The sequence below is a fragment of the Trematomus bernacchii genome, unplaced genomic scaffold, assembly GCF_902827165.1.
Source record: "Trematomus bernacchii unplaced genomic scaffold, fTreBer1.1, whole genome shotgun sequence".
Classification (NCBI taxonomy): domain Eukaryota; kingdom Metazoa; phylum Chordata; class Actinopteri; order Perciformes; family Nototheniidae; genus Trematomus; species Trematomus bernacchii.
Window position 1 is genome coordinate 2,929,273 of NW_022987973.1, and position 69,739 is coordinate 2,999,011.

Here is a 69,739-nt window from a genome sequence, read left to right on the forward strand (position 1 = left end):
TCTAAACTGAGATTCATAAACAACAGTTGGATTAATTGTAGAACTTTAAGACGTGTTTTGAGGGTTTGAAAATGATATGATCCAACTTTGTATTTCATTAGACCGACATAGGCCTGTCTGTCTGTCTGTCTGTCTGTCTGTCTGTCTGTCTGTCTTTGTTGCTATAATAAGATTTCTGATAAGATGCTCTGTTAAATTCAAGTGTCAGGATGAGTCACACATGCTGTGGTGTGATTGCTCTCAGACTGAACTCATCATGGAAACTCAAAGTGATTTCCTGTGCGGAGGCTCTCAGCGGTTATCAGTTACACAGAGAAGAGTAACAAGATATCAAGTTGCTCCAGTTATTAATGCATTTTACAGCGATGAATGCATTACTGTGACTTTTAAAACGAACATTTGCTTCTAACTTCTACTAACATTTGTCTTGTGGATTTGTATCCTATTTTGTAAGAACAAGTTTGTCTTGACTAAGAATTCCATGCACACTCCAATATTAGTAAGATTTTGCATTTTTATGACATATATTTATATAAACATTTATTTATTCTCTCAATGTTTGACTTTGTATGGTTGTGACCTAAAGGCAAAAGATTGCTTAGCTAAAAGTAAGTAAATGAACATTAATCCTGTATTACATTTTAAACAATAGTAATGGGTATAGTACAGAGCAAAGGTAGCAGTTAAACAGACCAGGAAAAATATAATTTAAAATTAGATGTGATTTTAATCAAAAGTGAAAATGTGTTTATCCTGGGATGCACAGTAATATTATCTGTTGGTAAATATGGATGGTCTTATAGAGGATTTCAAAATTGGATGTAGAGGTCATGGACACAGTGCATGCTGTTGGGTGACAAACTCCATGGTCATGCCAGCTTTTTATGTAAATGAAATCCCCTTTGTCATCACATTACTGTGATATTTGAAAACAGTGCCAGATGTGTTTATGTACTACACTTGTTTGCTTTGGAATGTGTGATTTTTTTTTTTAATTCAACTCTCAGAGCAGATCTTAAACTCAAATCTGCATAAACCAATTCTGTCAAAATAGGTTTTTCATAACAAAATTGTGCAAAATGTATACAACTCGCATTAAAAAAGAAATCCAACTGACCTGAAACAAAGAAAATATAGTATCCTTTGCTAAAAATCTTGTGTCAATACCAAATGTCTGGAGTTATTATGAAAGATGAGCATAAACAACCCCGGGTTCAAGAGGTTAATATGTGTCAAATCAAATCAAATCAAATCAGGTTTTATTTATATAGCACATTTAAAAGCGATTTTTGGTCGAGCCAAAGTGCTGTACATGTAATAAAAACACATTACTACAATCACAATAAACGACAATAAATTACTAAATATATCTAAAAAACAAAATAAAAATAAAAACACACGGAAAAGTCAGGAGTTGTGCTCCGCTCTAACTAGAAAGCCAGAGAGAAGAAGTGTGTTTTTAGTTTAGATTTAAAAACCCCTAGGGTCTGGGCCGACCTCACATGGAGGGGCAGAGTGTTCCAGAGCCTAGGGCCAGCTGCTGCGAAGGCTCGGTGCCCTCGGGTTTTAAGCCTGGTCTTGGGCACTACCAGCAGCAGCTGGTCAGCAGACCTTAAAGCTCTGGCTGGGGTGTAGCGCTGGAGCAGTTCAGCTATATAGGCCGGAGCCAGCCCATTTAGTGCTTTAAAAACAAATAAAAGGATTTTAAAATCAATTCGGAACCGAACTGGAAGCCAGTGTAGTGAGGCCAGAATAGGGGTGATGTGGTCACGCTTTTTGTGGCCAGTCAGCAAACGTGCAGCAGCGTTTTGGACTAGCTGTAGGCGTTTAATTGAGGCCTGGTCCATACCCACATACAGAGCGTTGCAATAGTCCAGTCTCGAGGTTACAAAGGCGTTAATAACCCTTTCTAAGTCATTAAAAGATCAATACGACTTGGTTTTGGCCAAGTGTGGTCAAATAATGCTACAAAATGATGCTGTAATCTAGATTATCAGGTTCCTAAAGGACCTGGGATTAGCAATATAATGCCCTCTAATGCATCTTTTAGTGGAAGCTGTCATCTGTCCCTCAAGCATTTTCATCATATGGAATCAATGGTTTAGGCAAGAAATGGAGCCTGTTGGCACTCTATTCAATTCATGTCAGATGATGTTCAATAAGTGACACGCATATAGATGTTTTTCTCTCAAAGTGCATAATATCTTGCGCAAACACATTAGAAAACTCTTTATAACCTCTTTCAGCTTTCTTGATAATCCCTGTAAAGCTCATGCATTGATATTTAAGTATACTTCTTAGAAATGGCCCACACTAACATTTTATTGGCATACGAACTCACCATTATGTGCTGCTTCCCTTAATGTATAAACACAACCGTTTTCTTATTTAATGTAAGATTTATCCAATTTGTCTAAACGTGTGTTTTTTGGTGTGTAAAAATGTTTAGCACTCAAAGTAAAAGGATAAACTCAGAGGTAACGAATAACTCCTGACAGAAAGGCCTCAGTCAGTGAAGTACACACCTTCTTGCTGTGAGGTAGTAGTTTACTACTAACCACTATATCAATGTGTGGTCAAAATATCATCTGCTGAAAGCCTGTAAAACACAGCTCTTTTGACACCTCCAAGTTTGACATCTTACAGCGAGTGTCTGGAAGAGGATTAGCACTGTGTAGACTTAACGTGACATGATCACGAAAAGCCGTTATGTCTTGTTACTAGAGTAAAAAAAGATTGCTCTGGCCTCAGATTTAAATTTGGAAGCATGTTGTCTGCTTGTTTTAAGTGGTTTGGGATGGCTGGATTAACAGCCAGGCAGGCGGATGAGAGAGGGCCCAGAGATGGAGGCTGTTTGTGGAAGTATGAGGTGGATTCAGTCAGATAGAAACAGAGGCACCGAGGGGAGAGAGGGGGCGAGTGAAAACCAGAGAAAAAGGAAGTCTATCTTTGTTGAATTATTGATGGACATCATCCACTATGTGGTCTCTTACACAGCACAGTATGCAGCAGCGGGTTGAACCGTGAGTCACGCCTCAACTCACGAAGGTCCAGACTCAGGAGGAACTCCACTCAACCGTGACTTACGTACACCGACACAAACACACACACAGACACACAGACACACACACACAATCTCGCAAACCCAAATGAAAAGGAAAAGCTAAGCTTACCTTAAAAGCCCTCATATAAACTTTGTATTGATTTTAGCAAATGTGATGCAGCACTTAAGAAGAGTGGGATGTGTGTGTGTGTGTGTGTGTGTGTGTGTGTGTGTGTGTGTGTGTGTGTGTGTGTGTGTGTGTGTGTGTGTGTGTGTGTGTGTGTGTGTGTGTGTGTGTGTGTGTGTGTGTGTGTGTGTGTGTGTGTGTGTGTGTGTGTGTGTGTGTGTGTGTGTGTGTGTGTGCTGTGTGTGTGTGTGTGTGGTTGTGTGTGTGTTGTGTGTGTGTGTGTGTGTGTGTGTGTGTGATGTAAGTCTTACCCCTAACCCCTAACCCAGAGAATGGGCCTATTACTTACTCTAAAGCTCAGTATTTAACGCATTATTAATTGCTGGTTTAATATGGACAGAAAACCCAGAATAGAAACAATAATTTCTGCTTAAAGGAGGGTTAAGGATCAGTAATGTTTGGCTCTGTACAGTTGCCATGCAACAGTAGAGATAAAATAGTCTGTCGGTTAACATTTACAGCAGTTTGAAATCAAAGTAAGGCTTGCTGTTTCTGGTCTTTGTGCTAAGCTAAGCTAACGGGTAGTAGCTATTCTGCTATAGCCTTACATTTTATGAACCGACATATTAATGTTCTAATCCAGCTCTCCGCCAGAAAGTAAATACGTTTATCTCACAAAATGACAAACTTTCTTTGAATTAAAACATTTTTCAGTCTGATTGGTGATACGGACTTACCACAGAGTTTCTAGATTTTCTGACAAGGAATTCTAGATAATTGGCTAGCTATAAAGCATTAACCGATGTTTTTAAGTGTTGTGAAATAAGGCTCTCAACTGTGTGTTATAAAATACTCTCCGTCAAAGTGACATCTGCTGGGTCAAGGCTTAGCTATAATCCTATCACTTTGATGAAAACTTCAGCGAACCCAAAGGATGTTTGGCAAAAGTGAAAAGTGATATGTCTGTGGAAAAACGTCAGCACAACAGGCTTAGATGATTAAAGATTTACTTTGAATGTTGCAGCTTAGAATTACCCACTTTTTTTTACCAGCCAGTTTCTGCCGCTTGTCACTCTCCACTTCAAAGTCTTTTATAAATCATGTTAAAACACAGTCTCCTGCTTGTCATCCTCTGATGCGTGCGTCATCATGGATGCTACTTGTTTGTCTGTTGGCTCCTCTCACCAAAGCCTTAATGGAGTCCATTATATCTGTCCCTTTCTGCAGAAAAAAGAACAGCACTGGGAAAGGAGGAAACAAACAAGCTGATTCTAAAGATGTCCTTCACCAGGCTCTCCAAAGACATTCATCTCTACCGCAATCACCTGCTGTAGGAGCTTGTTATATTTATAGAGGTACATTAGTGACCTTTAATGGTCTGCAACTTGTTTGTGAAGATTGTTGTATTCAATTGTGCTTTGCAAATGATTGGGCACACTTCAACAAGTGAGAGCCAATGGCCTAAGAGGGCAAATGTTCTTAACCCTATAGTCTATTATACTCTTGTGGTTTTAGAAAAGCCAACGGATTGTAACTCTAAATCCCATCTAAAAGGCTTCTAGGTTGGATTTGTGTGGCCGAAGCAAAGGTGGTTGCAGCGAAGATAAGCCTCTACCAGGTTAGAAGTCATCCCAACATGGTCCGTGTCTCTCCTCATGTGGACAACACTCCCAACGGTCAAGACTCTGATACTTTTGCTCTGATTTACTGTCAGTCTTTCATTTATTTCATGTGTTTCTGTCTCAAGGAGCGTTTGCATGCATAGCCTACATGTTTCTTGGATATCTCCAGCATAGACAGATGGTATCAACAGAGCGTCGTCTGCTGTGTGGAATATGAATTAGTAGGTTAATACTAGGAATTTACATTTAGAGAGTAGACAAAATCGATAAGCTAATCTGTGTTTGGAAATGCAGCAACAGCAGTTAGCTTGAAATACAGAATAGTATGGTACAACTTCAAGGATAGTAAAAATAAAAATGTAAGAAACGGTATAAATTAAACAACAAGGATTATGTAAAACTGGTTACATATTCACAGATATGAATAATTGTGTGACTCACTGTTAAAATGAACATATTAAATTCACACATCACCCATCCGTGTGAAATCTATTCAACGCATATTTCTGTTCTAATTATAGCCATATATAGTATTCTATTTATTATTGGAAATACCTTCATATAGCAATCCTACATGTACATATATTCCTTGTATCTGAACACCTTGGCAATTAACTAGATTCTGATTCTACGATTTAAAATACCCATCATACATTTCACCAAACTGCAGTTATGCCAATCTTCTCTCTTTCCCTCTCTCCCTCTCTTTTTACCACAAATAAAGTGAAGTCAGGTCTTTGTGTTTAATTCAAAACACAGAGACAATTAATGAACCCCTCATGTCTTTATAGTACATATTAAGCTACATTCATTCTCTGGTTATATCTAAGCATATAGATCCGACTCTTGGCAAAAATGATATCCGACATTTTTTTGTATTTCTTTGACACATACTGATGTTTAGTGTGACTACTTTCCAGATTTCCCCTTTGTACATTTTAGTTATAATGTTACATAAACAGTCTCTTAACTTTTCGTATTGCACCTTAAAATTCCACTACACATGCATGTTATATCATTTTTACTAACTAAATTATCATCTCTGTGGTGTGAGGTAACACTAGACCAGGTTGCCAGATTAGATAAGAGACATTCTTTAAACACCCACACATTCTTATCCTGTTTGTCTGATAAATCTTGGAGACAGCAAGAATACTAAGACTGCCCAGCTGTGGCTTTGTTCCCAGACCACATTGAAAATAAGACTTGAAAAGATTTCTGTGATAATCATATTTTGTTTGTGAGTTCTTTCTCTCTTTTCTCCAAATTAGTTTTTCTCTCTCATCCCCTCTGGAAGCAAAGACCCACGTCCTTTCAATCCTGCAGCAACACAAACACACACACACTATCAAGGGGACTCGCTACAGTCACATCAAACACCAAACCACTCTGCTCTCCACTCCACTTTGCTTCAATTCATTTCACTCCAAAAGCCAGCATGTCAACAGAGCATGGGGGAAAAGGGGTGGGGCTGCGCCAAAACAATAATGCACATGGGAACCAAGGCCCCCCGGCGGGTGATTTGGTTTGTTACATGAGCACTTAGCATTCATTATTTAATCGAATACAAGACTCCTGATTACATCAAGAGTAAACATCTAGAAACCCTGGTTCTTAATCGATGTTCTATCTTATGCATATCCTGGTACATCCACGTAGGATATGTTTTTGGGATTGTATATCATGAGGAGATACTTTAAGAAGATGCAGAAGAAAGCTTACATAAAGCCATTGCTCTTTTGGCAGTCAGTCAGCAGCTCATGTAGCCATAATGGAGAGACTGAGAAAAGCAGTTCTGGAAATGGACAAGGCTTCGGTCCCCTCTTTCAGCCTTTAAGCTGCTTTAGAGGATTGCAGGGTATTTTCTCTCTCCCTCTCTCTAAAACAGACAGCTGATATTGGCTCTAAACCATGACAGGATGGGGCAGAAGCCCTGAGCTTTCTCTGCGCACACACTGGTTAGAGACCCACCAAGCTGCTTTTGTCTTGGCTTTATAATCCACTCTTTGGAGACCAGTGACAGCAGAACCTGCTGCTCCCTGCTGGGGACATGGGACATCTCTCTGCAGCTGACCACAAGACACCCAGGCCGTTAAAGCTAAATATATTACTCTGTGGTTTTTTTCAGCTGTCAATCCCAAAATAAAGTTGTGACATCACTGAATGGACCAGATGTGTACCACACAGGACCGTTTTTAGCTTCATAGACAGCCTGACCATTACAGTTTTCTTTTTTACTCAACCTTTTTATGTATTTGACTGATTTTCATGGTCATGGCTGAATGTCAAAAGGATTCATCGACTTGAGTCTTTCAATAGAGCCAAGAGCAGGGTATTGTAAATGTGAAGTATTTTTATAATTTTAGTTTTCTTGCTTATCCTCATCCAGGTAGTAAAGTGCCTAAGCAAAAAATATCAAATTAATCTTAGCAGTGACAGAAATTAATGCAGACGTCATGTTCACTGTGAAGGTTTCCACAATTCAGGTTTCGAGAGTTTGATCGTAATAATATGGAAATAAATGAGAATCAATATCTTATTTGAAAAATAAAACTTAAACTGCAAGTCACAAATATCAGCATTTTCTTCAGAGATGATCTACTTTCAAAAACACTGCTATGATCCCCTTATGCAATTACGTTGAAATGAATCATTGGAAAATGTAAGTACTTGAATGGCACACCATTTTAATTTAAGACAATTACTAACTTATAACATATTTGTTTAGGCTTTTGCTAATCTTTTTTATAAAATATGTATATTTATTTGCATCCATACATGCTCAGGAGCATTAAACAACTGCACTTTTACAAGCTACAATAAGAGCTTTATTGTCATACGCACAGCTACAGTGTAGATATGCAATGAACAATGTAAATCAGGCTCCTTTAAAAATGCAACATTAGACATACAACAAAATAAAAAAACAATACAAATAGTTCAAGATAATGTTGCAAGACTAATGTGCAAGTAATGCAGGAGAAGTTGACAATATGCAAGTAAATAGAATAAGATGGGGTAAAATAAAACGCTGTACAGCGAAATATAATACTACTTATTGTAATAGATAGTACATATGTGAGATGCAAACAGATTAATGGTATGACGTTGTGAAGGAGAGCTCAGGAGTCAGAACACTCTACCTCAGTCTGCTGGTTTTTGTTACTTCCTTCATGATAGTTTTAACTTTTACTTCTGTTTTAAATACGTTGAGTATTGTTTCTCAAAGTTTACTTGGAAGAGGGGTGTCATTGTATTCAGACAGTAGCACCCACTAGAGGAGAACTGCAATTATCGCAGATTTGTAGTAGTAAGTCTCTCACAATCCACCAGGTGACGCTTTTCAAGCAAACACAATTTTTCCGGACATTCACGAACGTTAACGGAAAAACCCGAGGTGAACCCCGGAAACAGCGTCGTTCCTGGTCACCGACTGTCAGTCAGCCCGTTGTTAGAGCGATATGTTGTTGCTGCTGCTGCGGGCACGGCGGCGTTAAAACTGCACTTTATCTCAAACGGGACTTCAAGATGTATTAAGACGGCGTTCCCACCATCATAAATTAACAGTATTAAGGTATGTAGTTCAGCTGTCACTCGGGAGGCTCTGCACGGGCACTCCTTGGTCGTATTCTGCGTTAGCATGCTAGCGGTGCTAGCCTCTGTATGTCGCTAGTTAGCAAGCCAGATTTACAATGCATGAGATGTGTGTGCGTGTGTGTGTGTGTGTGTGTGTGTGTGTGTGTGTGTGTGTGTGATGTGTGTGTGTGTGTGTGTGTGTGTGTGTGTGTGTGTGTGTGTGTGTGTGTGTGTGTGTGTGTGTGTGTGTGTGTGTGTGTGTGTGTGTGTGTGTGTGTGTGTGTGTGTGTGTGTGTGTGTGTGTGTGTGTGTGTGAATAGTGTTCAGTTTCAGTCACGACCTTTACAGTTATCATTGCAGCAGAGATGTATGGTTAAATCAAAGTAGCCTATTATTTCACTGGATTTGAGGATGGGCAGTGTATAAAATAGAGTTTCCTCCACCCCGATTACATATTTAAACTGTCTCTTATATTTGAGTGAAGTAACTGAACAGAGGCTTCGACCAGCCGGTTGGTTTGGCATCAGGAAGGAGGGAGACTCACATAGTGTTTACGAAAAAACAGCATGTTATTGAAAGTGGTTCTCGGTCAATAGCAGTCATGTCAGTATCTCAGTATAACCACTGGTTATACTGGTGGTTTGGTGGTCAAAAGACAAGCAGTGAATACTTGCAGTGTCACTACTGTACATTGCTATGAATAGCCATAACGATGAGAGTGTTCCCTGGGATTAAAAAGGGAACACTTACACAGTCCTGGACACAATGAAGACTTAAGCAAGCATTTTACAAACTGTGGCCATGTGTGGTAACTGTAAATGTTTTTATATTCAGTTGCCAGTTATAAGTCATAACCATGCCATTCATAACATAATGCAGTGTAATACAACCGACTACTCGAAGACTATATTATAAACATTTCAGTTGAAGCTGTTGGAGAGAAGTGTTGATTCAACTATGTCCATTTCATTGAAAGGTGTTTTTAAGGTTTGGTCTACACTCTAACAAAAGTCATACTGTTCGCAAGTGTTATTAACAGCTTTAGCTTGGTGTATAATAAACTAACAGACTGGGGTTTTTGTGTATTGATATGTTTTGATTCCAACATTAAACACATTTTGTGTGTGTTTGTGGGCCATTTTCCAGGTGTCAGCCTCCATGCCAGGCTTCATATGTACATTATCCTGAATGCTGGTCCAGGAGGTGAACAATAAATCATGTTCTTGTGAGGAGAGAACATAAAAGGTAAGTTACCAACATAAATGTTATCAATTTGTACGTCTTTCATTTCATAGAGCAGAATGTGCAACAAGGGCAAACAGAACAAAGCAACTCATGTTGAATGTCATGTCTGTTTATCTCTTGTGCAAAAGCTGGAAGGGTGGCTTTCCTTATTTTAGCTTACTACTGAGTAGTAGAACATGACTGAACTGTAGGTACCAGAGTGCATTCACTTGATAAGTAATTTGCCACCTGGCTTGTTTCATTCTTCGTTTTGTTTTTCTTTGTCACTGTTTTCAGTAGAATCGACAGTAGGTTGGCCATAAAGCTGTTCTGCAATTTCGAAATGCGACAGTGATACATAAACTCACTTAGCAAATCAAATCCTCTTTCTTTCAGGAATATTTTGGGCTGCTGTTTCATCCCATTGTCATTTACACTAGAGCCAGCCCTTGAAAATACTTTGTGTGATGACTCTGCAACAGGATGAGCCGAATGACACTGAGGCTACTGCTGGTTGTGTATGTCAGAGAGAGGAGAAAAGAGAGATAATGAGAGGGGCGAGACAGAGACCAGGGGCTCTTCTGTGGTTTCCTCTGACTGGGAGGGGCAGGCAGCTGCTGTGGCTTTAATGGACCTCTCTTCCATTGATTGACCACAGGAAGTCAATACGCCTTAAATTAGCCAATAGCGTTTTCTGCTCTGTTAAAAATGATATGATGCTATTTCTTCCCGATGTAAAACAGCACGCTGCTGAGGATTAATGGTAAACAACGCTTTTAGTTATTAAAAAGACTTGTCAAAGCAATGAAAGAGGCATCCTTTGGCAGGCAATTTTACAAGTACATTGAATTCTGACCAGTAATATTTCTTGACATTTTACAGTTTTTATAGTTAGGTTTCACAGACTGTGGGTAAGGGTTTTGTGTTAGTAGACATGTTGTATCTGCTGGTATTGCTAGATGTGGAGCATTTTTCAGCCTATATGGTTCCTTTATTTGTTTTAATGTAAGCTAGTTCAGCCCCTTGTTTCCATTTCCCAACCTACAAAAAAGTGTTTTGTTTCATATCCTGTCATTTTGACACACTGCTCTGATTAGATCCAGCCAGATGAATCAGTCACTACCATTTTCGTAGATCCTGATACATGTCATTTTTGTGATGTCAATGTATTCACTTGGTGATGCTCTTAACAGAAGCCTCAATCATTGTGCTATATTGACTTCCTAAAGCCTGATTGCCAGCCTTCATCTCTTTGATGCAGGAAAGTCTCTTTTTCTGTATAGCAGTTCTGCTGTGGTGGCATCGTTTAGTGCTGCAAACATTCACTCATTCAAACTGTGACGGCTGTTTATTTGGTCCACTCTCATTCTCAAGGCTACTTGCTGACAAAATGATGTGTTTACACTGTACAGTGAATAAATGGGGATTGCTCTGGTATTTTCAACTGCAAGCGCAGCCAAAGTAAACAAATAAACAAAGAATAGAAAAATGTCAGGCTTTTAAAAGCAAACACCAAGGTATTAAACCTGCTGGGATCAGCCTGAGACCTCTCTTGTCTTTCATTATGCACACAGAGAACAAATCTGCTTCTGTTATTTAATAAGGAGATTTTCACGCATACTGTTTATATTTTACAATCATTAAAAAAAAGTATTATGCTGAGGCTCACACATATAGTCTAATGCCATTGATCCATTATTTTCATTCTTTCATAACAGCTATGATTAAAGGCCACTGCAGTGCACACACCCACACTGGTGTTTTTAAATTACTCTCTGACTAATAACACCTGTAGTCAGCTGGGAGTTGGATGAAATTATGTTGAGGTATAACTCTATGTTTGAAGATCAAAAATATGTGGGTGGGGGAACGATGTATGTTGCCCCATAATAACAAGAGACATACATGGGGATGGACTGTGGGGGTCCAGAAGAAAAAACAATTATCATGAGTTAAAGTCACATCAAAGATAATCCTCTTACAGTTTTTGTATATGGTACACACAAAATCAAAAGCTTATTGTGTATTTCATTGTACTAACCTCAATCCCCACTGACATTTTTGTGAGTTTTTTAAAAGCAGCATATTGAACAGCCAATCTCTAAAAGGGTATTATTTTAGCTAGACAGGCAACTTCTCTGCTATCCTTTCCAAATGTAATTGTCTACTGAAGCACAAAAAGCCAATAACACAACACTTTAAAACATGTTTTTTCGCGATATTAGTTCAATCAGGAGAGACGGTTTTGATGTAAGAATACATATTTATTGCCAGGAATACACAAATGAATGTAATGGAGTTTTGGCGATTAGGCCCCGTTGTGCAGGAAGTATCATTCGGGAAGGGAGAACCGATCCGATGAAACCCCCCTGGGGTCTAGACACTGGTGGTGGTGAATGGATAGTTGGGGTCGGTCTGAAGGGGGAGGGGCTTAGCTTGACCCTGGATTCAGAAGGACGGGAGGTGAAAAGGGGTGGAGGAGGGTTGCGTCGAGACACCTGAAATGACAGCTGTCAGAGGGGGGAGAGCAGATTTAAAAGGTTTAGCGGAGCGCTATGATAGGCTTGTGAGAATAGAGCGAAGTGATTGGTTAAGCTGGGGAGTGACGCCCCCGATCACTTATTGAGAGGAGAGAGAGTAGTAACATGGAAATAGTAAATGAATGAGTAAAAGAAGGTCTTCCTGGTTGAACTTGTGCTGAGCTTCATATGTCAACCTTTTCAAGTGATGTCTCTGTCATGTTGGAATTAAATAATAAAACATGTCAGTCCTTATTCTCAGCTCACTAGATGCTCATCAGCCACAGAGGACATGTTTCTGTTCTGTAAAATGTGACCTGACATTGTGCCATTTTGATGTAAGTTGACCCCTCCAAGACCCCTAGATAACTTGTTAGGCATATAAGTGAAAGTCCTGTGTTACATCTTTATTACAGAGACACATTCACACATAGTATAAACTCAGAAGCTGATAGAAAGTGTGTCTTTTTCTAAATGTGTGTTTCTATGTCAGATATTGACATTTAAAGTATACGCCACATAGCGTTTTAAAGTCAGCATTAGAGATTTAAAATCACTTACTATTACATTTTCTGGGAGAACACTATTGGCCTGACACCAGACAAGTCTATAACCGACCCAATTACACCAGCTTAACCAGCCTCTTACTATCTTTCCGGTCTTAATGCATAACAAATAATTGAATAGCCTCTAGCAGGAGACACACAAATTGTACTTCCTTTCAATCAATGTCCATGAACTGGACTCCTTGCTGGATCTCTGTTGTTCTGGCTGCCAGGAAGACATCTTTGTTGGGGTTTGATTTCAGCTTTTTTAAACACATAATGTCCCTCACGTTCATTTTCCATTTTGCAAGCAATTTGGATGACACCCACTCACATGGAAAGTTGAAGAAGCAAGCAGAAACGCACAGCAGTGTGGTGTTTCAATGCTTCCTGTTGGCTGGTCAGCTGAACTGAAAGCTTAGCGCTGCACCACCCATATCACTGGAAATGTCTAATTTGATTCAACTGTTTAAGAGAAGGAAGCAGTTAGTTGCTTCAAAGCATTACATCACAGTCAGCTAGAGTCACAGATAATACAATACACACTTCTACCTAACAACTGGAGTCCATAGTGTGGCTAAATAATGACCGATGCATGAGGTAATGTTAAAACCCAACTCAGTGTAAGCTTGTTATTTCAGCTGTGTCTCCGACTTTTATTTCAGGAATGAAGAGGTTGTATAGACATTTCTGGATTTGTGTCAAAGACAGTTTCATAAAAGCACAACACGTGCATAGTGAGGTTATATTACACACCGTTTATCATTTGTAATTATATGACAGACTATTACAATTTTCAAAGGAATCTCACTGCCATGTCAACATATTATGTATTTTACAACACCCTTTTTTCCCAATTATTATGCAGCAAATGCTATGCAGTTACACTCTTTTACTTCACTTGTGTTATCAGTAGCCTCTCACATTTTATTGTGTTGAAGAAAAAGCTTTGAAAACTTGGATTTCAACACTAAACTCTGTCCTAAATTCTGAAAACAAGAGTTTATAAAATACTTTGATTACGCAGTATCTACACTCTGATTATGTGTGTAAGGACAGGTAGACATTTGTAATCTAAGTTCAAGTTAATCTAACTGTAGCTTAACTTGCAATGCCTTTAACACCAAAGAAAGCTAACATTACAGAATATGGAGTATGTTATTGTGCTGCTTTGGATTATTTGTTTTGTTTGTCTCAGTGAGTCACAGTGAAGCATGCCAGCAGGGGGTCATTTAGTCTACGGATTATTATTAGCCTGTATTCCTCACATGTTCCTCAGCTGCAGGATCAGTTTCCAGAAGGGATCAGCTCGGCTATTGATTTATCTTAAAGCTGCGGACATTGTCTCTCAGGCAGATACCAGCACTCTCTTGTGACCTTGACATTAAAACAGAAGAGAAACTCCAATGACTCATGCGACCCTGAGCATGAAGAGTTAAGACCTTTGCCCTGCAATCTGAACTGTTCAATGATAGTGAAAGTGTTTGTCTGTCTTTGGTTTACGCAAGCTGTCAGGTCCTGGTCAGACTGCCATACAACAGAAAACAAAAATCAGGGTTCTAATGTGATGTTTTCAGATGATATTGAAAACGCTGTGACCTTTGCTCAAGTGTTAACCCAAGGAGACTTGATAAATGTTATTTACTTTAAAGGTGGGGTAGGTAATTTTGGAGAAACCAGCTCGACTGTGCTAAAATTTGAAAATACACAGCCGGAAAAAATCTGCCACTTCCTTACAGAGCCCCTCCTCCAACACACACGAACGCGCACATGACCAATGAGGGCACGAGATAAGTTTGTGCACAGATGGAAGGCTGACAGGCAGGTCGGCCATCCAGTTACTTTAGCCGGGCCGGCTAAAATGATTGGTCGTGCTTTTTACAGTACTACGGCTTCCACAGATGACATTTATTTATGGATTTTTTGTCAAAGCACTTAAGATATTCATTGCTATCGGGATGTTAAGAGCATTCCATGGAATATAACAAAAAGTGTATCTCGAGCCGGTTTCTCAAACTTACCTACCCCACCTTTAAGGCTTGTTTACAATTATTTGTAGGGTTTCTAATGGCCTCTTTAATAAAGCGCCCATCCTTGTATCTTTTATTTTCCTACGTCATCTCTAAGTGGATCTTTATGTATTCATATCAGTCTTTTTCAGTCCCCATCTTTTGGTCATGTTTCAATAGCTTTCTATACAAAAAGCTGCTTGCCATTTGTGTATTGTACCCAACATGCACTAAGCCAATAGTTGTGAAGAACAGTGTGTAGGCCTATTATGGAAATAACTACTGTATATGTGCTGTCTTTTTTTATGTTCTTATTGTGGGAAGACAGTAGCATTGAATTGAGTTCTGCCTCATTTATTTCCCCTCCCCTCCAGGGCAGGATGCAGTCTTCAAACCACCGGCAGAGGGACCTGGAGCAGCACCACCCGCTGCTGTCGGCAGGAGCAGATGTGGAGGCAGGGAGCCTGGCAGCGGGGGTGATAGTCGGGGGTCCCACCGCTGGCCACGCCGGGGGGGCCCGCACACTGTGGTTCATCCAGGACAGCTGTGGGATGGTGTGTGCCGGCATCACCTGGTTCCTGGTGCTGTACGCTGAGTTTGTGGTGAACTTTGTCATGTTGCTGCCCAGCAAGAACTTCTGGTACTCGCTGCTGAACGGGGCCACCTTCAACTCCCTGGCTGTGCTCGCTTTGGCCTCACATCTGCGCACCATGTTGAGCGACCCGGTAAGGAAGTGAAGGGAATCAAGAGTGGGTACGGTTGAAGATGTAGATGGAAGAAAGTGGGGAGGGAAAGAGGAGGAAGACAGGGTTTGAAAAGAGTCCAAAAGGGGTAGAAACATAGTCAACATTTTCAGCTTAAGATAAAAAAAGAAGACAATAAATACATTTGGAGCTCCTCAAGACTTTCCAATCAAATACATTCATTTAAGAACAGTATTAAAGGATTTTAACCACATGTTCCCAGAAAGTAAAAGGCCCAGAAACGTAGTGTTTGCATTTCTATCACTTCTGCAAATGCTTTTCTTGTTTTATTATTTAAGGGTCATAACAATGAGAACTTTTGCAGATAAATGTTCCTCGTAAAAATGTACTCATTTAGTTAGTTCCGTGGACAGCTGCTTTAAAATCTTGTTGTGTTATATTGAGCCTATGATATTTTTGTTTACCCTTCTGTTATAATGCCGTTGGTCCAGATAACAGGTTCTTTAATGCTATATTAATGTTCTGAATGCAGTCTATATAATATAAACGCTAAACCTTTTTCAACATCCTAAAAACAATTGTTAAATTGCTTCAAGCACAAAGACACAGCTTGACTTCTCTGAGACATAATGGTACAATTCATTTATTTGGACATTTGTAACTGAGAGCATTTGTCTTTGTCTGTCTTCCCCCACCTTAGGGTGCCGTTCCTAAGGGCAACGCGACCAAGGAGTACATGGAGAGCTTACAGCTGAAGCCTGGAGAGGTCATCTACAAGTGCCCAAAGTGTTGTAGCATCAAGCCTGAGAGGGCACACCACTGCAGGTCAGTCTAATGGATACACAGAAACCAGTTGGGTCATTTACACCAGCTGTTAGCATCCAAATTATTCTTTTTAAAACATCTGTATATGCACATTTTTGTGTAAACAGCATCAGTGTTTTCTCACAGAATTTGATTCTATTTGTGGGGGAACCCCCCCCCCCCCCCCTAACCTATTCGGGTGGCACACGCATCCACCCCCCCCAAAATACATGCGAGTTCATGGTTTCTGTAGCAGACAACATTCTTGTTGCTCTGTGTTGCGTTGTTAATGAGTGAGACACACGGGAGTTGAGGATCTGTGGGGTTTATTCTCCCAACAATATAACTTACAATTCAGGCATTTAGCAGACGCCTTATTCCAAAGCGACTTACAATGACCAATTACAGGGACATTCTCCCTGGAGTAACTGAGGGCTAAGTGCCTTACTCAAGGGCACACTAGTAGTGGTGTTCCAGGCGGGATTTGAACTCGCAACCTTCCGATCATCAGCCCACCTCACTATCCAAAAAATAAATAAGAATTTAAATAAATAAAAAATAAAAAATGAATCAATGTATGGGAAACACTGACTATAGTTGAGTACATTTGTAGAATCAATGTTTCATCCATTAACATCTTCTCTCTCCTGCCGGCAGTATTTGTAAAAGATGTATCCGGAAGATGGATCACCACTGTCCCTGGGTCAATAACTGCGTGGGAGAAAAGAATCAGAGATTCTTTGTACTTTTCACTGTAAGTACACAGAGTTTATGGATATGTTGATTCCTTTTGTTCACTTATAATAACTGAATACACAAGTCATCAGCCGCCTTGACACCAAGTGTAATTACCTGTCTTTTAACCAGAATAGAGGGGGAATTGTTCATTAGTCCCATCCTTTAATGTTCCCACTATAATGAAATGACCAGCTGAGGTTCACAGTAATGTAGAGCACAGCAGGCCGACATGAAACGCACACTGATAGCCATTCATGACTCAACATCAGCACTTTTTATATGGCTTTATATGCTGACTGGATTATTTTAATGAAAGGAATATAAAGCTGTCATGTATGGTTTAGCAGTACGGGTCAAATGTGAGATGAAATGTTTAGTTTGCGTTCCATACAGATTAAAAACTCAAAAAACTCAGCACAACACGTTTTAACTGCATGCCAATATGTTTTATTAAATGTGAATATAGCTAACTAACATTAACACGGCATCTCTAAACCCAGATCGAGAATAACTTCTTATTTTTTCTCTTCTCTCTGTCACTTTTTCATTATTTCCCTGCCTCTCTTCTGATTCCTGCAGATGTACATATCATTGATTTCTGCCCATGCCCTGGGTCTCAGTGGTATGCACTTCTTCACCTGTATTAAAGTCCAGTGGAACGGTAAGCTGCCTCTTTGTGTCGACGTTGACATGTGTTTTAGTCAGAATGACAAACACAGGATGTCACAGAGATGAGTCAGATGAGTCATGCAAGAGACTGGGGTACTTTAGAGATGAAAAGAGACAGAGCAGAGTGGAGAAAAGCTGCTCTGCTGCATTGATCTGTTCCTGCTCCCTTGTGGGTCTCTGTAGGAATTAACCTGAAAATGAAGACCGTATTTCTTTCCTTATACTCCAACCTCTGCTGCCCTGTACAAAATGAGACTCTAAGCAAGAACATATATTCAACTGATTTGAAACAGGGTGTCCGCGGGGTCTTAAAAAGTATTACAAGTTGATAAATCAATTTAGCGAAAATTAAGGCTATTAAAAAGCATTAAATGGCATTTTCCAAGGTATTACATTTTGTAGCTTGTTTTCAATAAGTATATAAATTGTCCAAAGAGGTTGTATTCTACAGTCTGCCTGAATGTAATCATTGCATAGGTTTGTAGTGGATTCTGTGTAGTTTATTTATGGCATCCCGTTGGATTTCACGTCCTCTGAACAGGACATCGCACGCTCACTGCTTGATAGCGCGCGAAGGTCCGTTTACGCCGGTTGTTAAACAACATCGTTATGGGGAAATGCAAGTTTGCGTCCAAATGGTTGGAAGATAAGGAGGAAGGACAATCAATACTGTATATAGTAAATGCGAGGTGAAGTGTGTCGCCAATGTAACCGGTTATTCGAAGTGGCGATGAGGTTAAAATGTATGGAAAGGGTCTTAAAAAAGGTCTTAAAAGGTATTACATTGACTTCAGGATTCCTGCATATACCCTGTGAAAGGATACAGCAGTCAAGTTTATACTACAGCTCATCCCTTGTTGCATAGATTCAGTTCAGTTTTTTTGTATGGATTCAGTTTTCCATCTTGTTAGTCTGGTAACAATCTTTTAGGAGGATACATTGGAGATACTGTATGCACATCCAGTCCTATATTAATATTTGCATTTTTATTTAGTCAGTTTTTCACTTGACATTTCAGTTTTTCACTTGACATTTCAGTTCTTCAATAACAAATCCCCTTATCTCCTCTTCTCCTGTGACCAGAGTGCAGTGCCTTCTCACCCGGGGCGTCTGTGCTCCTGCTGATCTTCCTCTGCCTCGAAGCAATCCTCTTCCTCACTTTTACAGCTGTGATGTTTGGAACGCAGCTCCACTCCATCTGCAACGACGAGACGGTCAGTTTCAACAGCTCTCATGGGCTTTTCCCCTTTAGGGTCACTGTCAAATTAAGTTGTTTTAGAAATAGATTAAAAGAGAGCTGGACTCTGGATAAATACCTTTTAGTCTCATCAACTATGTTACCAGTGTTATTGAATAAGCATGTATACCAGGGGTGTCCAAACTACGGCCCGGGTGCCAAATGCGGCCCGCGGACCATTTTGAATCGGCCCTCAGCAAAAGTATAATGACTTAAGTATAATACATTTCTGCTTGTCTTATGTTGTACTTCTTAAATATATATGTTCAAATATAGTACACAGTATTCATGTATTATTAAGCCCAATTTTCAAATAAATTCAGTCAATTAAAGTTGGAAACATTTTCTAACAAATCTAAGTTGATAAGAAAAAAGCCCAATGACTTATTTATATAACAAGCTTGAAATATACCCTTCATATTTCCTCTTATGATAATCAATCTGAAGCTTCTGTTTTAAGGAATGAGCTGCTAACAAAATAAAGTAAACCCTCTGGAGAGATGTGAGCTGTTTTTTTCTTACAGCATTTTCAAGTATCAAGAATAATTGACCTACATTGGATAGATTTGTCCAACTTATAACTGAACTTAAGAGGCAATATACCTCTAGGGAGTGGCCCAGCCCTTCGTATATCTTTCTGTATGTGGCCCTCGGTAAAAAAAAGTTTGGACACTCCTGGTGTATACCCTACGGTTTACTTTCAGTTTTCTCCCAATGCTAATACGGTTGTGTATGTTAGAATTCTAACAGAAAACTTAATGAGGAATCTTTTATTCACAGAGGCGTTTGCATGTCTTGCAGGAGATTGAACGTCTTAAAAATGAGAAGCCCACGTGGGAGCGCCGCATGAGATGGGACGGGATGCGAGCCGTGTTCGGGGGGTCGCCCTCCCTGCTGTGGTGCAACCCTTTCACAGGCCTGCGTCTGAGGCGCCTCTTGCTGCTGACCTACGGCCGCCGCGGGGGGGCTGAGTTCTCCGTCTGAGAGCAGACTGATGCAGCTCACTAACACCAAGACCCTCTCTAAAGCAAGATTTCTTGATTGCCTTCCTTAGCCATGGACAGGATGGACCTCTGCTCCCGGAGGCTGTGTTTTGTGGGTGACAGGGAGACACGCTGCTCCTCCAGTGGGACCACAGTCAATCACTAACCATGACTGAAAGTGTGTATTATCACTCTAATGCTGATGTGTACCCAACTCCTTGGGTATGCACGAGTATTCTGAACAACTGGAATATTGTTTCTTTTTTCGTTTCTCTTTTTAGGTAAAGCATGCAGTATTTACCTCAAGTGAGTCTTTTATTCCTTGTGAGATATCCAACTCAACTCATGCATCCTCAGTACACAACTTCAGCAGCTTTTTTTCTTTTCAGCGCTCATACTGTAAGATTCAAGATAAGTGTTTGAATCAGCAACATATCTTTCATCATCACTGGACGCAGACAAGTGGATATCAATGGGGAAATGCTTGAAACCCTTCTATTGGACCCAGACAAGGAAATCACTGTCAAGGACATGCACAGACATGAGAGAAACTCGATGTGGAGCACAGTGGACATCAGAAATTGAACTGTGCTGCCTTGATTTGCATGTAAAACAGCTCAATCAGTCAGCGTCTCAGCCAGGAAATGAGACTGTCACTCTCTTCAACTGAATGAACAGGCTACTCTAAACACAAGCCTCATTCTTATTCAAGACTGAAGGGCCTTTCCTGTCCGTTCATCTTCTGTCTTGTTTTTTATTCATTGGACAGGAATTGTTGTTTCTTTAGGTTACTCATGCCAGTAGACAAACATAATTGTCCATTTCATTTTTACATTTCAGTACAGTGAACCCATCTTGTGTTGATTATAACGACAATCTGAATCTTCTTTCGGACAAAAATCCAAGTTTTCTTAACTGCCAGTGAACCCCCCCCCCCCAGACCACTGCAATGCCTGCCTGTGTTTTTATAAAGACGTGATTCAGTTTGAACCACGTTGGCTGCTGAAAAGACTGACAGTCATGACGTTTTAATTGTTTTGCTAATACATAGTTGTCTCTGAACTCTGAAAGCTACTTCTTTGTAAAGTAGAAATACTTCATAGCATTAAAACTCTGAAATCACCATCGAGACGGATGCAAGTTACAGAAAACGTGGCGTTGCATGCTGCTTTGCTACTGAGTGTTCCGACATTTAGAGAAGGAGAACCTAAATCACTAGCACAACCTCCTCTGGCTCTTTGTGAGTTCACTCCGATCTGCAGAGCCAAGCTCCTTTGTTCAGTCAGCCGTGTTAGAAAGGAGCTGCTTTGCTGAACGAGTCTGAGGCACCAGGCTCATTATACGAGCTTTAACACTGAACAAAGTCTGGCCGAGCTCAGCAGATGCTTGCAAGGCCTTTCCTACTACACTTCAGAAATATCAGGCCTGTACATCGAGTAGCAGATATTTTCCCAATTGTATTAGAACCCTTATCCATGGCTTTAAAACCATACAGTAATGTGAGTTTGCCTTTGAAAGCTTTCATCAGTATTGCCATATTCATGAAAGTGTTTTCATTTTGTGACAACTTGTCTCCTATTTGTATTCTGCATTACCAATGGGTCTGTTTGCACTGGATGAATGTGTCTTTTTTTTATCTCAACTTCAGGCTCCCGTTTGATTGGCTGGTGTTGAGTTGTCACATATAGATTCTCAAAGTCTCATTTTTTTTGATGGCGTGTTGGACAAAACCCTGCTGTTTGTCCTGATCTGTGGTTGGCAGGAGAAGGAACTCAACTGTTTACACTAAATGATGATATCTGATGTGCTATGGGACACAGCACTGAAGCTAAATGATATCAGGGGATGTTATTAACGCTTCTCATTCTCATTCAATGTTGGGGTAATATCACTATCCTATTCATATCCTACTTTTTCTATATTCAGCATGGTTCATTCAGTAAGTCCCGTACCCTGACATGCTAAATACATTGTATCATTTATGAGGTGCAAAATAAAGGATGATAAGTTCAGCCTAACACACAGCATATGCGTAAATATGCACATGTAAAACAGTCAGGAAAAGTCATGCTGTTTAGTTTACTAGATGCACACTGTAATCAAACAACAGCTGTTATTACAAATAGTTGCAGGTATCGATGGCAAAAACGACATCCATAAGAGGACTAGAGCATTATATAACAAAACACAGGACATTGGAATATAATAAAATATCTGAAGCAGGACTTGAGGTAACAGAGGCTAGACTAACACACTGTTAAACTTGTAATGATATGTGTAGGAAGTAGCAGAACATCAGTGCTAATGATGGATTGTGTTGACTGTATGAATATTTGATGTTGACTGGTTAAATGTGGGTAAGCTTGGTTGATCTAAGTAGGATGGTCCTGTTTCATGGCTCAACTCAGATGCTGTAATTATAGAATCTTAAATGGGTGTCACGTTACAGGGTATGTAGTTTTACATTCAATCAATCAAGACTTTTTAAATTCTGTTAAGTGTTTTTTCTTAGCCTCCTGCTGTTTGACTCATTGAAGTACAATCATGTGGAGAGGGGTTGTTTGACAATGTACAAACATGTGAAACTGATAAGGGTTTTACTAGCTCTTGTTTGCAGGAGATTTGGGCAGAAAATGTGAACATTGTGTGATGTTGATTGAATATTCTTAACATGATGTTCGTTCACATAATTATCATTCAAATTGCCAGTTGAGACAAATGGTGTGTCCTACTCTCCTAGGAGAAGGTAGCCTCAAGAACAAAAGTCCTTCAGCTTTATAAACAGAGTATAAAGGTTATTATTAACAATATATAAATGGAATGTTTTTTTTATTAATGTGTCATAATCTTTAATGTCTTATATCTTTAATGTCATTCTTTTACATAATAAACTTGATTAAATTAAAGCTGTAGATTTTGATTGTCTTTCACTGTCAGTTGGATGTTTTGATTTACATAAAAAACCCTAGCCCTTTGTATATTATGCATTTCATCCATCAGGACCAAAACCTCTCGCCATCTGAACAGCTTCTTCCCCTCCGCTACCAGCCGCATCAACAAGGCCCGGGACCCCCAAACTCATGGGCGTCACTTTGTTAGAAAAAGTGGTGGGGACAATTGATCCAGATTTAACATCAGCGTTGCAGAAGACAAAAGATGTCCTTCCCCCTGGGTGTTGAGCCTCGAGCACCTGCATAGGTCTTACTGGCATGTGATTTTGAGTGAATTTGTACTTGTATGCACACAACTAGCAGCCAGGTATAGAGGACAGGACATGATACCCTGGTAGCCTTGTGTTTTCTGAACAGATGTAAAAAGATGTATGCAAACTCGTTAAACGTTTGTATTTGTGGTGTAAAAAATTGAAAAAGGTAGAAAGATATTTAGTCTTAATTCCAGACAATGTAATTAAAATTATAACAAAAAATAATAATAAAATACAAAATGTAAGAATAATAATAACAAAAATGAAATAATTTCATAACAAATTATAATGACAATAAAGAAGTCACAAGTAAAAATACAACGAATAAATAATTAAATAAAAAAACGAGGGATACCATAATAAAATAAAATAATAACTAAAATAATCATAATAATGATAAATTGGATTTATATAGAATTTATTTGAATTTATATAGAATTGATATATTAAAAATGAATAAAAATATATTTAAATAATACAATTTAAATTCAATTCAATCAAATAATGATATAAAACATAGTACAATCATAAAAATGTACTTGGAAAATATATATAAAAATATTTAATATGAAAAACACAAAAAACAATAAAGTGGTAGAAAAATAATTAAATACATTGCTTTTAAAAAACATTTGTATATACAATTTGAACAAATTATTGAATTAAAATAACAACTACAATTTAGTTTTGTAAATGGGGATGTGATCTAATCATTTCAAATCAATCCTGTCTGCTCAAGCTGTTGTATAGCTCAGTGCAGGCACACCATATCTAGGTCTCTGCGAGACTTGGGTTCGACTCCCGAATATGGTAGAAAAAATCTCTCTGGCCATAACACATGGTTTAAAAAATAAAAAGTTGCTTAAAGAATGTTCACTAAAATTAGGCAAATGCAATAATACATTTTTAAAAAACTAAATCCTAAAAAAAAGTATCCAAAAGCAACGCTGTTTTGTTAATTTTTTCAAATAAAAAAGACAGTCTCGTCATCCTTGCTGCAGTCCAGTAGGTGGCAGTAGGCGTTAGATCTGCCAATAGGTGTGGAGTGAAAGAAAATGTGGAACACATCATATGATATTACACTGCAACATGTACAAAACAGAGAGGGAAAAACGAAGAGACAGGGTCAGAGAGGCAGGAAGGGAGTGGAGCCTGATGGGGATACTGGGAACAGAAGGTGAGGGGATAAGAGCTACCAGGAAGGCCATTCTTAAGTATTTGAGTGAAACAGGATTGATTGGAAGAATTTAAAACAACGTAAACACAGTGGTATAATTCCACAAGTGGTGATAGGATGATATGGTGATACACACTCTTGTACAGTAGGTGGCGGTATGCACCTTACAGTTGTTTGCAATCCGCCAAAACACCGAGAGAAGAAGAAGAAGTAGGTAGAGTGGGACATTTTTCACTGTATGAAGACTTTCAGGTAGAAACATTTTCAAAGCCCTGATCAAATGCCATCTGTTTCATGCTACAGTCTATGGTTTCATTTGAATTTGACAGATCCTAAAGGGGTATATTTCAATTACATGTTGACACCTCGAGTATATTTACCGCTTTTGAAGGATAACAGTTGTGGGGCCGACTAAGGACTCGCTGCCTGAAAAACTAAACTCAGGGTATATATACGCACTTGGTTTCGATTTGCCTCCCTTTCACAAACGGATGGTTTACCACAGACCTCTGTTGTTGCTTTTACATGTTGTGGATATGGCGGCTAATAGCCAAGTTTATATGGAAGCGTTTGTAAACCACTGGATAGTCGACTACTATTCAGTCCTTGCCATAGAGCTGTTTAAAACCAAGAAATACGAGGACTTCTGCGGGATTGTAGCTATACTTGACGGTAAGTAACAAACTTGTGTTTAGTTTCTTACCCGCCAAACTATTAGCTAGCTTAATGTGTCCGACTCAGACCAAGTTTGTAGTTAACTCGCTTTTTTATTTAGAGTATTTACAGTGTTTATTGTGCTTAAAGGTATTGCCCAAAGACATAAGTGTTAAGTGGTGACATTTGAATGTGCGTAACCTATAGATGGCATTATTATCTTGCAGTTAGCTCATCCATTCAGAAAGAGTCATAAAAAGTCCCATAAATGAAGCTCTGAGAAGTGGCCGTGCAGAGGTGTATAGGTTTAACAGTCGTGCCTTTTCACAACAAACCGATTATCACATGCTATTTTTAAACAAGCAATTGTTTGGATGTCACTTTCAATTAAGCATATTGTTTGTTATTGGGTTTGGAGAATAACAATAAAGGGAACTTTGGGAATGTGTAAGTCTACAGATATCTACACATCTATGTATGCCCATCTTCTTTTATTTCTTATTTTGTATTTTACTTTTATTATTTTAATTCCCATGTATATACCATGTGTAATATCTGTGTTTCTTTTTATTCTGTTACTGCCTTGACACGTGAATCTCTACGTTGCTTATTAAAGGTCAATCTTATTTTATGTACTTGAACAAAAAAAGAAATATATGTAAATACATTCTGTAGCGGCTTCATAATAAAGAAATACAACAGAGAATTTAACTAAAAATAAACTGACTCTGGTGCACCAGTAAGCGAATCTCACGCAGGAAAATACTCAAAGTCCAGGCAGGCAGGAAAAGTCGTCTTTGTGTATTTATTTCATCTAATTCCAATAATCCAACAAACAATGGTTTCACCACAGTGTTTTCCCTGGTACAAAAAAAAACGTTGCTTCTTCTGGTGGGCCAATCCCACCACCACCTGTCTCCAGTACATAATCACCAGTCGCCTAAATCTCCCAGTAACCAAAACCACCTTCAAAATGTAAGCATAAAGAATTACTTTAATCAAATAAAATGATACAATAAATAATTATTAATTTAATATTTAAAAAAAAAACAGCTACAAATAAATGTTGAATTTTCAGATAACATAAATCAATGTATAGCTCCAACACATTCATACCATTATCCCAGAGTTACCAGCATATCAAATTTCACATTTCCCCCTCTATCCCCCCAGGTGGCCTTTTAATTACATCCAATCGAGTTCGGAATATTTACTTTCTATCTGAATGTATATTATTTTAGGGGAATTAAATGTTTATCATCTTGTTACAGGTATCTTGACCCGTCCTGTTTACTCTTCCGAGGTCACGCCAACAAAGATACGAGTATTGCACTTTCTCGCCCGGATAAATGAAGGGGAAAATCTTGGTGAGTTCAACCTTGTTGCATATCATCAACGTAACATTAACTTTGTCAACAAATGTGTGTTGCTTCATTTCATTTAGTAGTAACGAAGTATATCATCTAGGTACAACCCCGACAGCAATACATTGTTCTGCAATAGTTCAACTAAATGTTGTTTTGCATTGTCTCATATTTCAAGATGTAAAATGTTATAAAGTATATCGTACTTAACAACACCATATTCAAGGTTTTTCCCTAAATCTGTAATACAACTAGCATATTGTGACCAAAATGCGATTCAAAGGTTTTATCGTCATGACATATACAAAGCTACGGTGTAATTATGTAATGTATGAAAAACTTAGATTGCAGGTTTCTCAACCATGCAATTTAAGACATAAAAAAAAACAGCAGTAAACTCAGGTGATCAATATTCTTATGGCCTGTGGGATGAAACTGTCCCTGAGTTTTAGTCCTGATGCTGCGGTAACGCCTGCCAGACAGCAGGAGACAGAACAGTTTGTGGCTGGGGTGATGGGGGGTCTTTAATAACCCTGTGGGCTTTCTTCCTGAGCCGCTGGGAGTAAAGATCCTCCATGGATGGCAGCTCCGCCCTGGTGAACACGGAGAGCACGGCCGGGGGTGCCATCAGGTCCAGGAGCCTTGTGTGGATGAACCCTTTTAAAGGATCTTCACACATCTGCCCTGTCTAAAACAAAAGGGCAGGGCTCCTGGGCCGTCTGTACCACCACAGCAGTGACTACATGTTTGTCTTTGTCTACAGATGTGGTATTTGAGCAGGACCCGTCAGTATCTCCTCTGGAATCGGCCTTAAAGGTGCTGGAAAGTATGGCCAAGGACTGCAGTACACCACTGCCAGAGAGGGATTTCGATCATGCAAGCGCTTCACTTAAAGAGATGGTAAGTGGGTTTCTTTTGTTATGATAATACAACTTTCTTTAGACGGTTTAGTCTGATTTGATTTTACCACCTGTTTGTTTTTTGTTTTTTTATTAGATGGTGAGCCTGTTTATCAAAAACGATGAGTTTGACAAGGCAAAGGAGGTGCTCAACAAACACTTTCCTAAACCAAGGGTGGGCAAGGTTAGTAAATGAAATAGAATGGCATGTTCACTGAATAATATCATAATTGTGTTCGAGTCAAATCAGCAGTATAGTCCTTTCTTTCTGTTGTAAATCCCCCTGCCTTTTTTGGCCTTAAGTGGGATCAGGTGTGGCCTGGTAGGTGGAGGCTAAGCCCCGCCTCCCACAAGACCAAAAATGGCAGAGGGATTTACAACACTTTCAATGTCACAGGGTTTTCAAAGGATGCCCAAGTTGGATTTGTTTTTAAAGTTCCAAAGAGCAATTGACTTGGTTACATACTTGATTACGTACTTGATTACGTAGAGTTACACACCTCCATAGAGGGTAAATCATGTCTTCTGTTTAGTCTTTAGCTGTGTGTCAACACATTTACCTACCTTATCTGTTCTCGGAAAGTGTGGAGACTTGCAGGTATGGTGATGTAAGGCGCTACCAAAAGAATGGAAGATGAATCGACAGTCTTTTCTCCTAAATGACATCTTTCTAAATGAGATGCAAATAAATCCACACACACAACACTAGAAGCGTGTTGTTGTTTGCTTAATTGTTGATAATGTATGCAATACCAACAATGAAAATGTAAAATGAAATCAGGCTATTATTATATATAGATAATATATTCTTATTAATAATTCTTTTGTGGTAATTTTCGAACAAACATTAAAGATGTTTATATAGTGTACAATGTCGAGCCATAACTTCCATTATTACATTACATTCATTTCTAGTTGCATGTTTATACATTTTGTAGATCATACTGAAACTATACATCATTTAGTCTGATAATGACTTTGAGTAATCTTTCTGTGTATGCTATGTGGTTCGCTTTCTTTAACGTCGCTGTGTTCTATAGAAAGCTATATTCACTCGGCTGATCAATCAGAAGAGTAGAACGCATGAAGTCATCGAGCACATCGACTTCCAGAGTTTTAGGGAGGAGATGTTTGACTACTGCCAGAGTCTCTTCAGCGACGTTCCCTTTCTCCTCAGGGTAGGTAACATGCAATTAGCACAATGGCCACTAATGATTGAATGTCAAAAGATTACAAGATGTTTTTGATTAGTCTTTGAAAACATTCTCATGAGTATAACAACAAATAATGACATTTCTTTAGTCAATACAATTCTATATATTTGTTGGTAAAGTAAATTTGTGTGTATAATGATTTTTTGTTTATCAGGCTGCAACACAGATTATTGAAGAGAAAAGACTCAGGGATCAAGTAGCGAAGGCAGCTGGACCTGAAGAGCAAGAAGCAGCAGGCCCGTCCTCTACTCCACAAATATGCAGCGTCCATTTTACTCCAGGGTAGGCTCTCATTCACTCTGTGTTCATTTCAAACAAGCTCAACATTACTGTCAACTGTTCAGATGACAAATCCTCATCTCTGTCAAATAAGCCCACCTCTTCGAGAGCCACGCGTCACTAAATCATTTCTCTTCCAGTATTTGAAGGGATAACATGCATTGAGATCCCCTAATTATTAGACATACTTGCCTCATTTAATAATCATACATGGGATTTTTATAGCGCTTTTCCTGATGCTCAAAGAAAACAAGAACAACAGAAACAATACAAAGATGATCAGACCCATATAACCATATATTATGACTTTGCGTACCCGATCCAAGTTGTGTTTTGTTGAAATATTTTTAGCGTTCATTACAACTGTTGTGTGTACAAGGACAGAATGATGTTTCCACTAGAATTTAAGAACCTTTCCCATTCCAAGCTAATGTGCCCTTTTTATTCTAGATACCCTGTTCACTCTCTGTTTCTTGTCTCTGTTTCATTTAACAGTAAACATACAATACTCCAGAGGACCAGACTGGAGGCAGCCTTCAAGGCGTTGTGTACATGTTCAGATGACAAAACATTTGCTCAGCTGGAGGAAGAAGTGGAGGAAGAACAGCAGGCAAGAAATGATCTTTCCCTGCGCCTCTCACCCACTCCGGAACAGGAGACTCATCAGGACCCGGAGCAGGGCGGGATATTTCAGAGAGATTCGGGCAGCCCCATGGAGGCTTCCCCACCTCAAACAGATGTTGTTCCTACAGCACAGGTAGAATGGCTCTCAAAGACATCCTCAGTGCCGAGAAACAAGCGTCTTTGGACTGTGGCACGACTGGTGGTGGAGCCGGACAGCCAGGGCAGCTCACCGCGCACAACGCCTTCACGGGAAGTGGAGACAGAAGTCAGAACAGAGGAGCCTCCACAGTCCCCGGCTGCACCCAATAATACATCAGAGCAGAGCGTGGTAACGGTTGATGAGGATAGCATACCTGTACGGAAGCGACGCAGACGAGAAAGCAACATCTGCAGCAGGTATGTAAATCATATTTTGTTTTTAGAAGTGATTTGTTTAAAAGGAAATCACAGAATCTTTATGTCTCATTTTCAAATCGAGTCAAAGTGGGGCTTAATCAAATGTGAAACCGCAGCAGATATTAATTGCAATGGTTTTACATTTATTGCTTTTTTAGAAATATGTGTATACATGTCAATAATAGATAGTTGCTCAAATAGTTGTCGTACTGTGCTCAGTGTGTACGTTTTAAATGTCAGTGAGAACACATAAGAAGTACACACGTGTTGATGTTTAAAACTGTCAAGGACATTGCAAAGTTATAGAATATGATAGACAATGCAAAGCATGATTGAAAGTCCCTCTTTTTCTAGATATTTCTTGACTGAGTCTGAACTCTCATCATGCAGAAAGTCAGAACCGTTATCATCAGACAGTAATGAGGAACCACAGGAGTCGCCCGCTCCCTGCAAAGCCCCAGTGCGGAAACCTCTAACAAAATACGCCAAAATTCTTCTCGGCAGGCAAGTTCAAACGTGCTCATTTGTCGTTATTTGATGTCACTTAATTGATTTGTCTAAATGGATGACATTTGATTAACTTTTACGTAACTATGCAGGGTTCCAGATGAAGTCCGTATCCGAGATTCTTCATTGGACAGCTCACCAGAACTGTACCCTACACACCCTGTCCCTCAGCAAAGCTCTACTCCTAAAAAGGGCTCTGCTCAGGAAAAAGGTCCTGCACCCTCAAAATGGTAAGTAAATAGTACACCAGAGGCTCAACCTATGAATAGATTCACTCACCTGTTGTGAATACATTCTGGCAATACATGCTACCGCACAAAAAGGTGCACATTTATAAGTGAAACGTGCTTGTTTTTTTAAGGTGTGGCCATTATGTTTTTCCGAGCTGTTCATAAATTACCCGAGGTACTCTGCTCTTGTTTACAGGAAAGTGCTGTACACTAACGCAAAGGAGAGTAGGGATACATGGAGCGATGAAGAGACATATTTCGGCGCCAAAAAGAATACAGGTAACATTTAAGCGACCATTAAAGAGGGTTTCATCCCTCCGATTCTATATTCTATCTGCTTCTACTTAAACCTGTGTAACTTGTGAAAAATCCTGTTCATGCAGTAATTTGTTTTTGCTTTCCCCCTAAAGGATCGAAGAATCAAAGCGTAAATCAGACACTACCTGTCAACAGAAAGCTGGTGAGCATAACAATACACGGTCAGGTCATAAAAGCACCAAGGCAAGCATTATCATTTAAAAAAAGAAAACAAAGCTGAGTAACTGTGTTCCTGTTGTGTTGCAGAAGTGGACTGAAGATGAGACGCAAATGTTAATAGATGGGGTCAAAAGATTTGGAGAAGGCAACTGGTGTAAGATAAAATCGCATTTCTCCTTCAAAGAAAGGTCAAATGTCGGCCTGAAGGACCGATGGAGAACATTGAAGAACTCAAAAATGGTTTGAGTATGTAATCCTGTCTCCAGAATGGAATCATGTTTAAAGATACGGTTATAGAATTCACGAGTTTGTAGTTCAACAAATGTTCAGATTAAAATTTTTAAGATGATTGGTTTTCGTATTAAAAAAACAAAAAAAAACTGCAATGGTGACTGATATGCATTTTCACTGCAGGCCTCTATACAGTCGCATGCTCAACAAGACAAATGAATACAAATATGTTATGGATTTATTTGAAAGAGGACATTTACAAAAGAAGCACATAGAAAATCTTTTCATCTTGATCAGGAGCCTCTATGACTAGCTAATTCTGTGGATAGCAGGTTTTCATGTCAGTCCGTAGGCTACGTTTGAAATATGGAGGAGTTGAGACATCGGCTATTAAAGTGCCCTTGAACCAGGCCTTAATATCCAACCACTCGGTTAAGAAAAACATATTCTTGGGGTGAATATTAGTAGAGGTGACTGGGTGTAAAATGACGAAGAAAAAGGGCATTTGACAGTTCAGCTGTTGCTTCTTTATGTTAACGTGTCTTCATTCCTGATGAACTCTCCTACGTCGGCCTGGTGGAACACTACGATGGACATGGGATCCACTCGCCGACACTCCTGGGTAGTTTTGGCTGCCACTCCAAAACCCTGAGAAATAAAGAAGCATTACTGGTTAGGAAATCCTCTCTTTGAACAATGGCAAAGGTCAAAATCTGTCGTATGATGCCAAGTTGAGCTGCTCGAGCAAATATGTATTCTGAACATTTAGTATGTGGTAATATAAGATTAAGGAGTGAGGCGTTGAGGGGAAGAAATTAAACTGATGGCAGCACCTTTGATATTGTAGTGGTTTGCAATGTGAATTTTCAGCACAAGTGGCCCCAGCTATAAGCCCTTAATACTGTAAATGGCTTTCTGTGAGAAAATAATCACTAACTGACCTCATCCTATATCAATTTTATTTTTTCTAATCAACCAAGCATTAGAATTGTGACACATGTATGCACAAGGACCAGATGCACAGGGTTAAGTGTTCATTCCTTTGTGAAATAAGTGATGATGTACAGCGATGTTGTCGTGTGGGCACTTGGTTGTGCCTTAGCATTCTAGCAAGAGCACAACTCAGAGAATATAGTGAGTAGGTCAATCTTATCGATTCCAATATATACACGTGTCAACTTTGAGGGTTCTCGTTTCCTGAATGATTGGTCGTTCTGGTTAATTAAACCATGTTCTACAAGTGTTCAAATTGAAAAAAAGGGGTGAGGTCAAAAAGCTATTGATTTCTGACAGAACGCCCGTGAGCATCACAGTAACAAATCTTACCAGGGGCACATCCGTCATGGAGTAGACCACGACTCCCTGGTACTGCATCGTGTTCTCGGTGATTCTGCCAAGCCCGGATTTCAGCACATGGTTCCCGTAGAGGAAAGACTGCTCCTGTCCAGGTTTCACCCATACCTTGAACTTAAAAGACATGACAAGAAGCTTCAAGTTATATATTCAATTCTTTAGAAAATGATATGCAGGTACACAATACATTTCCAAACTAAATTAGAGATTATCAAACAGTATTAAATAAACTGTTCGATTAACCTGCATGTACCACTCTACTACGAATTTAACAGAGCAAGTGACGTCCTATATTTGTGACACATGACAGAGGTATGTTTTAGAAAAGTTCAGTACATTTAAGTGGACAGTAGCTGGTGTTTACAAGTGTCAAATGAGAGTAGATGAACAGTGAAAAACAACAATTATGAGAACTGCAGCTGGACCATCAGGTTGGCTTCAGTTAATCCACTGCTCTTCCTGTAAATGTATTTGACATTAATGCAAATGGGTGCTCTACTGAAAAGGATGCACCACTTCACTAAACATTTGCATGGCTTTAATTTCTCCTTACTGCATCTCTTAATCAAAACGTAATTCACAAGGTCTTATGAGAGAGGAGGAAATGCAAACGATGTAGGGCAAGATACAAATAAGAAAAATGGAAACCCAGTCACCTTTGCATAGGGCGCCAGGAAATCCAGAGCTGTGATGTGCAGGCGGAATTTAATGGACTTTGTGAACTTTCCAAAACAGGTTCCCACTGAAACGAGTTTATCCCGGGAAATGTTTGTGGCCAACTTAAGAATTTTCTCACTGTGGACAAAACACGAGGGTATATGAATTTCAGAATGACTTCAGGATATATAGCAGAACATGAAACGTAATATATCGTAGATTACCTCATATAGTACACACGCTCATTGTGTAGTCTGAAACAGTAGGAACCGTCAGGTCGGTCAACTAGAAGTTTAATGTTGTCTCCGATGCTGTTGTGGGAGAAAAGACATGGCTTACTACAAAACACACGCAGGCTAACATGGATGCTACAATTTTTAGTATAATAGGAGTTCTAATACGCATGTAAACCCGCCCTCTTGGTCAACTTACTATTTTGACAGCTTCTCAAACATAACTTTCGTCTCTTCTTCTGTAAGTGGCCTCATAGTGAATACTTTAAAGCAACCTTTATCCACGAATACTTGTATCTTCTGTGAGAAAAACGTGGGTAAGCACGGAAGTCGTCAGTCGTTACACCGGAAGTTGGTTGATGTCATCAGGGAGGTAGTTCCTGGTTGTTTTTTTCTTTAGCTTTCAGTCGATCGTTCGCTTTTACTCCAGCAAACCGGTTGCCATCTGGTAAGTTTATTCACATACAATCATAAAAACTGTTATTTACGCTATAATTATACAGCTGGAAAACCGCTACTTGAACACTAATCGGTTTTACATTTCGTTTTTGTTAAACATTGAAGTCACACCTTCGAAATCGGGCTCGGTTAGCCTGGTTAGCTAGCTGTCAGTGGAAAAAAACACGGACCTGCTGCTATTGGTGAGCTAACTGTGTTAGCAGCTGACAATGCTAACGCTGGTTCGCTTCGGGAAACGACCCTGTTCCACTTAAGCGTTTCACATTCAAATTCTGAAACAATGGGATGTCACAAGTCTCTTTATTGAGTCTTGCCCGGTCGTGATTTTTCTTCGGACCCGCGGTTTGAAGAGGAGAGTCTTTGCCGCAGCGGTGCAACTTACATAACGTGAATTTGTTTTAAATGTACGTGTTTGTGATCCAAAACCCAGGCTTATAAACTCATCAGTCAACCTGGTACAATAATGTACCTGCAATGGACAGTAACAGCGCAATGTCAGCAATGTGTAATGTAGAGTTGGCTACAAATAAGGAAATCTACTTTGTCAGCGAGCTCTTTGCACTTGGCGGATAATTTGATCCTCCTCTCTGAAAGCAATAATAGCCGATATAAATCCCTGATCTTGTTTTTCAGATGCTGCCAAGTAAAGTTATACCAGGCTAAACGATTGTTTCCACTAAGAGGACACTTCTCAAAGTATCTGATACTGCTTCAGTTCAGTCATACATAAAACAATTGAAATTGTTCATTTATAAAGAACTAAAATGTGGGACAGCCTTAAAGTACAGCTGCCAAGATTCATGGATTAGTTGTCAGCTATATATTTTGTAATTTTTTTTGAAAGAAACAGTCTGTATTCTCAGATTGTAGCTTTTGAAATGTTCAGATGTTTGGTTCTCTGTGTCAGTAAGGAGTTGTGGACTAAAGAAGACTTGAGGATGTCATCTTGGGCTTTGGGAAACACTGATTAACATTTATGACAGACATCAAATGGAAAGAAAATGAATCAACTAAATAATAGACTGATTAATCAACAATGAAAATAATGTTAAGCAGTTTCAGCCTTACATTAAACTTAATTGATCTGTAGTTGTCTACGGTGAACCTAGGATGCAAATGTTTCTCACCTGTGATGTGTAATACGCAACATAACTTTGTTGGTATTAACAACATATGCAATTGCAGTCATTTGATGCCCAAGATTTTATTTTCTTCATTTTCTTTTATGCCCTATTAATGGAAAAAGCCTCTGTATTATTTCCTCTCCAGGGAAATATTAATTAAAAGTAATACTTTATCAAAGTGCTATAGACGGCATGATGAAAACTACATTAAGGGCTGATCAGAGGCTATGAAAGCACAAGGTTATATGCAAACACTTTATTGTTTACACAAGACTACAAATGCAAAGAAAGGTTAAACATTGATCACTTCAATCCGTGTTCAAAGTAGGTGTCGGCTCAGCATCCCACATGGAAACGTACAGAAAACATTGACCCAATTTCTTCTATTTAAAGATTGTAAATTATGTTTCATGTTGTACAACCTATTACACCATGTGAGAGTCAGAATACATGCAATTTATATATAGTAAATGTTTGTAAAGTTAAATGCAAATATGAAATAAAGCATATTCCGCTAAAAGAGCGACCTGCTTTTAGATTTGACCTGATTATCTGTGTTTCCCCCAGAAGAGAGAGCCCCTCTAATCGCACGTCAGGTCTCAAAATGTACAACTAAATCAACCTGATTACCAGTTTCCCTTCTTATTATTGTTATCAGGTGGTTTACCACAACTTTAACTTGGAACATTAGACCTGTATCCAACACCAAAGTAGCTTTCACAAATCACTAACTGCGTGAGAAGAGAAACAAAGAAGTCACATTATGTATAACTGTGAAAATAATGACAAATATTTCTTAGAAGCTCAGCATTCAATGAGAAAATAACAGATTTGTTCTTTCCTAAACAGGAGTGTGCTGCCCTTTGTTGGGAGAACATTTCTTGTGCCAACGGTTTGCCCCAGAGAAGCCAGTGGTCTGTCTGTCTGTCATCAGTTTCCGGCGTGTGTCTGCCTCTGGTAACACTGAACAGGAAGACAGGCGCACAGAGACGTCTGAGCAGAGAGAGGAAACTGCTGCGGCTTCTTCGTCGGCCTCAGAATGACTGAGTTCTGGGTTTGCTTCAGCTGCTGCATTGCAGAGCAGCCACAACCTGTGAGTACGAATGTGGAACTTGGAAGACACATTGATTTACTCAATCTTTAATGTAGAGGCATTGCTGACCTTGTGGAAAACGTCTATGAAATGCTGTTTCAAAGTAATATAGGTGAATAAATAGAGCAGTATATGGTGTTTTCAGTGTACTGGCCAATATGTTTTCCATTTTGATGAAGATTTGAGAAGTAAATACTCCCCATACCGAGATCAAGTTCCTTAAAATGTGTGGTTGGGTCATGCCTGAAATATATATGACATCGTCTTTTGGGCCTCCAGCTCACCACATCCTGCTGTCTGACGTGAGAATGACAAATTAAATAAGCTTTGCCATAGTGACAGCCACTCGTTGTGCCTCACTAGTCTGCCAGTGTGTTTGCTAACAGATACGGTAACAGGGATCATGATTGTCTCCTTTAGGCTCCACTGCTTATGAATACAAATGTGTACAGGAGAGGAATGAGCACACTCTTTAGGCTGATGTTTGCCTCTTCTCAATCCTCACTGAAAAGTAATATAGCCTTGAATGTATTAAATGGTGGTAAGACTTAGAGCTCCCTGCCAGTCAGTGGTCTATAGTATTTTGACTATACCTGAAACTTGACTGAGTGGTACTTAAAAAAAGTACCTGGCATGTACCATCCACAGCTTTTTCAAATGGAAATAAAAAAAGAGTGAGTTGAGTCGAGCCATGCCATAACATGCAGTGGAAACATGTCCTTTTTTACTAGGTTTACCGATATCGATCAGCCGCCGATATTCACTCTCTGCCGATCGATCGGTGCTCTCTATAAAGGCCGATCGTGAGAGCCGATCACATGACGTAAAATACATGACACTTTTCTCTGTGCGTGGCAAAACAAGCTCGCCAAAATGGCTTCACCAGTCTGGCAGTATTTTAAGGTGTCCGAAAAAGACAATAAAATAGCGGTATGCAACGTGTGTGTGAAGCAGAAATCCTGCAGCTCCGCCCGCTGTGACGGACCGGTGAGCGGAGCAAAACAAACACTTCAAGTTAGACCTAACACACTATTTTATCTACCTCTGGAACAAGCTAAACTAGTTATAAATATATGTATTCTTCACTATCGGCTCACTCATTACGAGCTGCATGAGACGGATAGGGACAGGCTGTCAGGAGAGAGAGAGGGGGGAGAGAGGAAAAAAGAGAGGCTTCTGCTAATTTCTCCCGTGTTATTATCCAAAGTTAATGTAAACTTGAATAATGTACTTAATTTGAATGTAATAATTATGTTGTTTGTGGAAGCGCCAGTGAATGAGCCCCATGAACTGAGTTTTAAACATCACTTTAAATGGAAGATCCCCATAGGCCCCACCCACTCGATTGCCGGAATCGGTATCGGCCGATACCGATTCCGGCGATCGGCCCCAAAATTGGCGATCGGAGAATCCCTATTTTTTACTGTTCTTTTTTTTTTACTTAAACAAACGTATGACCACACCTCTGGTAAACACCAGAGAGAATGCGGTGCTTCTGTGTGATTCTCTCTGGAGTAACTCTGTTTCAAAGATCTGTCAAATCAACTCGGCTGTTCGATTAGTGGACACAAATGTATGCATGTTAGACGACTAAACATACATTTCAAATAAATTGATATTTATGTCGTTCATTTTCAGAAACGGCGACGACGGATCGATCGCTCCATGATCGGCGAGCCAACAAACTTTGTTCACACCACACACGTAGGCTCGGGGGACATGGGCCTGGGATTGTCATCGGTACGATTACTTACCATCACCTCTACAGAACATTTGATTAACAGAGTAAAGCCAACAGAGATTTTTAAGTAACATTTACACCTTGATGTTTGCAGGTGGACCTTGTCCAGGCCCAGATGAAGTCTAAAGGCGGCTACGTGCACGGAGGATCCGAAGGCTCTCAGTTGTAACAAGGTGAGAGATTCTTTACACTGAGAAACTGGTATGCAGCCACATAACTTTCACTACCCAAAAGACACACCAGAGTGCAAATACATATTTTCGATTAAATGTTAAGTTTGTTTTGAGGGATAATGTAAACACCTGCAGATTTAACAATGCAAGTTTCCCAAGAAAGCGGGTATATCCTCTGCCTTTGATGCTTTAATCCAGATCAAACAAGTGTTATCAAATATATATAGGTTTAGTTTTTAGCCTCTAGCTTTAACACGTTTATGATTAAGACACCCGTTTTGAAGTTTAAAGACTTCCCAGTTGACTATTTCAACTAAAAGTCACTGACTTGACCCATGCTTTTTATGGTAAATCATGCTTGCACACAACAGCAGGCTTGTCTTATATGTCTTTAAAAGGAAACTGGTGATATGCCTCCCAGCACATATTTGAACTGTTCTATACATGGTCTTTTTTTATTCGGGGAATTTAGCCCTGCCTTCATGAGGGACTGGGTGTCCTTGTTCCTCCTGATTAGCTCTCATGTACAGATAACCACTTCCATTGTCCTTGTAAGTAACAATGACACAGCAGAATCATTTCTTCATTTCTACAGTCTTTATTTGTAAGTTTTAGCTTTCCAACCCTGGCCTGATTAGGGCAGTAGCATTCCTTTCTCCTGGCCTCAGGCAGATGTTAGTGTTGCACCCTGGCTTGTTTAGAAACTCCCACTGGAGGTTGCCATGGTCACTTTCACTTTTAATTATTATCCTGTTCACTCTCCAAAGAGAATTCAGCTAAAGTCTGACCAAGCGGGCTCGTATTAAATGGTAAACTGGTGTGATTCGGCCTTGTCACCCTCCTCCTATCATTAGCACCTCACAACCTAACATGTTTCACTCTTCTCCCTTCACAGCCCTTCACAGTCTTGTGGAAACTACTGTTGTTGATATAAGGAAGCATTTTCAAAAAGCAGTTCTGTCTGTAAAAGGACGCAGGACCAAAAGATGAAACTACTGCTTTTCCATAATGTTGTATATATTTTTATTTTCCATTCCTTTTTTTAATGAAAGCACTGCTATCCATTTGCTGCCATACTGTTGCACTGTAAAGAATAACTGTTAAGAATAGATAAGAGGGTTTAGAAAGCTCATAGTCTCAGTCAGACGTATGCTTGTGTGTATGCATGAGGAAAATATTTTCAAAAATATTTGCTGTTGTAGCCCATTTGGATGCCTGTATTTATTATCTGATTTGTAAACGGACCTCATGGTGGCTGGGCCACGCTGGAGATTTGGGACATTCAGTTTCCTTCTTTGTTCTCAGAGGTTTATCAAAGGACAGGTAGAGGTAGCAAGGCAAAAAGCTATATGTTCATTGTTTTGTTCTGAGAAGTACTCCTGATTCTCTGAGTTGCTTTCAGGGTTTAAGATTGCTGTCTTGTAATAAACTTGAAATGAGTAGAGTACACTGGATCAATCATTGTACACTCACACTTGCTTAGGAATTTCGCATTGATTTCAACTGTTTTTTTTATACTCATTTAGATTGAACCATATAGAATTTTAATAAACGATGAACTTCATATAATCTGCCTTCTGAAGTCATGTTCATTATTTGTTTAACTGATTTCGTTTCGGAGCTTGAAGCTGCAAATGCTTAGCTTAATGATTCTTAGATTCATATTTTTCTATGTATTTTTTCTTTTCAATGCTTGTGTATCAACAGTAGACCAATAATTAAACTCAGAAGTAACCAAATGCAAACACGGCTACAAATGTGGGTCAGTTTGATACAGTTATCAGTATTCCCCAACCTGTGATTTACCTACTCCATATATATTTTTGTCTTTTTTTGTATTTCTCTTGATTATAACATAAGTTAATTCTGTCGTTATCTTGTCCCTCCAGAGGTCCTAATACTTTCTTGTTTCTTCAATTCAAATGCCAGATCTCTTCAAATCTGACACGTGCTACTAAATGTCATTCAATCTAACGCGACCCGCCTTTGTAGCAGTGCTCGTGATGAAGTTGCTTCAGTGTTAAAAAATGTTTTCCTGTGATGTTAACAAATATTTTGTCAAAAGCATTTACACAAAGTTATACCTCCTTTTTCAAGGAGGTGTAATTTTCTTTAAAGGGTTCCTCTCTTAGGGGAAAGTAAATAAGTGCAGCTATTGCCTGATTACGCTGGTTGCCAGTTAATATTTTTCCTTTTTATTGAATGGCTGGTACATTTTGATCTCTCAGTATTTTCACCATGTAGTCAACATTTCTTAACCAGGCTTAATTGAAAATATCTTGATAATATCTTTGCCAATAGTGATGGAGCAGCTGCAGGATGAATATTAAATGATGGCCCCTCCTGCTGCTCATCACTGCCTCCTGTCATTCTTAATGAAAAGGTCAAATGTGACGAGCAAACCAGCCGGCCTGGGTCTGTAGGTGTGATTATGTGTCCTCCATGTACATCGTGTGATCGACTAACAACTGAATGGTTGTTTTTATCAATTCAAGCGAAAGTCTGTGTCAATTGGTGTTCAATGGGTGCTATTGTCAAAATGTTTATGATGAAAGAATTACATATTTGGTGTTGGTACCAGGCAGCACGAATGACCTGATAGATATAGTCACATTTGTAATATCTTATCATTTTACAGCCTTACAATGCTGGTGACCACTATTCCAACATAGATTTATTAATGTGATTTATCAGGCGAAGGTATTGTTCAAAGCTCATCTGTTCCTCTTTATATGTTCTGTAGTAATTCCTTTGTGATAAGAGATCCTCCTATGTGTAGACTAGTTAGTGTTTCTCCAGCTCTCTGCTGAACGCTGTAGTGTGTGTGTGAACCATGGTGTGAACACACACTGGGATTGCTGTATATCATGTGACCAGCAGGCTGTGCTAGCGCACTGGTTGAATGTGACTTATGGGATTCCTGCCATGGGACTTATTTTATGATGAAACTGTAAATACTTAACATGAAGGTAAATTCATGGTTGATTTGTTTTCAGGATCATACGTATTTTAGGTTCGTTTTCTGTACAACATTACTGGGAAGGCAGAGAGTAGGAGCAATGTTTTTTGTTTTCCTTCTCACTTTAAGGGAAGTTCATCTGTCTTTTCTGCATTTTTCAGAATAAACAATGAGAAATAAATGTTAAATGTTCAAGTTTAAACAAAATGTCTCTCCTATGTTTTTAATTCAGGCTGGACTCCAACATCTATTGGGTTAGGAAAGGAACATTTGAAACTATTTTAATATCAAAATACTCAAGGCATTCCTGTCAACGATCATTGATTCAATGCAAAGATCCTTTAACTAAAATACAGATACGATAGGAACAAGTACTCCACTACAAGTACTAACTCAATTGTGCTGTAAGCAGCTTTAGCTATAGTTTATTTAAATTCCTCATAACCTGTGGGTTAAGTGTAGCTACAAATAAATACAAAAATCTGATCTTTTGCAGTTTTTAAATGAAACCATAGAAGTTTGGATGGGAAACTGGGTTGGGTGACTGCCAACATTAATTAATTCCACTGTTTAAATAACAGCCATCTCCTTCAGTTCATATGCATACACAACATTTCAGACAAAATTATACTTTAGTTTCTTCAGTTTAATTTAAAAATACAAAGCAAACACAAAAACAGGTTGTACAATTTCACCAAAAAACAACCAGCTGTAAAAATTGAAAAATATACAAAATTGAGTTTCTCTGACAAGACTTAAAAATAGGTTAACCTAAGGCATAAAGGTATAGTTATCTAATGTGTATAAAGGGCATAACATCTATACATAGTTTGCAGGTTAAATCACATGAATGTGCAGTTATGTGGTGTTTTAAGCTCCACTCCCCAGCCTACAAACTGTTGCAGCCACATGTCATGCCTCTGTCTGCTTCTTCTATGTTGGCTAAGCATCCAGTGAAACTCAAAGAAATAAGTGATCCTGCATTGAAGCGTGAGATCAGTTTACAGAGTGAGCTGTGGTGAGAGCTTGGTGTCATGTCAGTAAGTTTGAGGCACTGAACCGTAGTGAACCCAATTGATGATGACAGAGGAAAGCTTGGCTTGGAACAGGATCTTCATCTCAGCGTGCTCAGCAGAGGGGATGACCGCCCGACTGACTCACAGAGCAATTTAGTTTCTTATTTTCAGTGGTCAGCTCATCACACAGACAGCAGGAAGAAAGATGCTGAATATAAGCAAGAACGCAAACTGCAGAAACGATGAGTTGTTTTGTGCAAAACTACAGCATCAGTGTTTGCTGGTGTGTGGACCAATCGGAGAGCTCCTTGATGTGGTTTGGACCAAACAGCTCACTGTAGTTCTCTGTGTGCAGAGAGTACGGGTCATCATCCCCAGCACCTGAGGAGCACAAAATAAAATGTTGACCCAAATGCAAAGGCTCTTACCTATCATAAGCTGTGTCGTAAACATTATGGATTTTATTTAATTGAATACCTCAATCAATTATTTAAAGGTCTCAGATATATACAAAACATGTCTCTGAAGTGTTTGGCTTGAAACACCAAACAGATCATTGCAGCATCCCATAATCCCCTCTGTTTCAGCCCTGTTTCAAAAGTGCTGATTCTGTGTCTGTTACTTTAGATGGAAATAAGGAGCCCCTCCCCACGCCCCTCTGAGAGATATTTGGTTAAAAAGAACACAATGGTGCTCTAGGAGGAGATTCAGGTGATACGGTGACATCATAAAGTGACCAAAATCTGATCAGCTCATTTTCAGACAGGTTTTTATATAAATGGATCAGGACAAAAAGTGAGCGAATCTTTTTTCCTGAAACTTTCAGAATCTCTTTACACAGAGGGGACACATGTTTATGAATAAAAGACATGAAAAAGTGCATTTTGCATAATAGGTGACCTTTAAAAATAATAATAAATCTTTTAGTAAACTATATGAGTATGACAGTCGGGGACTTCCTAATTCACACAGACACACAAAGTCTTACGGTGCCAGTGGTCCCACAGTGTGTGTGTTCTCCATTCCCTCTGCTCCTCAGACTGGTTCCAGACGTCAGTGTTATTCAAGTGGTCCATCAACTACGAGAGACAGAACACCTTCAGTCAGTCAGACTTCTAGAGCGTTACACAGCCCAAGATTCATCCCAGTGTTATTCATAATTCAAGATTCAACAGTGCAATTACAAGACATAAAAAATACATTATATTTATATGCACTGTATTATGCCACTGATCTCTTACAGACAGTGCTATTTAAAAAAACTAGATCATCTCGGTGTGATTGAGTGTTGGAATTATCGTCCATAGAGATGCTTTCTCCTGAGTATAATGGGAGTAAATGGCACTAGGCTCATGGTGCTTATAGCGCCAAAAGAATACAATTGTAAAACTCAGAAGCAATGTCTCTTTCAAGAAATCATGAGCCAGTCAATCAAGATAATCCATAGACCTTGTAGTGACAGTTTCATGCAGGAGCCATTTTCTTTTTCCCAAACTACACCATTAACCGTTTAACAACAAATGGCATCCTCCTAGACTGAGCTGTATTGAGTTATATAACAGGCTTCTTTCTTAATGTGATGGAAAAAAATCACTAAATTACATGACATTTACTGTCCCTTTAATTTAGAGGAATGCAGTTTCTTCAGTAAACTTTTCCTTCTCATTTTAAGGGAGTTACTCATTTGGCCAAAGAAAAAAACTCCACTAAAGAATAAGCCCCAAAATGTTAGGGCAGTCAGAACATACCTTAAACACAGCTTCATTCTGCTCCTGCTCCTCTGGTCTGCCATCCCACATGCCTGAAAATCAGTATAATTTGTACCAGACTACAGAGACAACACCATTTAAAATCACAGCCAAAACAACAATAAAACGCTTTGACAACCAGCGTCTCACCGTGTGTTTGCATGTTACCAAATGGGCCTTCTGCGGGCGTCACAACCTTCTGCGGTGTGTCTGAAATGGGTCTTGTTGTTCTTGGTTGCCAGGCATGTGTAGTTTGTGTTTGATCAACTAGACTCCCATGTCTTTCTCGCGGCCTGCTGAACAACTGCAGCCCTGGGAAAGGGTAGCACTGTCTCATGAGGTCTGTCTGAGGATGTTAACCTTTGAAGAGATACATACACTTGAAAGGCATGTCTGTCTTACCCCTCCTGCGTCTGTGAGTTGGTGTTTTGGGCAGCATCCTGTACACTCTGTAGGCATTGCTGCCTCTCTTTCTGCTGTGCTCCCGCAGCTCACAGATGTCCGGCAGGGAGTTCAAGGCACAGCGGAAATTTGCCTTCCATGTCTTGGGGTCCGGTGTATCTTTGCCTGGATGGTACCGCCCTGAACAAATAAATGTAAATATCATATTAGCAACTACCTGAACAAGCAAACCAGAGTTCAAACCAGAAGTAAGTTGATTCTGACAACTTTTTGCTCAGCAGCTGTAAGTTTAAAGAGTTGCTATTTTATAGGACAAGGATGAAAAGAAGGCATTAAATAAAGTTTCAAGTGTTGTCAGAAGTGTACATTGTTGCCACTGTAACTACACCCATCAGTGTTGTCACGGCGTACTTGACTACATCTGTGTATCGCTGCATCGAGAGGAGAAGTTAAACAACTGGTGGTCAGCAAAACAATATTTCCAGGGTGTTGTGTGGGACAATTCCAGTATAGTTAACTCCATGTATTATGCATAAATATGGCCATTATGACTCTATTTTCTGCTAATCTTTCCTAAATAACTATGTTTTTTTGTCTCTAAATCTATTGGAAGGTAAAACACAAAACCTAGCATCCATACGTGGCTCACTGCACAGAGATCCTATTGACACCTTCACATTTAAGCTACTGTTTAAAGACTAATTAGATCCATAAATCATCAAGTGTGTGACTTCCTCCATTGTGTTGAGTTCTCACATTTGTCACCAGGTAATGATTTGGATCCTAGCCAAGCCTCTGTTTCTAAGTTTCAATTATAAAATCATTTGAGCTTAAAAGATCCACTAGGGATCATTTACAGCTGACAAGGGCTAACAAGTAGAAAGGGAGCACGGGTAGCATATTACTTACATGCTGCAACCCCAACTGCCATGACTCACAGAGCTTCCACATGGTATGTGTATTTTTGTTGTCTAATTGTTCAGTAATGTAGTCTGTATTCTGGCTTAATTTTATTTTAAGTGTTGTAAATTAAGCTGAATTTAAAAACATCCCCGTACAAGTGTCCACTTTTACATGATTATCTTTTTTTTCTAGATCGTGTGAAAAGCCTGTTGTACTTTGACAGCAATATGATCACCAGGCACATTCACAGCAACTGAACTGAAGCTTTCCCATGATGTGATGCATTTACACTCACAAAGCGTGACTTTCCCAAGACTATAGTGTGTGTGTGTGTGTGTGTGTGTGTGTGTGTGTGTGTGTGTGTGTGTGTGTGTGTGTGTGTGTGTGTGTGTGTGTGTGTGTGTGTGTGTGTGTGTGTGTGTGTGTGTGTGTGTGTGTGTGTGCGCGTGTGCGTGTGTGTGTGTGTGTATTCAGACACACATCTTAAAAAAATTGTCATGATTCCCATGAGAAGATGTCAAATAAATGAAATGTTTACCATCAAATAGTTTTACTGCGGGAACAGATAACCTTTATTCGTCCCACACAGGGGAAATGTACATTGTTACAGCAGGTAAAGAGCCAAAGATAGCTTAATATGTGAGTTGTACATGTCTGATGAACTTTGCGTGTGAAACGTAAGAACAAGTCTGGGCAGCAACAGGGGCAATGTGAGCACTAAGAACCACATAACGCAATCAATCATTTTATTTTTAAAGTCGGATCTTTTGACATTTTCTTTATTTGTTTATTTGTCATACACTGTTGTTGTTACGGTAAAGGCTACTGGGCTCTTCATATCTCTAAGCTGGAAAGGTATGAATGTGGTAAGTCTAGAAATACATGATCAGAACAATGTAAGTGTGGCTACACTTCACTGGAATAGATACTTCTGCTTAGCAGGAAACAGACCGTATGCAAATCTTATCAGGATGTGTTAAATAATGCAATAAAAATGGCCTTATACTGCGAGCACATTTTAACCTTAGAAAAATATATTTATCTCAAGGAAAATAAATCATTGATATGTTGAACTGATGATTATTCTTTGGAGTTGTTTACATGAATTAGGCCATCCAGTAAAACAAATCTTTATGGGGCAATGTAACCTTCAATGACAGGCCAAAAATGTAACCAGTGACATGAACACAGGTTAAGTTTCTTTGCCCCCAGTCTACCAGAAAACCATGTAAGGGGAAAAGGTGAATGCCATTACATGAGGAGGCAAGAGTAATTAGTATTCTAAATGTGTACACATTATAGTTAAAACATTCAGCTTTGATTCAAACATGTGACACACAATATAGCCTGGCATTACCGAAATATACTCATATGAAAATGATTTCAACATATTGCAGCAGTCTTTTGTGTTACTGGAGATACAACATATAAGCTTGTTGTGTTGTTACACATTGCTGCTGTAAATGTAAAAACTTAACACAGGGTATCAAACAAAGTCCCTCAGATTTATATAATATGAGGAGTCAATGCTAAAGATAATAAGAAATCTGATGTCTGAGTGGACAATAGAGAAGAAAACTCTACCGACCTGTGTGCATGGCCCAACTCCTGAAGAGTGTAGCATCTCGGTCAATACTCCATCCATGACGAGCGGCATGTTTCCACGGGATTTGGAAGATGTGTGCTGCCTGTTGAATAAAATGCAAAAAAGAAGCACAGAAAACATTATGCTAATATTAATCCCTGATTATTTATCCTTTATATAAACAAATTGATGTACAGCAGAACAGTTTGCACCCAGGTGTGAATGCATGTGTGATGATGGTGAGGGGTCTACCTGGTCCAGCCAGCTGACTCCTGGGTAGCTCCCAGACTCGATCTGCTCCTCCAGCCACGGCCTCAGCCTCAGCCGGCCTGGGTGCTGCATACTGGAGTCACAGCTTCAGTTATGCATAAATGTAGAGAGGTGTCACCGGTTACACAGGAGTTTCAGCAATAACAGAAAATTTCCCAGGAGTTCAGTATAATCAGAGGTTACCCAGGGACACCCACCCCTTTTCTGCTGTAATCTTCCAATCCAGGACCTCACAGGTGCGACAAGCTCTCCTCCTCCAATAACTTGCCTCGCTGCTTAGGCGGCTCCTCCAATTACAGGAAATACTGTACAGTATGAAAGCATGTAAAGTGTATTAATGCTTTTCCTGCGTTTCTACATGCTGAATTGAGGACTCAGCATTAGTTCAAAGTCACCTGCTGGGTTTAGGTCAGTGCTAAACAAAATGTGGTTTTTGATTTTTTTTTGGACGTGGTTTTCCATCAAGTTACAAGTGGTATCAGTGAGGCACTGGGCTTTCATGTAAAACCACCAGATGGAAGCAGAGTTAACACTGCACAGACCTTTACGCTATCCCATGGTGAAAAGAAACTTAAAAGGGCCCATGTCATGGCCATTTCCACTGATCATAATTACATTGTTGAGGTATACTAAAATAGATTTATACTGTGCAATTTTCCAAACTCACATTGGTTTCGCATACAGCATCTCTGTAAAGTATGTGTATTCAGCAGTATTCACTCTCTCCACTAAACGACTCGTTGGAGCTCTTGCCCCCCCCTCCCTGAGGCTCCGCCCATGTCTAACAGTGCTTTTTTCGGCTCGCTCTCAGAACATCAGTCTTATAATGGCGTCGGTACAGCCGTATATTTTATACGCTAACTAACCAAACTGTACCTACAACTGTTGTTATAGAAGAGTGTAACGGCCCCAGGGCCTTTGTGCAGGTGTGTTGCAGGTCTTACGATGGGGTGGAGCTGAAGAGGCTAATCAGCGCGATCACGGACACCTCGACGGAGGTGCTATTAAGCCCAGCTGCCCGGAGTCACATAGCGGCCCCTGTCTCTCTCCAAAGCGGCTGCAGAAGGACGAACTCGGCGATCCTCTCCCCTCGACCACCTATCTCTGCATTTACCACAATAAATGTGCCGTGGTTTTGTAAACTTGTGTATGTCTCCTTGTCTTTCCGTTGTGGCCTACGAGCCGGTCATAACAAAGAGTAAGTTATTTTTACCTGTAATAAACTACTACTGTTTGATGAGAAATCAAATCATGGTTTGCTAAATATGAATGATATGTTATAGGAGCAAATAATTCAGGGAAGAAAGGATAGGCCTACTAAGTATTTCCATCAAACTTTATTTTTAGAAATGTACAAAATGAACATAAATATACATATGTACACGGTATATCATCCATTCCTCCCCGTTGTCGGCATCTTGCCTGGGCGCAGCCGGGGCTTTTTAGGACGAGGCCTCAGTGTGGTAGTCCCGTCCCCGTGATGTATTTTCCGCCAGGATCTGGCTGGACGAAATCAAATGCAAATCACAAAATATTAGAGAAACTTAGTTGTTTTAGATTTGTTAGTAGTAGTTGTGGTAGGAGTGTGGATCTATCGAATCCATCTATATAATCAACACAGTAAGCTTGCCAGCTAATATGCTAACCTAGCTTTCTTGTTTACCTTAGTAAACACGATATGAACGTTAGCTCGGAGGAACGGCAACTATAATGGAGTGTAATAAAACTACTATGAACAAAAGCTAGTGGTTCATATTAGGCTAGCAATAACGTGTTTATAATTGCAATCTTATATGGGTAGTCTGCAGAGATGGGGTCGTTACTACAAAAAAGTAATATATTACATATTACATATTACTTTAAAAAAAAGTAATATATTACACTACTTCGTTGCTCTCTACATAAAGTAACTTGTTACTTTACTCGTTACTTTACTCGTTACTTTACTCGCAGGGCCGGCCCGCCCCTCCCTACAGGCAGATCAGGCAGACTGCTAAAGTTTGAAATGTTCTCTTTAGTTCAGTTTCCATTGTCGCATAAGACTGATCCAGATAGCTCTGACTATGGCTGTCCTCTGTCTCCTGCTATCTGTATTTTGCGCAGCATATCTCTGAACGATGTGATGGTGATTCCACCGTGCAAATGGGCAACATGTTCTCTACTATGAAGGATGCTACAAGCCTGTCCATCTCTGCTTTGGTTACCGGTAATTGTTGCTGCTTCGGAGTCGGCGGCGGCGCACTCACAACATCCTCACTCTGGGTTCGGGGGTCCTTAGCTATTAGCTTCACCTTAGCATGTGTTCTTTGCAGGTGTTTGTTGAGGTTTGACGTGGTGTTTGCAGCAGTGGATAACAGCTTCTGGCCTGGACACAGTTTGCACCTCACCGTCACATTCCTGTCTATTCTTCGGACAAACTCAAAATAATGGGCATACCTCCACCCAAGGGTGTAACTTTGGTTTGAGAAGTGGGGGGGACACAAAACAGGGGGTCCTCCGCAATGAAACATTTTCTCGATTTAATTCCATTTCCTGCCTTTCTACAAATATATTAGGGACTATAGTGTTAACAAATCCAAGAAAAATGTGTAGTGTATATAATGAGTGTGCACACTTATCTAGTATCCTATCCATGTGAACCTGTTTTACGACAGGAGAGAGCTCTCCCTCTCCTTATTGTTGAAACAGCTTCTAATCTCCGTTAGCTCCGGGCTAGCACCAGATGCTAACAACAACCCACGTAACTCTCTCAGTCTCTCTCTCAGTCTCTCTCTCTGTCTCTCTGTCTCTCTCTCTCTATATATTTGTCTGTCTCTCTCTCACTCTCTCAAAGTCCGACAGGAAAGAGCTCTCCCTCTCCTTATTGTTGAAACAGCTACTAATCTCCGTTAGCTCTGGGCTAGCACCAGATGCTAACAACAACCCACGTAACTCTCTCTGTCTCTCTCTCTATATATTTGTCTGTCTCTCTCTCAGTCTCTCAAAGTCCGACAGGAAAGAGCTCTCCCTCTCCTTATTGTTGAAACAGCTACTAATCTCCGTTAGCTCCGAGCTAACAACAACCCCCTATCTCTCTTTCTATCTCTCTCTCACAAGATGCGCTCGTGCCACACACACACAGACGCTCCTCCTTGACGATGACCGCTTGCGTAAAAAATAAATAATAAACACATTTAAAAAGTGGGGGGGACACAAATGGGATTTTGAAAAGTGGGGGGGACATGTCCCCCCTGTCCCCAGTGGAAATTACGCCCATGCCTCCACCCCTCGAAAGTTATCGCTGACTCAGCCATGTTTATGCAGCACTGCACGTGGAGATGTGGACGCGCAAATCGCGCAGATTACGTACATATAAACCTGCGGCGGAAACCCCTCTTGTCTGTCAGTGTGATTATGACTGATTTTATAAAAGTAACGAAGTAACGCGTGTCGGGGCAATGTTAGTAACTGTAGTGTGATTACTGAATTATAAAAGGCGTTACACTACTCCGTTACCGACAAAGTAACGCGTTACACCCAACTCTGGTAGTCTGCTACATTCATTGTAGCTGGCATAAAAAAAATGTTTTTCCGAGCAAACTCATGTCTAGCTCTTAGTAGCCTTGTTGTTTGCTCGGTAGCATACACGCTACGCCAGCTATAATGTAATTACGTTTCGCGACTGACCGTACGGCAAATCACCCGGAATACTGTCTGAGTATTTGGTGTGTGAATGCAGACATTCTCCTGCTATGAGATACATGTATGTAAGGCCATCTGCTGATATTAGAGTTGATATGGAAACGCTAGCAACTTAGTTAGCACAGTTAGCACTGGCTGAGCAGTCCGAAACATGTTTACACATTTAAACAGTCGTGGTAGATACCTTGTTTGATAAATACACAAATAACAATGCAAACTTACAGGTTGTGCACCCGAATCTTCCCCTGCTCCAAACGGTCCAAACAAACTAGGAATAGCATTGTCCTTCAGTTTCAAATGCTGTGCATATCCGGCCTGAAACTGGGCAATGTTTTGGAAGCTTTCGTCTGTGAAATGCCAGTTCTTCGAACCTCTGAAGGAACAGTGTTAAAAATAAATTTCAACCACTGACTTCGTCGTGGTTCTTCTGTCGGTAGGACAAACAGCTCAGATTTCTCCTCACATTTCAGGAAACAGGTTCTCGGCATTGGCATGACTGGATCGATTGTGAACTGAACCAGAGCTTCCAACAGTAAATGTTAGTCTGGGTGTGGCCATAGCTCTTCGGGATTGGTCCATTTCGTTCCGGGTACCGCATGACATCATGCCGTACCCGGAACTACATGGAAGACTCAAATGGGCAGTGACGTATCTCCAACGAGGCGTTTTGGGGAGGTATTTTCTGCGTTAGAGTTGTACTCGCTACAGGGTGTACTTTGAGGGTTTTGACTCTGCACACCGTTTACATGCATAAAAACCTTCATAACACACAAGGGGACGGGTAATAACCGGAAAAGCATGACATGGGAGCTTTAAATTAAAAAATGTTTTGCTTGTACTGGTATTCTAATGTTTATCCTTGCTCTGAACTGTCTTTATTTTTAATAAGTAGAGACAGAGTAATGTTTTTATTGTTTGTTGATTGTCATGTCAGTACCTGCCCAGGGACTGCAGATGAAAATTAGCTTGTAGCTACATCTGGCATCCTCTCTTTTGAGCATAATGTTTTCATGCCAAGTCATGTTTCAAGGCGCCCTATTATGCTGATTTCTCAGGTGTCATATTTGTATTTTGTGTCTCTACTGTGACATGTTTACATGCTTTAATGTTCAAACATTTTTCTCAGACTGCCTGTGCTGCAGCACCTTTTTTCACCCTCTGTCTGAAACCAGAGCCCAGTCTGCTCTGATTGGTTAGCTGGCCGGCTCTGTAGCTGTTGGTCAACCACTTTTAGAGATGTACAATGTGTTGGAGTGCTATTTATAATAAAATAGCGTAGCTCTTGCAATCCTATTCAATTGATCAATAAGTTATGTTAAAATATGACTTTGTATTCATGCTAAAATAATATTGAATTAATACATTACATTTCAATATATAGTGAATTATTTATTTTAATCTTGGTAATATTTTGAGATGATATTACCATACTGTTTTATAATTTATCCATTTACCCATGTTTATATTAACATAAAATCTTGGGAGGTCAAGTAAATGTATCTGTACTTTGAACCAATTGTCACCTTAACTCCAAAAACTCTCTACTCTTTGGAGGCCCTCAGAAAATAAAACGTAAATATACTTGTCATCCCCAAATACTTTCATGCCCTTATACCCAGTTTCAACAGAAACTGCGTTAAATTAAGGAAGTACATTTTAGGAAGTCTTCATGCCATCTTTCATAAGTTCCTTCAAATGCAATAAAGAGTAGCCATGCACTTGTTTTTGATTGTTATTTGCAGATATACAATGTCCTCTGTTACAACACAATTTAAATAAGAAAATAGCTTGTTTTACATTAAAACAACAATTTAACAATCAGCAGCAATGTCTTCTTTGCACATAATGAACTGAACTTTATAGTAAAACGAGTTCATGTGAGTTTACATATTTGCTGTGACGGGGTGTGTCTCTGTGGAAGTGGCTCAGCAGTTCCAAAGAAGAGCAATGAGGAAGTCATTTCACAATCCTGAATAACACATGCTCATTATGATTGTGATTATGATAAAACAAAGGGTTAACTTCATTTTCCTTAAAAGGCTTGGCTGTAATATCACAATTGGGGACATATACTATTTTCTTATGATGAGCGCTCTGGCCAAATCAAGCTCAGCGAAGTTGAAGTAATCTGCCGGAAATGACTCGTCTGTATGTTTCACAAGTCTTACTTACGATACAGACTGGGTGGTTAAGCAAGCTTTACACAAGCTTTATACAACATCTATGGAAAACATGTCCGATGAACCGAGTAACAAAAAAATGACGTTAGATACGGATAAGTGAGCTGTTTGTTCAAGCATTGGATCAAGCGCGCCTTTAAAACTAAAAACAAGTATATTCTGTTTTTGATACACTTTACATGAATGTTTCTTATGTACAAAATTGGATATTTAACTAAATCAATCATACACAGTTGCAAGGTATTTACAAATTATCAATATCAACTGCTCTTAAGGTGCAATGTTTTTTCATTTTTTTTCATTTGCAGCCTTTAAAATAGTAATATAAAAACTTAAACTTGAGTATTTCCTAAGGGCTTGAACGCCATTCAAAGTCTGTAACATCCTCCCTCTCCCTTGTGCTCTACATTTTATCAAAAATGCCTCAATATAATTTAAACAAGGACGAAGTTAACACAAAAAATGAATGCATAAAAAGTCCGAGCTAAACACTGTGATAGCCGCTGTCTGTGATGATTGGCATTGACTGGTCAGCAGGGATCACAGAGAGAAACTGTGTTTGGAGCGTGGAGGGACACTGGACATTGTTAATGAAACCTGAAGCAAGGGGTCCTAAGAAGCTTTGAGGCATCTTGGGGAATGATTCCTCTGGATATGTGTTTACATGTTCCTCTTTCTCACCTCTTTTCTCCTCTGTAAACAAATGACCAGGCTGCTCCACCAGACTCTGAAATGGCTGGTAGTCGTCGTATACTGGAAGGAGGCTCTGCAAGCCTGCAGGCACACCGCCGTAGAAGGGGTTTTCATCACATATTATCACCCCTTCTGTTTTTTCAAGTAGCTTTGTTGCATCATGGACGGCCTCATCAAAGCCCTCACCGTCAGATTTAACTCCGGACACATGATCGCATGACGCATTTGTGTTGGTTCCACTAGACCCTGAGGACAAACTGGAGTCTTCAGCATGCGAAACACCCCAAGAATCTGCATTGTTCTGCTGGTATGACATGTCGATTGGCATAAGAGCTGAATCCCCTGGTGGTAACTTAAAAAGTGGACAAGCCAGTGCCTGTTGGTCAACACGGGGTACAATGTCCCCCGAACTATGAAGGTATTCAGAGTCACAAAGAATTTCAGCCTTGACATCAGAGCCATCGAAGTTGGGAAGTAGGCTGCAATAGGTTTGATTGTCAAAGCAATATGATCCAATACTTGTGTCATCAGCTCTGACACCAAAGGGTTTGTAGGGAGAGGAGGGCAAACCAAAGTTTTTGTTTGGTTCTGTGAGCAGATTGGTAGTCAAAGGTGACATCGGGCGTATATCAGGGAAGGCCAAACAAAGGGCATCCTGAACTCTGGCTATAATGTCAGTGGGTTCTACCTTAGCATAACTAAGACAAGAAGAGCCAGTGCTGATTCCATTGCTTTGCTGAGGGCTCCCACTGCTTATGTCTTTCATTGAACCCTCCGACCTGAATACAGAGAAATGGGTTACTTAAACTGCCAATATAACCATAGAAATCTTGAAGGAAATGTTGCTATTGCAGCCACACTAACCATGTGCTGTCCTCTGGATCGGGGGAGTCTACCCAGACAGAGGAGAGGATCGGCGGGGCAGGCTTCAAGACCTGAAACAAGGATGATAAAAGCAATTAAAAATATAGATATGGAACATTTCTGATCGAGCTTTATCTGTTAACTTTGCAGCCAAATATACTTAATGGTTCCTTCACCTTTTTAAACGTGAAATTAAAGCCATTTTGAAGTCTTTCAAGGTGAATTTTCAAGCTTTTTCAGCACCTTTCTGCTATTGTTAAATACAAATGTATATACAGTAAATACAGTATACTGATTAGTGCACTTCTTTATGACTTAAAATCCTGTGATTTAAACATCCACAATTGTTTTTTGTGACATCATTCTAAAAAGGGTGAAAAGATAAATTCACCTGATACTACAATAATCCATTGAAAAACCTTTTGTTGCAATTGTTTTGGGGTCAAACCATATTTGCAGCTGACTAAAAGAAAAACTCTAATTCAAGCTTTTTTCCAACCTTGAAAACACCACATAAACTGCTACTCCTATATTGCCATTGCCAAGATTTCCAGCACATGTAGGTAAACTTTACATTATTTAAATAATGAGTAATTTAATAATAATTGCAACTGCCATCAGATTTCACAGAATGAGTAACGGATGGTAGTGTTTTCAGATTTCAGATTTTGGCACAGATCACTTTGTAACTCACCTCTTGCTCACTTGAATGCAAAAGCAGTAGTTTTGGATTTGGACATTTGGCAACTATGTCCGACCACTTTGTTTTGAGCCTAAAATTGCACAAACAAATAAACACATCACAAACATGACACAACACAACAAGAATTACAGTGTTAGGCTTTCAAAAAACTTACAACAACACAATATCTTTTTTTCTGTATGACTTACTTTATATAACAGCCATACATAGCAACGCTGATGAGGACAGCAGCAACACTGAGGCTGATGATGAGGGCCACGGCCGGGAGAGTTTTGTCCTTGTTCACAGCTACTGTATGAGAAAAAGTGTTTGAAGTTTAGATATGACTTCATATGTGTACAGATTACATGCAGCAGAGAGATAAACTAAAGAGGCTCTTGTTCGCCTGTAAATCTGCCCTGGCCGTGTGTTTGTTGTGACAGTGGGGAGATTCAACTGTTAATACCCAGCAGCTGTAAGCATTATCACATCTTTAAAGTGCCTTATTATTCAAGACTTATTTCTGTTTCAGTGACTGCATCTCATTACAGAAATGCTAATGGCCTTGTTGAAAGCTGAAAGTACAATGGTAGAGCGTAGCATCTCTGACTGCCACTGGGTGTAGAGAATGTGGGTGGGTGCAATTACATTAGTGTGCTCGATATTATAGTGGAACAACACAGAAGAAAACACAGAGTAAGTAGAGTCCAGTTTGGCTAATAAATCCATGAGATATCACACAAAAAGCACTGCACAGCTGTTTAAACGCCTTGCTTTTCATATCAATGAGACCAGTTTGCAGTGGGGGCCCAAAGTGGACGGCTTCTTCGATAAAAGTTGACCCTTTTTTTTTGGAGTGCAAAGCAATACAACTCTGACGCACAATACCAAAATAGGACATGCAAGAGCACATCCCTGGTAGAATACTCTGTGAGATTGTTAAAGGGAAAATAGCTGGCAGATCCTGGGGAAAACCCAAGACAAGGAAGGCATTCTGTTTTCACATATCAGTGTCATGAAAAAAATATATACAACAACAATGAATTCCGACATAAGCATCACAGTCATGGAAATCTCAGAAAGACGATTTTCCTTTTTGACAATGTGAGCTGATGTTAAAACCAACAAATATCTAATGTAACAGATGTAGCTGCTGTGTGCTTGAGTAGCAGTTTGGTAGCACCCTTGCTGGAGTAAAAGCTGTTGTGGTTCAAGTGACTTTTTTGGTGGATGCGCTATAAATCATACCCATTCTTTCATACTTCAAACTGCATTTAAATACGTAAAATTGCATCATAACAACAATATGTTCATTATTTCGGAACATATTTCAATAAACATAAAATACAGGTTCCAGTTGAGATTGTGAAGGTTTAAGAGTCCAAGATTTCAAATTACAAGTCAAATCCAGCCTAGATAAATCACATATTTCACCTAACAAAATAAATATGAATATGCTGAAGGTATCACGTCTAAGAAATATGAGGTTTAATCAGGCTTATAAAGAAATGACAACACTTACGGGTTGTGAATTCCCCCTCCTTACTGCTGTCGCTGAACTTGTTATTCGTGACGCTTTTCACGCTGACTTCATATTTCGTATTTGGCTCCAAGGGTCCACCAAGTATCTCATAGTAATAGTCTCCATCAAGTTGACTTGGTTTGAAAGATTTAGAATGCTGCTAAGGAGAAATAAGGAAGACAAAAAAAAGATAGCTTTTATAGTTCCTTTAACTAAACAGCAACCTGACATAATTAAAATACCACAGGAAAGTCTACGTCTCCAGGGAAAATGTTCGCCTATGCAGTCCATATGACATTGCTCCTACCTCTTCTTTGTCTCCTTTTTTATGGTAAGTCACTATAGCATTCAAGCTGTTACTGAACCAACTTGTGTGATCATAGTTTGTCTTCCACTTGACTTGAAAATTCCCATTGGATTCTTTCACAGAGACGATTGTTGGGGTTTTGGGCTTTACTGTTGAAGAATAGAGATAAGAAAAGTAAGGGTAGGTTATTTCCCATCCTCAACCCAGTTTAACATTCATTCACTGCTTTTCTGAATCAGTATATTTTTGAGAGGTACAGATTAGATTTATGGGAAATCTACTTACTGGTTTCTATGACGTTAATGATTTTGGACTCCATGGTTTTGTTTCTTTTCCAAACTGTCGCTGTATGAGTCTCCCCCTTTACTAGCGTCATTTGAATAGAGCAACAACACGGTCCAGCATCACACTGTTCGAAAGCGCACCGATTCTGCCTGTGGAATACAACATAACATACATTATGTTCTGAACCTAAATGGGCCCCAAAAAGTGGCATATTATACAGGATTTTATTTATCTATGAAAAATGTAAATTGCCAATTGTAAAGAATAGATTATTATTTTTGGACAAACACTTTTAAATCTGACAAGAAAGGGCAATGTGAAGACCTGATCACAAGCTATATTAAGAAAGCTTCTTCCTGCATTAGAGAATTAGGCAGTTTAAACCCACAAAGCTAATAGAATATTGATCAAGCATCAGGAAGAATAAACACTGACTTTGTCAAATAAAATAAGCCTATCTAGCATGTATGATTGTTGCAAAAACATTAAATAAAAGCTTCAAAAAATAAGAGTAAAACAGATGCTGAGGCAATATTTAAAAGATGTCACACTCATTTCACATTAGTCTGGAGCAGAGGTGGGAAGTAAGTACATTTACTCAAGTCCTGTACTTAAGTATAATGTTGAGATACTTGTACTTTACTTGAGTATTCCCATATGCTACTTTGTACTTATACCCCACTACAGGGGGTAAATATTGTACTTTTACTCCACTACATTAATTTAATACCTTTAGTTACTTTGCAGATTTGGATTAATTATGTAAAATATAATCAACACTTAAATCAAACTTTAGTTACACCTGGAGTAAATTCACAAGCTACCATGCCGTTTACAAAGTGATTAAAACTAGCTGCCCCTTTACCAGCTTTGATAACACTTTAATGCATCAATAATTATAATCAAAACGTAAAATATATATTATTCTAAAATTGACCTCTCTGCATAATGAGTACTTTAAGTATATGTTGATGATAATATTTTTCTACTTTTACTTGAGTAACATTTGATTGCAGGACTTTTACTTGTAACAGAGTATTCCTACACTCTGGTACTTTTTTTTACTCAAGTACAAGACCTGAGTACTTCTCCCACCTCTGGTCAGGGGTCGTTAGTTTAATCAATAATAAGGTGTCCTTTAAGGAAGAGGGTTGGGAACCACTGCCGATTGAATCTTGAATCGTAATCGGCACTATTGATATTGCTCATAAACCGATAGTGTAAATAAATGAACTAGCTTTGTAGTAGAACCCTATTACATTGCAGGGGTGAACAATTAAAAACATCATCTCACTTGTTCTTCCAGGAGTCGTTTTGTAGAATCATACGGTATTCAGTGCAGTTTTGAGCTTCAAGTTGGCAAAACATAAATTCATCGTAGTCGTTGGTACAGTTAAGAGTCAGTCCTGAAACATACATAAACACCAATACATTAATTATGAGAACGATGTATTGCATATAGAATATAAAACACTGTCCAATATACGTACCAGAGAGAGCTGTTGCAATATTCCCTAAAATGAACAGGACGAAAGGCATCCTGTCGCGAGCTCGCCTGAATCAAACACAATAGCAGCGTTATTTTAATGATAGGATTATTGAAGTAACAACTTCTTAAAGTCCACATTACCTGGTTGGCTCCATTTAGAAACGATGTATTCCACTTCTATTTCAAAAACACTAAACCAACTCAGCAGCACCGACCCATTTCGTGGGAACGTGCTGCGTGTTTTGCATGTACTGTAATGAGTCTCAAAGGCTTCCTGATATGGAAAGCTGTTACGGGAAATGTTGCGCCATGATTCAGAGGAAATTCATCCCCACTCCCATTTCCTCGAAGAGTTGACAGTGAGCAACTCACTCTCTTCGGACGACATCTGATTTATGTGGTATAGGACTACTTTAAATGGAGCATTCATTGGTATTTGATGTGTTTTACCGAGGAGAAGTTAGTTTTATGGGTAGGATATTGGACAAACATTCACTCCGGTCTTTTTACTAAGGATCACAGACTGTCTGCAGTGGAGGATTAGTTCATAACCGATCCCTCGCTCCTACACACAGTGTTTTACATATGATAGGGATCATGCATATATTACAGTTTAAATGTAATAAAACCACTATTATTTTAAATATCTTCGTGCTCATTAATAGTTAACTTTTGTTCTCACAGCTCCCATGTGATCCAGTGACTCCAAATCCGTATCAGATATCAGACGCACCTCTTTTTTTATTTTTAGCCCAAAGTCTATTTGATTTGAACAAAAAAACACACTTTTTGTATTTATTTTGTATTTAAACTATATTTCCGAAAGCTTATATCTTGTGCTCCATAGACTCCAAATCAATGCTGGGATTAATATGTGTAAGGTTTTTATTGCATGCTTACATTATTTACTGCATGGGTGAATGTATAGTTTTGTATGCTTCAGTTGCTAGTTTCGAAAATGGATAGTTTATTAAATTGACAGATTGCTCCACTCAAACAGAAAACACTCTACACTACTAATTGTTTTACCTTGAGAATGATTAGATTAGATGCCCTAAACGTTTGATAAGAAAAGCTTCACATGTGGCAAAAAGTGTAAAAGTGTTTTACTAATGAACAATTATGAAACCCCTGACAGGCAGAGACAGGCCTACTGTATTGACTGCGAACGAGGAAACGCATAGGACACACTCCGCCATCTAGTGGACGTTGTATGAGTGTGTTCACATGCAATAAAAAGTTACATTTATCTGTTTGACCTGTAGTGTTGGAATTTAACAAAGTACATTTCCTCAACTTGTGGGCAAAATCAAACCAAAACCAGATAGACCAGAGGGACCAGAAAGCTGTTTAAATGACTTGACATTCATACATTTTCTTTTCTTTTCTGCCTTTAGTAATAGAAAACAGGGACAAACAATTCATATTTGTTCCAGAACAAAAATCGCCACCTGGTAATGAACCAGTGCTGCTCTATTTTCAATATACAATATGTCCCAAAGGCCAAGGCCAACAAGATGCTCTGACACTTTTGAATGCTCGCCAATCCAATTTTGAATTACTGCTCCACTTCTGCTTGTCTGCTGCTACCGTGTGTGTTTTTTCAAGGGTGTTAATGTACGGGATAAGGTTGTACAGTGTCATGCCAAATAATTAAAAATGGCAGTCAACACATATCATGACTACAATGTTCTGGATGTGAGAGTAAAATAGAGAGTGTGAGATGAAGATGATGTTACATTTGTAAAAATGGAACTGGGACAAGAGATAAACAGCTGGAGCTTTGTACTGGAAGTGTTACAAAGCAGGGTTGGTAGTATGTAGTCAGCTGGGTATAGCACGATGTGTTGACGTGCTTGTTTTAGCATCCTATGCAGTGTATTTTCTATCTGAGGTGCCATATGTACATTTTTAGCATTGGATCTTATGATCTTTGAGGACTAATAAGGTACACTATTTTGTCATGATATTTCATCAATGTTTACTTTGGGTTTCAATTCAGAAAGTCAGTTGAAATGTATCAAATAAAGACATTAGGACACGTTTTTATCATACATGCTTCTAGGGATGGCTCTGGTGATCAATTGGCTCGTCCCTTTCGTCCATCTGTGCAATTGTACAATATATTTCCTTGACGTATTGGTACAGAAATGCATGGTGCCCAGGGGATGAATCTTATGACTCTGAGGTTCTCCTAATTTTTACACTAATACCTACAATATAGTTTAGAGTGATATATCCCTTATCTTTTGGGTGTGTGACCATGCATGCACTTTGTTGTAGAAATAGTTATTTGCATCTCTAATGATTGCCTGACTACTCTTCGAGTGCCATCCTTAGGTCAACATTTCAATTTGCCCAGTATTTCAGTTTTTCTATCAAAGAAATACATTTTAGTAATACTGTGCGCTAAACACAGATATATGCTTACTTGACTTAAGACTTCTAGGCATGTTTCTCCCTAGTTAATTTTGTGTTTATATTCCCTTGTGCTGTTCTCGAAGGTCATACAGAATGTTCGGAGTACTCAACAACATCAAACACATTTAGCGTGTGTGTGTGTGTGTGTGTGTGTGTGTGTGTGTGTGTGTGTGTGTGTGTGTGTGTGTGTGTGTGTGTGTGTGTGTGTGTGTGTGTGTGTGTGTGTGTGTGTGTGTGTGTGTGTGTGTGTGTGTGTGTGTGTGTGTATGCCAGAGAATGCTGGCTTCAGTTGCTTCAATAATAAAATATAATTAAATATAACCTTGAGTGTCAGTTCATGTGCTTTGATATACAAAGTGCTGATTGTACAATGTCCCCATTGGGATTTTATAAGATTTGAATGTAAGAGCTGACCTATGATGTAGTGCGTGAAGAAAATAACGCCTCACACCTCAGTGTGCAACTAGTACAGTACAGTACGTGAGCTTTGTCACATATCACTCTATGAATGGTGTCACTCAAAGCCACCATTGTTGAGCACACGTGTTTGGGTGTGCGTGTCAGTCATTATTGCTTAATAATAGTATATTATTTTTGTTTTACTGAGGGACAGGGGTGGGCAGTGACATCCACATGCGGAGCAGCAGGAATCAAACCCTGTATGTTGCAGTACAATTACGTATTCTTTACCACCTACATTATAACCCAGCATCTCACTACATGTTCAAATAGCTAAAGCACTATAGCAGATACTAGTACAATGATAACACTATAGTGTGTTGCATTTACAACTATGGTCAACATAAAGCAAAAATAGTGGTTGTGAATTCTATTCCATTTCAGTATTAAACTTTAGAACTACATTGAGTTGAGTCTCTTAAATTATTTTTATTTTAATGATACAGCATTTTAATTTGGTACCAAATTAGGTCAGTTGTGTGCTGAGTTATTATTTTGATATATATATATATATATGGAATGTAATGTGTAATGGTTCACTATGTGATGTGTGCTGCAGTAGCATTTCCATTGCACAGTTGCCAAGGAGAATGTACTACTGAGCAGTGGAGAGCGAACGTGTGGTGGTAACATTAGAGTGCTGTAGAGATGGCGTGACGTGACAAGCACATGGTGTGGAAGGGTGGAGAAATGGCTTAGTATGGAGTTGTCAACAAAGCGTAGGCCAGGGGCCGGCTCCAAGTCCTGACACTGGAGGAGCGTCCTGTGTAGAAGTAAAGAACATAGAACTGTTTGGATCACAGATTTCTTCTTCAGTGCATCTGCAATGGCATGTGTGTAACTCTAACGATGCAGTGGCAGACTCCAGTGGTAAATCAAAGCTGACAATTTAAAGCTTTGATAACAGATTCAGTTTTTTATGCTTTGTCAACAGTGGGTTGATGGATTTAAAGTTCAAGCTCACTGCGTATTACAGATAAACTGACCATGACCTCTGACCTCCCTGCAGGAGATAAACCAGGAAGCTGTTTAAGATAATTAAGTCATTTTTTGATTAAGCATGTATGACAGGCTCTGTTATGTTATTATTTTTTTTCAAAACTAAATTAATTTTGATGTTTTTTTTAAATCGCTTCCCTGTTACTAACAAAAAACAACATTGGCCATTAAATATATATATATAAAGAGTTTTGCCCATTTTATACTAATGCACCAGTGATTACAATGGTCTGGCCTCCTAGAAGCAATATATATGCATTTTTCTTGTTGTTCTGAGTTTGTATCTTTATGGGTTTTTTTGCACTAATTGTAATTGGCTTTCATAAATGTGTCAGCTACATGAAATGTATTGTTATGTAATATTCTGTGTAATGTAATCGTGATGGGATTGGAAATATTGGCTCTGTGTGCTACAGTTCTGTGGTTTCCTGTTGGTTTTCTGGGGGCTGGTCTCAGTCCCCCTCCATATTGGGTCATGGAGATTGTGACGTTAGACTCCATAACTCCTTATCGGCACCTGACCCTCCGCGTCACACTGAGCTTCCAATATGAAAGCCATGTGATTATTTTCCGAATGAGACCGTGTGCGTATATAGTAGACTGGGAGTATATAGCCTCCATAGAGGTTATTTTCCTCATTCAACTGCAAGCAATAGCTGAGAGCACACAGAGAGCTTTGCTGGAGGTTTGTTGCTCCTCTTCCCATATAACATGCAGGTAAGAAGACTTTCATTTATGCATGTCTTTATTACTTTTATGACTTATCTGACTTTTACTAAAAAGTGTGCCAATAAATTGTCATAATGTTTTTTGGGGAAATATATATATTTTTGAAATTAGTTATTTATTATACGATTGTAAACATTTATTGAAAGTTATGCTTATTGAAAACCTAAAAAAATGAATGTCTCCAAGTGATTTAAGGTGTTTTGAAAGACTACTAGCGCGCTTGTTCAAGGAGTTGTGAGCAAGTTATGTTCATGTGGAAGAAATAAGAACATAAGGCTTTAAGTGGGATCATACAGTGCCTTCCAAAGTCTTAACACCTGTTTAAGCTTTGAGTGGCACGCCGTGTTGCATGAGAAGTCAGAGACTGTAAAGCAGTCAGAGAAAAAACTAAGTCTCATCATAACACAGGAAAGAATCAAGTTTATTTGAGCTTTTTCTGTGCCATTCTCCTGTTTAATGTTTTCATCTAAGCTGCAACAACCACTGCGCTCTGTACTCTGCAGGCGGCACCCTGTGCCTGGGGAGCCAGTATGCACGCAGCATCGCTGTTAACAAGTCTGAACCTCCAAAGAGAACAAGGTCAGTTCTGTGATGTCGTGCTCAGACCAAAACAGGACCCGGGTGAACTCTACCCGGCACACAGGTGAGCAACATAAACAGACAAACAAATACATCATGGCAAAACATATTATAAATTCATGTTATTTTGGATGTTATATGTCCAGATGTTCATGATTTTATGCAGCATTACACAAATCATTATTCTTTGCGCCCCCAGGTGTGTCCTGGCAGCTTCTAGTCCAGTGTTGGCTTCTATCTTGTCCTCTACTGGCGCCCTGGTGGAACTGCAGGCTCCGTGTCTGTCTGACTCCGTACTGCCACTTCTTTTAGACTTCATTTATACCGGGGATCTGCCATACTCTCGCAGCCAGCACCAGTATCACAACCTGCTCACTGCTGCCTGCTACCTTCAGATGGATGGTCTGCCGGAGGCTCTAAAGGCTAGGCAACAGACTGAGGCAGAAGCCGGAGATAATGCAAATGTATCCACTGGAACCCTTATTAAGTATCTGCCAGAGGATCATCCGTATTCAGCCAATGTGGGCACATGCAATGACATAGATCCATGTAGAAGTAGCAGTAAAAATGGTACAAATCACTGTAGCAGAAATAATACAAGCTCTTTGAAGAAGGTAAATACCTGTCATAGTATATCTGAAAGCACTGAGAGCAGTGTCAACACAGGCAACTGCAGACAAGAACCTCAGGATTTGATTTTAAGTATCCCTTGCATAGTTGAAGTGCTTGGGGAGTCAGGCGACGACAAAGAGGTGCAAAAGGATCAATTTCATTCAGGTCATTCAGCTGGCTCTGTAAAGCCAAAGCCATGGCATGGGGGCACAGATGGGGAGCTAGAGAGGACAGTTGAGGACAGGAGGAGGTCGAATAAACTCTGCACTTCTGAGGAGAAGGAGGAGACAAGTAGAAAAGAGAAGAAACAGGGACTGTGTTTGACATTTCCAAGTAAAGCAGAAGACATGCAAACTAACAGAAAAGAAGACACAACTCAGATACGTCACTCTCCCCTGCTTCATTTCTCAACCTCCCATCTTAAGGACAACGTTTCGCCCTCACAGTGCTCCTCATCATCCTCTTCCTCATCACCACCTCCATGCTCTGGGTGTGTGCCTGTTATCCGTCACAGCAGTCGAGCAGCTATGCTCCAGCTGGAAGAAGAGGCACCAATGCCCCCTTACCATCTAGTATCCCAGGCCTCAGCCGGCTCCAGCAGGGCCCCTTACTCTCGGTCAGGAAGCACAGACAGTGACAACATCGATGAGGGTATTACCTCCACACACGGACATCTTCATGGGGCACAAAATCAGGCTTACATAAACAATAAAGACCACATTGGGGCACAGAGTTGGGATTACAAGGAAACCTCAGATCAGTCTGACACCCTCAAACAGGATTACAACATTAGCAATACTTATCATGTAATAGGACAGAATAGTGAACAGATGAGCATTACAGATCCTAATGATCACCATGCTCATTGTGTTTCAGTTAATAAAAAATGCATTAAACGTATTAGGGATGATTCACAGAACATGGATTGCAGCAATTTCACCAGAGGGTTAAAGTATAAAATGTATGATACTTTCGAGGATTTCCCCTCCAAACATCAGCGAATGGATTGCTCTGATTACCAAAATGTCTGGATGGCCAATGCAGCAGAGGAACAATCCATTCAGTCACAAGATCTGAGGGATAAAGTCCCACTTCCTGTACTGAACTCAGACACAGGAAGTGATTCCCTCTGGGAAGATCTGTGTACCCAGGAAGATGTGAAAGAGGAACACAGTCAGGAAGAATGTGAGACAGTCAACAGAAACACAACCAAGATGGACAAGAGATGCAATGTCCTTCAGCTTGTCTCCCGGACACATCAATCATGTTTGGATGATGTCACTGGCGGTCTCTCCAGCTTTGATTGTCCCACATCTGTAGAACCAGAAAATATGCCAGGCATTGATATCAAAGAGCCTGCTCATCACAAGACTGCTGCTCACAACATGTCGGACCCAACATACAGTGTTGTGGGGCCTTCATACCGTGGACACCTTGAGTATCACTGCCTACCAGAGGAGGAAACACACTTATCACACCAATACTCTGGTCGCAAACACTCCCACCATCCCAATCATTCATACCCGTCCAGTGATGAGGAGGAGGCTGGGACTTTTGCCAGTCAAGGCTACAGTTCTCTGAGGCAGCACTTTGCAACAAGGACTACTGACCAGATTCTACTGCTGGACATTAGCGCCAAACCTGCCGAGTTCCTATTTGCTAATGCATTACGCCAAAAGGAAACATTTGGAAACGGGTTTAGGAAGAATAATAGAGAGCAATTAAGTGAAGCAACATCTGTAGCAGGTGTTGACTCTAAATATTGGGCTGGAGAAACAAGTGTCAAAGAAAGTAAATCTGTTGGTAAAGACCGAAGCAGGCCAAAGATTGAGGTTATACATAAATCTGCGGTTGAGAAGAGGGTTTCCAAACATAAAGATGGTGATAACAAGACTCCTGCCATGACAATTTGCTCACCTCCTAATGTGCAAGACTCTGTGCAAGCCTCGATGTCATCAATCTTGTCTGTCTGCATACCTTCTTCCCGGTCAGCCAGTATGCCAACAACTATGTCTGCTCGAGTGTCTAACCCTGTACAGCAGCCTTTCCAGTGCTCTCTGTGCGAGCGCTCCTTCAGTCAGCGCGGCTCACTGAACAGACATGTGCGGAGCCACCTTGGAGTCCGGCCCTTCCCCTGCCCCCGCTGCCCTATGACTTTTTCCCGCCAGTACCGTGTCACAGAGCACATGCGTGTTCACCAGCGCTGTGTCATCCTGAGTGACTTTCGAAGACACCCTGCTTCTTAGAGGACAGGCCTCAAAAGTGAAATGTCTTTTCCTGTATGTAGGCCCGTATGGAGCCTATATATGTTACTTATTTTGCAAATGTATGGAAGGCAATTAGATGGACAAATACAAATAAAGTGAATGGATATCTTTGCCCTCCAAAGGCTAACGATGAGAGTAAACAGTGGTCATGTGCAGTGAAATAACGTTGTTCATACCAAGTAATGGGAAAAGGGGAGTTGAAAATACTTTTGACACAATGCGCTGCATGTCATGTTACGAAGAACAACCAATCTCAACCAGCAGATAAATGCAGTAAATATCAGTCATTTGTAAATATGGAGGAGCACCTTCACTTTAGTGCAGGACTACCCAGAGGTTTAAGATCGAGTGTCCAGTTTTTACTCTATATTAATTTCTTTGCTAAAATGTCACACGATCATTAATATCCTCTGATCTCGTGTTTCGAGTGCCAGTGTCCGGCACACACCCACACATACCCACAGAGCAGAGCTGACAGACCAGAGACAGTAAACACCAAGGAAAGAAATTGCTGTCCCGTGTACAATTTTTTAGTACACACTTAAAAAACACAGTCTGGAAGAGCTAAGGGTGTATGGTTAGCTGGCTATGTTCGCTGAGCAACATCAGATGAACCTGCATCAGGAGGCGTGTGGTGCAGTGGGTTGTGCGTTAGTGTTCGGATCAGGGGGTCACAGATTCAAACCCCACTGCAGTCAGCATGTCGTTGTGTCCCTGGGCAAGACACTTCACCCCAAATGGCTCCTGTGGGGATTGCCCACAGTATTGAGTATGTAAGTCGCTTTGGATAAAAGTGTTTAGCAAGTGTCATGTCATGTCATCAGCACCCTTGAATATGGAACAAGAGTAGCCGTCCAACGCATGACTGACATGCCTTGCCTTTTTCATAACCAGGCGATAAAAGACAGGCCCCGTGTTTGGCCCCAGGAGTGATGTGTAGACCGGTTCTTTTCAAAGTATCATGCACTTTGAGTTGATACATGGAAATATATCGAACCTTTACAGTTCTTCTGATACTTTCTGCATAATCTGACGTTGGTTTTTCTGTGACAGTCCGCGACAGGACATTCATGTTTGACTGCTAGTGTTCCCGACCCATAAAAGTTATCTTCAATGCATAACTGTTAGAAAATTATTTGTTTGTCCATTATTACACTGTCAATATCCCAAAGTTAGCTGCTAGATTGTGACCAATGCAATGTGAAAACAATGTTACAATGTGAGTGTGTGTGTGTGTGTGTGTGTGTGTGTGTGTGTGTGTGTGTGTGTGTGTGTGTGTGTGTGTGTGTGTGTGTGTGTGTGTGTATGTGTGTGTGTGTGTGTGTGTGTGTGTGTGTGTGGGTGTGTGTGTGGGTGGGTGGATGTGCATGTGCATGTGATTACAATAGTGTACAATATGTTATCCTGTTTTTGCCAACTTTTTATCTTTTGTCAATGTTAATTATTTATCAGATTTACATGACATTTACATTTGACTTTGAGTTCAAAAGTGTGTGTATTTACAATGCACTACGTTGTAATTAATCATGAGGTTTTGTTTGCAGACAGCTACTATTTCTTTATAACTTACTTCTGTATGACAGGTTGAAAAGTTACAAATCCTTTTGTTATTGCGTGTCACATGTGTCTTGAATGTAACTCATACTCCCTGTTTACACCAAGTGGAGGATGTCAGACTTTTGTTTTTGGATAGAATGCAATAGTTGGATAATCGAATGAAAAGAACATTATTACCTAATTCTCCTTCAGATTTTGCATTTTATGCAGAGCCAAAGTGTGTGTAATACAGAAGGGATTCGTACTGTTCATATATTTCATCGGTGTGTCTGATAAATGTGTCTTTATGATAAATGGTGTTTGGTTTTACAAAAAAGCTACTAATGTCGCTGCAACATTATGAACGTTTTATGTAATGGAATGTATGTTTTATGTGTTAATTTATTCTGTATTTAAACTGTGAAATACTCATTTTCTGATATGCGGACATTAATAATTGTTTATGCTTCTAACCCTAGTGTACACACTCTTAAAACATATATATATTATATATAAAGAGATTTTCATTTGTTTTGGTGAAATTAACCATAATTTAAATGAAAATTAAAGTGTTTTAAGCAAACTTAAAGTGACAGTTACACAGGAAGGGTACAGACAATTTATGATTTGAATCACACTTGCCTTCATATAACTTTGAGTGATTTATGAGTGAAATGTCTTACATGCTGTCCTCTGTAAGTGCAGACTGGGGGTACTGAAAGCTGCTGCTGCTGCTGAAACATGAGCTGACATTGTGAGAAACATCGTCAAGGACAGCTTTGTGGTTCTGTGCAGCTTCTGTCTTGTTCATGCCAAAATCTTCTGTAAGGGATGTGTTAAGGTAATAAAAAAAATAGAGAACAGTTTACAAGAGGTGACATGTTTATGGCTTGAGTTGTTGACATACATTTTCCTTTTCAGATGTTACCACTGTGTTGTTGTTTGAATAAAGACTCTCTCTATAAACTTGACATGTCTTTGTTTTACTCTCTGGTAACAATGCAATCCTATTGCTGCCAACCATTAATAAATACTCACTTTCTATTGAGCCGTCATGTCTGCAGCTCTAAAATGATTAAGCATTAATGAAGAATTAAGGATTCAATCAAATACTTTTAAACGTTTGCCTCTGTGAGTGAAAAGCCTTGAATAGTGATAAGTATGCAATACTTTTTCTAATATGATGAGTCTTTTTTTTTTTATATACACTATTAGAATTGCTGACATGTTTGGATACAAAGCATATAAAGTCATGTTGGAGAATAATAACAGCTTCTCAACACAAAAGATTTTCTAAATAATGGTTTACAACTGATACATCAAGTATCAGTAAATGATCTTTAAACCATTGAACTGTTAAAAGGAAGTGAAACACAGTGTAGCAATCACCTTTGAGTTTATTGAAAAATGTGTCCACTGTACAGATTTATTCAAACTATGTTGTCGACAGTAGCTTGCACGCTGCTTCACGGTGCCCTGAACATAATCTTTACACGGGAAAGCAAACCGGATTGACATCCATGTCAACACAGAGACAGATATCTGGTCAAGAGTTCATACGATCTTTCATAGAAAGAATCAGGTGAAAATCATCAAAACAAATGATTTACTTAAAAAAATGGGAAGAGCATTGTGTTCATTAAGAAGAAAAATAAATTCGT

At 39.6% G+C, this 69,739-nt stretch overlaps 6 protein-coding genes across 12 annotated transcripts; 3 read left to right on the forward strand and 3 right to left on the reverse strand.

The window, feature by feature from the left end:
• Positions 1-8,242: 8,242 nt before the first annotated feature.
• Positions 8,243-22,706, forward strand: zdhhc7 (zinc finger DHHC-type palmitoyltransferase 7). 2 transcript variants are annotated; one of them, XM_034116657.1, is made up of 8 exons: positions 8,243-8,366; positions 9,515-9,613; positions 15,040-15,390; positions 16,070-16,194; positions 16,831-16,927; positions 17,491-17,572; positions 18,664-18,794; positions 19,598-22,706. In XM_034116657.1, exons 3-8 carry the CDS (start codon positions 15,046-15,048, stop codon positions 19,799-19,801), a joined length of 984 nt encoding a protein of 327 aa, XP_033972548.1. In that variant the 5' UTR covers positions 8,243-8,366; positions 9,515-9,613; positions 15,040-15,045; the 3' UTR covers positions 19,802-22,706. The 2 variants fall into 2 exon arrangements, with proteins under 2 accessions (XP_033972548.1, XP_033972549.1); XM_034116658.1 differs by having other exon boundaries at positions 19,619-22,706.
• Positions 22,707-24,420: 1,714 nt separating this feature from the next.
• Positions 24,421-31,212, forward strand: terfa (telomeric repeat binding factor a). 3 transcript variants are annotated; one of them, XM_034117011.1, is made up of 12 exons: positions 24,421-24,854; positions 26,108-26,203; positions 26,964-27,100; positions 27,197-27,283; positions 28,140-28,277; positions 28,468-28,595; positions 29,088-29,612; positions 29,967-30,116; positions 30,212-30,349; positions 30,546-30,628; positions 30,760-30,809; positions 30,914-31,212. In XM_034117011.1, the coding sequence occupies exons 1-12, from the start codon at positions 24,674-24,676 to the stop codon at positions 31,070-31,072; spliced, it is 1,872 nt and encodes a 623-aa protein (XP_033972902.1). In that variant the 5' UTR covers positions 24,421-24,673; the 3' UTR covers positions 31,073-31,212. The 3 variants fall into 3 exon arrangements, with proteins under 3 accessions (XP_033972902.1, XP_033972903.1, XP_033972904.1); XM_034117012.1 differs by having other exon boundaries at positions 24,422-24,854; positions 30,003-30,116; XM_034117013.1 differs by lacking the exon at positions 24,421-24,854 and adding an exon at positions 25,672-25,811.
• Positions 31,213-31,277: 65 nt separating this feature from the next.
• On the reverse strand, positions 31,278-33,678 carry nip7 (NIP7 nucleolar pre-rRNA processing protein). Its single transcript, XM_034117014.1, has 5 exons — positions 33,500-33,678; positions 33,292-33,378; positions 33,067-33,205; positions 32,384-32,524; positions 31,278-31,705 (listed from the first exon to the last, which is right to left on the reverse strand). The coding sequence occupies exons 1-5, from the start codon at positions 33,553-33,555 to the stop codon at positions 31,586-31,588; spliced, it is 543 nt and encodes a 180-aa protein (XP_033972905.1). The 5' UTR covers positions 33,556-33,678; the 3' UTR covers positions 31,278-31,585.
• cdc42se2 (CDC42 small effector 2) lies at positions 33,652-39,464 on the forward strand. Its single transcript, XM_034117015.1, has 5 exons — positions 33,652-33,748; positions 35,733-35,976; positions 37,615-37,716; positions 37,812-37,890; positions 38,786-39,464. The coding sequence occupies exons 2-4, from the start codon at positions 35,923-35,925 to the stop codon at positions 37,884-37,886; spliced, it is 231 nt and encodes a 76-aa protein (XP_033972906.1). The 5' UTR covers positions 33,652-33,748; positions 35,733-35,922; the 3' UTR covers positions 37,887-37,890; positions 38,786-39,464.
• Positions 39,465-41,474: 2,010 nt separating this feature from the next.
• LOC117471793 (interferon regulatory factor 1-like) lies at positions 41,475-46,923 on the reverse strand. Of its 2 annotated transcripts, none has more exons than XM_034117017.1 (7): positions 46,756-46,923; positions 46,507-46,606; positions 44,016-44,195; positions 43,782-43,925; positions 43,614-43,666; positions 42,854-42,944; positions 41,475-42,246 (listed from the first exon to the last, which is right to left on the reverse strand). In XM_034117017.1, exons 1-7 carry the CDS (start codon positions 46,843-46,845, stop codon positions 42,128-42,130), a joined length of 777 nt encoding a protein of 258 aa, XP_033972908.1. In that variant the 5' UTR covers positions 46,846-46,923; the 3' UTR covers positions 41,475-42,127. The 2 variants fall into 2 exon arrangements, with proteins under 2 accessions (XP_033972908.1, XP_033972907.1); XM_034117016.1 differs by having other exon boundaries at positions 43,764-43,925.
• Positions 46,924-52,170: 5,247 nt separating this feature from the next.
• Positions 52,171-58,755, reverse strand: LOC117471795. Of its 3 annotated transcripts, none has more exons than XM_034117019.1 (10): positions 58,618-58,755; positions 58,478-58,542; positions 58,282-58,393; positions 56,988-57,136; positions 56,703-56,851; positions 56,396-56,552; positions 55,083-55,185; positions 54,886-54,964; positions 54,192-54,262; positions 52,171-54,106 (listed from the first exon to the last, which is right to left on the reverse strand). In XM_034117019.1, exons 1-10 carry the CDS (start codon positions 58,629-58,631, stop codon positions 53,119-53,121), a joined length of 1,887 nt encoding a protein of 628 aa, XP_033972910.1. In that variant the 5' UTR covers positions 58,632-58,755; the 3' UTR covers positions 52,171-53,118. The 3 variants fall into 3 exon arrangements, with proteins under 3 accessions (XP_033972910.1, XP_033972911.1, XP_033972909.1); XM_034117020.1 differs by having other exon boundaries at positions 55,083-55,182; positions 56,396-56,555; XM_034117018.1 differs by having other exon boundaries at positions 56,396-56,555.
• Positions 58,756-69,739: the final 10,984 nt, after the last annotated feature.

What these genes read in the sequence shown, in the direction of transcription:
- terfa (XM_034117011.1), top strand. Translation starts at nt 24,674, where the DNA reads ATGGTTTACCACAGACCTCTGTTGTTGCTTTTACATGTTGTGGATATG. An exon ending in GGTCCTGCACCCTCAAAATG is followed by an intron (nt 30,350 to 30,545) that starts GTAAGTAAATAG and finishes TCTTGTTTACAG; the next exon opens with GAAAGTGCTGTACACTAACG. An exon ending in CGGCGCCAAAAAGAATACAG is followed by an intron (nt 30,629 to 30,759) that starts GTAACATTTAAG and finishes TTCCCCCTAAAG; the next exon opens with GATCGAAGAATCAAAGCGTA.
- zdhhc7 (XM_034116657.1), top strand. Translation starts at nt 15,046, where the DNA reads ATGCAGTCTTCAAACCACCGGCAGAGGGACCTGGAGCAGCACCACCCG. An exon ending in GCACCATGTTGAGCGACCCG is followed by an intron (nt 15,391 to 16,069) that starts GTAAGGAAGTGA and finishes CCCCCACCTTAG; the next exon opens with GGTGCCGTTCCTAAGGGCAA. An exon ending in TATTAAAGTCCAGTGGAACG is followed by an intron (nt 17,573 to 18,663) that starts GTAAGCTGCCTC and finishes TCCTGTGACCAG; the next exon opens with AGTGCAGTGCCTTCTCACCC.
- cdc42se2 (XM_034117015.1), top strand. Translation starts at nt 35,923, where the DNA reads ATGACTGAGTTCTGGGTTTGCTTCAGCTGCTGCATTGCAGAGCAGCCA. An exon ending in TTGCAGAGCAGCCACAACCT is followed by an intron (nt 35,977 to 37,614) that starts GTGAGTACGAAT and finishes GTTCATTTTCAG; the next exon opens with AAACGGCGACGACGGATCGA. An exon ending in TGGGCCTGGGATTGTCATCG is followed by an intron (nt 37,717 to 37,811) that starts GTACGATTACTT and finishes TGATGTTTGCAG; the next exon opens with GTGGACCTTGTCCAGGCCCA.
- LOC117471795 (XM_034117018.1), bottom strand. An exon ending in AACGACTCCTGGAAGAACAA is followed by an intron (nt 57,137 to 58,281) that starts GTGAGATGATGT and finishes TGTATTCCACAG; the next exon opens with GCAGAATCGGTGCGCTTTCG. An exon ending in CATTAACGTCATAGAAACCA is followed by an intron (nt 56,852 to 56,987) that starts GTAAGTAGATTT and finishes ATTCTTCAACAG; the next exon opens with TAAAGCCCAAAACCCCAACA.
- nip7 (XM_034117014.1), bottom strand. Translation starts at nt 33,555, where the DNA reads ATGAGGCCACTTACAGAAGAAGAGACGAAAGTTATGTTTGAGAAGCTG. An exon ending in TCCTGGCGCCCTATGCAAAG is followed by an intron (nt 32,525 to 33,066) that starts GTGACTGGGTTT and finishes ATGTCTTTTAAG; the next exon opens with TTCAAGGTATGGGTGAAACC. An exon ending in CCATGACGGATGTGCCCCTG is followed by an intron (nt 31,706 to 32,383) that starts GTAAGATTTGTT and finishes TTTATTTCTCAG; the next exon opens with GGTTTTGGAGTGGCAGCCAA.
- LOC117471793 (XM_034117016.1), bottom strand. Translation starts at nt 46,845, where the DNA reads ATGCAGCACCCAGGCCGGCTGAGGCTGAGGCCGTGGCTGGAGGAGCAG. An exon ending in AACTCACAGACGCAGGAGGG is followed by an intron (nt 43,926 to 44,015) that starts GTAAGACAGACA and finishes ACCCTTTCCCAG; the next exon opens with GGCTGCAGTTGTTCAGCAGG. An exon ending in TGGTAACATGCAAACACACG is followed by an intron (nt 43,667 to 43,763) that starts GTGAGACGCTGG and finishes ACTGATTTTCAG; the next exon opens with GCATGTGGGATGGCAGACCA.